The sequence below is a fragment of the Elaeis guineensis genome, chromosome 8 (assembly GCF_000442705.2).
Source record: "Elaeis guineensis isolate ETL-2024a chromosome 8, EG11, whole genome shotgun sequence".
NCBI classification, from domain to species: domain Eukaryota; kingdom Viridiplantae; phylum Streptophyta; class Magnoliopsida; order Arecales; family Arecaceae; genus Elaeis; species Elaeis guineensis.
This window is the reverse complement of record NC_026000.2, coordinates 23451218-23514294: the sequence shown is the minus strand read 5'-3', so window position 1 is coordinate 23514294 and position 63077 is coordinate 23451218. Positions and strand designations below refer to the sequence as shown.

General features: G+C 37.1%; 3 protein-coding genes across 13 annotated transcripts; 2 read left to right on the top strand and 1 right to left on the bottom strand.

Moving 5' to 3' along the window:
* Positions 1–3408: 3408 nt before the first annotated feature.
* On the top strand, positions 3409–6471 carry LOC105051956 (uncharacterized). Of its 4 annotated transcripts, none has more exons than XM_010932613.4 (3): positions 3411–4009; positions 4663–5051; positions 5952–6471. In XM_010932613.4, the coding sequence occupies exons 1-2, from the start codon at positions 3459–3461 to the stop codon at positions 4925–4927; spliced, it is 816 nt and encodes a 271-aa protein (XP_010930915.2). In that variant the 5' UTR covers positions 3411–3458; the 3' UTR covers positions 4928–5051; positions 5952–6471. The 4 variants fall into 4 exon arrangements, with proteins under 4 accessions (XP_073098497.1, XP_073098496.1, XP_010930915.2 ...); XM_010932612.4 differs by having other exon boundaries at positions 5946–6471; XM_073242396.1 differs by lacking the exon at positions 4663–5051 and having other exon boundaries at positions 3409–4009.
* A 1312-nt stretch (positions 6472–7783) lies between these two features.
* On the top strand, positions 7784–27830 carry LOC105051957 (CMP-sialic acid transporter 5). 7 transcript variants are annotated; one of them, XR_012143443.1, is made up of 17 exons: positions 7784–8326; positions 9263–9538; positions 13495–13611; positions 14614–14670; positions 15702–15779; positions 15987–16031; positions 18083–18142; positions 18455–18577; positions 21498–21575; positions 21760–21829; positions 22947–23020; positions 25117–25216; positions 25354–25487; positions 25565–25641; positions 26158–26206; positions 26283–26368; positions 27358–27830. XR_012143443.1 is itself a non-coding variant. In XM_073262097.1 (17 exons), the coding sequence occupies exons 2-16, from the start codon at positions 9383–9385 to the stop codon at positions 26353–26355; spliced, it is 1269 nt and encodes a 422-aa protein (XP_073118198.1). In that variant the 5' UTR covers positions 7790–8326; positions 9263–9382; the 3' UTR covers positions 26356–26368; positions 27358–27830. The 7 variants fall into 7 exon arrangements, 3 of the variants coding, with proteins under 3 accessions (XP_073118198.1, XP_010930920.1, XP_010930916.1); XM_073262097.1 differs by having other exon boundaries at positions 7790–8326; positions 26305–26368; XM_010932614.4 differs by lacking the exon at positions 22947–23020 and having other exon boundaries at positions 7807–8326; positions 25117–25224; positions 26305–26368.
* Positions 27831–32846: 5016 nt separating this feature from the next.
* LOC105051959 (PTI1-like tyrosine-protein kinase 3) lies at positions 32847–42111 on the bottom strand. 2 transcript variants are annotated; one of them, XM_010932620.4, is made up of 9 exons: positions 41939–42111; positions 40573–40708; positions 38194–38447; positions 37919–38045; positions 37556–37829; positions 35489–35621; positions 33936–34022; positions 33263–33449; positions 32847–33175 (listed from the first exon to the last, which is right to left on the bottom strand). In XM_010932620.4, exons 2-8 carry the CDS (start codon positions 40664–40666, stop codon positions 33309–33311), a joined length of 1110 nt encoding a protein of 369 aa, XP_010930922.1. In that variant the 5' UTR covers positions 40667–40708; positions 41939–42111; the 3' UTR covers positions 32847–33175; positions 33263–33308. The 2 variants fall into 2 exon arrangements, with proteins under 2 accessions (XP_010930922.1, XP_019708495.1); XM_019852936.3 differs by lacking the exon at positions 41939–42111 and adding an exon at positions 41694–41934.
* Between the last annotated feature and the right edge of the window lie 20966 nt (positions 42112–63077).

Here is a 63077-nt window from a genome sequence, read left to right as displayed (position 1 = left end):
AGATGCCTCACCTCATCATGGATCTAGCCAATAACCATAGTAAAGTCACCCTCAATAAAGATCATCTCAACCCGCAGCTCCTGACATATGCAGATAATGCCAGCCTAGGCAGCACAGAGCTCTACACTGGAAACTGAAGACTCAAAAAGAGATGAGCCCCTAACAGTCAACAACCTGACATCTGGGCCACGGATGACGTAGCCTGTACTACTTTTGCGATCTTTCATGATGCTATCAAAGTTGATCTTGACAAACTCCAAGGGTAAGGGCTCCTAGGAAATCAAAAGACCTCTTGATGAAGACTGCTCGTCGAGTGGAAAAACTCCATTGGGATCCCATTGATCAGGATGGTATAGCTCAGAGCCTTCACACAGTCCGTGACCCTATCAACCACCTATTCTGGCAGCCGAGCTCATGAAGCATCCAGTGCAGATGAAACACCAACAATTCACATGCAAATGAAACATCAAACTATTTGGCTTTATTTTTTACTTTTAGAAATAATTTTTATTTTTATTTTATTTTTTAATTTTAAAAATATATTCATATATGGTATAGTTAATTATCTTTAAGAAAATATAATATGATACTGATAGTGGCAGTGATAGTTATGGTAAAAATAGTAAAGGCCAAAATGATAGTGGTTATGGTGATGATGGTAATGGTAGGTGGAAGCATCAAAAATAGAGGTGCCACGAGAATAATAATGATGGTGTGTGAAGGCTAGTAATAGTATAGTAGAGATGGCAGAGGTAGCAATAATGGTGGTTGCAATGATAGTGATAGTGGCTACGATAGTGGTTGTACAATGATAGAGATAACAATGACAATAATCATGATGGTGGTTGTAGAAACAATAACGATAGTAGTAGTAGTAATGGTGGTGGCAAAGATAACAATGATAGAAATGATCCCATTAGTTGCAATTGTATAAGATGTTTTCATACAAGGATATGCACTTTGATATGATTTTTTTCTCTTTTTAGCCATTAAATAGTTGCAAACATGGAGAGGTAACCTAACTAAAATGTATTTATCTAAGAAAATTGATAATACTATCTCTTGTGCAAAGTGAGCAAGATGTAAATGAGGAAAAGTATCGATGGTATTAATCCATAATTATAGATTTTTTCTATCATGCAATGACTTGATAAAAATACTATTACCTTTTGCTAAGTACATGAGAAAAGGCACATATGGTTATGATCCTCATTTCGTTACACCATTGATTTATGCATATCTCCTGTTTGAAGATTGCCTCGATCGATATGCGTAGGTCGCCAATATATTATATCTGCCATCTAAATAAAAAAGTTCATAATAATAATACTAATAATAATTCTTAAACAGCAAAAGAATTAAGTTCTTTAATAGAAATCATGGGTTTAGACCAATACAACTGTCTAAATAAGGCCTAACCCAATCTAAGTTCTTTTTTTCTCCATATAAGATTTAGGCCGGTCTATTGAAATGGTTCTTTAGATATTTATAGAGACAAACTTAGCCCAACCTTATTTAGGTGGTCGTAAAAGTCCAAATCTATAATTTCTATAGAATTTTGAATCCAGCCATCCAAATAGGCACTAACTGGTATTTCCCCTCTCCTTCGTTCTCTTCCCACGCACCCGCAGCCCCCACGAACCCTCTCTCACTGACTTCTCACATACCTCACCGTGCTTCTCTTTCTGGCCGTCACGAGCCCCCATCTCTTTGTGAATGGGTGAACGGACAATAAGTAAATGGGTCTGCTAGCATGGAAAAGTACCAAATCGATACTGAGCTAGATCCATTGTTGCATGTTTGTATTGTAAAGATGGATGATTTGCAGGACACACAAGTTTCAAAATGAAAAGCTGGTTTTCCATTAGAAAGATTTTGTGTATATCTGCCATAATTTCAACATAATAGAAACCTTTTACCAAAAAAAAAAAAAACATAATAGAAACCTAACTACAAAATATGAATTGCGTAAATTCACATTCATTTAATACGTTCACTTATACTCCCACATCTTCTTCTTCTTTTTAACCTGTTCTTAGTAATGGTCTAGAAGTTTTAACCTGTTCTTTGTCTAGAATTTGCTACAACCAGCTCTCTCACGGGGAATAATATCCTAGTTCGCACCAATAATATGGACAACATGGACTCCTATTTGAAAACAAATTATCTACAGCTAAGAACCTTGAAAAGAGACGTATACAATTTAGAGTAACTGTCCGCTTTATACAGAAGAGGAAAAGATGGCAGACCATTTGTTCACAGTATGCAACTTCGCCAAACAAATCTAGGATCGAATTAGACAGAAGACTAACATTTAGTTTAACTCTAACACCATTTAGACAGATAGTGTGTTTGACGCTTTGGAAGGAAAGAAACAGGAGATTATTCCATTATGAAGCCCATCTCCCAAACGTTATCTTCAGCCGATTTGTTTCCTCATTATAACAATGGATGCTTTACTGTTCAGATAAAAACAAGGCAATAGTTACTATGTTAGAAAGAAAAGAGAACGACTGGAGGATGGAGAAAGTTTGGAGGCTGAAAGAATGCTTAAGCAACTTAAAAGATATTATGGGACGTTCGCACTCTATTTTTCATTATAACTTAAAAGTGTAATGGGCCCACAATCCAACAAAAATACCATGTAAAAAGCGCCCTGCATGCAAATATCACATCACAATAAACTTCGAGTCGACCTCCCTCCCGTTTTCATAAAAAAAAAAAAAAAAAAAAATAGAGCTCAACATGAGAGATGAAGTGTTCTATATTTTTTTTTTTTTATAAAAATGACAATTAGATTGGATCGGATAAGATATGGATTGAATCGGATATATAATAGATAAAAAATCTATCAACCTAAATCCAACATGTTCATTAAATATATTAAAAATCTAAATTAAAATTTGATTTTTATTAAACAAACAATCTAATTTGATTTAAAACATATTAAAATAAGTTAGATGCATTAAACGGTTAAGCTTGACACCCCTACCTATACATAATAATACTATCCCTCTTTCAATTCAAACTACCCAAGAATCCAGAATTTATCCAACAATATGCCAAGCTTCTTTTGGGATGGGATTAGAATAACCTTTCTGTCCATGATTTCTAAGACAAAAAGAATATGATATCATCTAAATGGCTTACTAAAGTTTTGATAGGCTTTCAAGCCAAACATCTCACTCGAATTAAATTGTTTGTTATTCGAATTAATCTCCAGAAGTTGTAAAAATTACAACACTCACTATTTGTGTTCTATTATGACCCCAATACTTACAAAAATTGCAACACGCGCCACACTTGGATTTTCGGAAAATTACGCTACTTGCCACTCCACTTCCCACCATTCATCTTATGATGAACGGCAAGCACCGGAGCAAAACCGACGGGTAAAATAAGCTTTGATCTCTGAAGTGTTCCTCTCTGAAGTCTGAACCCTCGTCTTTCTCCGGACCATGGGCTCTGCCCCCGCCACCAAAATCCGCACCCCCTCCATCCTTATGAAGCGAGAAGCCCTTCTGCTTCCCTCCCTCTCCCCAAACTCTATAAACCCTAGATTCACCTCCGATCTCAATCCCAACTTCCTTTCCTTCTCCGTCGATGGCGCCACCGAGGACGCGGCGCTCCTTCAAGCGGAGATCCTCTCCCGGGAGGAGGTCCTCCGCCGCCGCTCCCGCCGGGTCAAGCAACTCGAGAGGTGCTACCGCCGCCAGTACTGGGCCCTGGCCGAGGAGTTCAGGGCCAAGCACCGGGAGTACTGCTGGACCTTCGGGGTCAGGCCCCTGGAGGAAGGTGGGGGACCGGGGCTCGGGAAGGATGCCTCACCGGCGGCAGCAGGGAGGGAAGGGAGCAGGGAGAATGGGGTGGCGTGGAAGGGATTCGGGAGTCGGTGCGGGTTCGCAGGGTGCAGGTCGAGGGCGATGCCCCTGACGAGGTTTTGCCATCCCCACATACTCTCCGATGGCAGGCAGACGCTTTACAAAGCTTGCACTTTTGTTGTCAAGAGGTTTGGACTTTGGAGGGTTCCATCTTCTTCCTTTTTCGTTGACTCCATGGCTTTTGATGTCCGTTTTGTTTGATTTAGTGGTGAAAGTTCGTGGCTTTTCATATATCTGTTATTTTTGTTCCCCTTCTGAAATAAACAACTATGTTAAATAATGTCATGTAGTTCCATGATGCTTGAGGAGTCAACTCTGTTGGTGGCTGAATGCTTCATACTATGTTCAGTTATTGTTAGGAACAATGATGTTTCGAATTTGGAACATAATAGTAATACCAACTTTTGTTTCATAAAAAAAATACCAACTTTTTTCTGAATTAGGAAAAACATAGCTCATACAAAGTAGCATCTTGCAAATACTTGCTCCATCAAATGACGTGATTGGTAGATATCATATTTTTCTGTTGCTTCCGGTCAAAGCTGATGGATCTATAAACTGTTAATTGCTAATGATCGTGAACTTGAGCTTCTGCCTGCCTTTGCATCTTGAATCCTTGATTAGCTGCATGCAATTTAGATATGACCTTTATATGTGTATTTTTATTTTTTCTTAATAATGGTGGTGTTCATCTGATTGCTCCATCTGACAGAGTATTGGTAATAATGTTCAGAATGGATTTTCCATGATTGACCATATGGCTGAATATGAATTTTAACAGTGCACCAACCGGATCAATCATTTGCGGGAAGCCGGTTCTTAGAGCGGAAGTTCCCTCTCTGTGCTCCATGCACTTCAAGAGGGCTCAGAAGAGTGTATCGCAAGCTCTAAAGAAGGCAGGCCTCAACTTACTCACTTCGAGCAAGTCTACCCCAAATTTTCATGTTATAATTGCAGAATGTATCCACCAAATTCAATCCAAAAGAAGAGCAGCATTGGGCACTGCTGCCGAGAACATTGCTGTCAAGGATGAGAATGTTGGTTGAGCCGCTTATAATTCAAATATGGTTGTGGTTTGCAATGTGTCTTCCAATTTTTGATTCTTGGGTGACACATCAGAATGGGGCATGAGCTCCTTATGCAGGAAAAGGAAAAGTAACTTCATATAAGGTATGCCAATACTAGATTAATGCCTCGCTACATGCATCTTAGCAAGCAGTTACATCTTTTCTTTCTAGTTCATCCTTCATATAGTTGTTATCGATGTTTCTGAGCACCTGCTTTGGGCATTTGATTCCTTTGTGCCCGTATTTATACCTAAAATATTTTCCAAGATCTTGAAAGGCTACTGTTTTGCTAGCTTTTCTGACAAAAAGTGTTTGCAAACCAATGATTTCAGCAAAACATGATGATTCTTTTCTGTTTCTAGGAGTAACATTCATATCGCATTGTATCTTGTAAACCTTCTGGTCAATAGCTATTTAATGGGAGAAATTGTCTAGAAGTATTGTCTAAAAGTGAAATAGTTTTCTGAACAGTCTAGGTGACTGTACATCACCTTCTAAAGAATTTTATTATAACTCAACTGTTACATGATATGGATCTTGCTCTGATTTGGAAATCCATCACAAATATATAAAATCTTCTCCTAACAGTTTTCTCAGCACCGTTTGTCAGATATCTTATCAGGTTTATTATAATTCAATTAGTATGCTACTGTACTTCAGGTTTCTATTTTAGCCGCTTTTTCCAATACTGCCCCTCCCCGTTCTTGCAAATTGCTACTCTCATAACAGGGATATCTGCTATGGGGAAAAATTAAAACACCAGATTCCTGGATTTATTTCTGACAGTTTAGTTTTAAAAACTTATCAGCATGTAGCATTGATTCATTAGCTTGTACTCTAAAGACTCCTTTGGCACTGTCAAAGTTTTTTTTCCCCATTATTTTCTCCCCAGTGGACTTCCTTTTTCTGTAATGACAACTGTTAACTCATTTGTTTCTGCATTTAGGCCACAGAACAAGATAAAACTATAGATTTTTCTAAGATTTCTTTTTGTCAGTTGCAGAAAATTGGAAAGGAAAACTCGGCTGGTCCATCAGATGGTGACTCATCAGTTACATGACCGCATTGATCCAACTTTGGCATTTGCAAGGCTTTTGTACCATTTTGGGTCAAAAGAATTGTCGAGATGTTATCACGTGTGCTTCATTACATCAAAAGTTTGGCAGATTTTGGTGAGATAATATCTGCAGTTAATGGAAGGAGGATGTGTGTCCGAAGGCTGGAGTAGAATGCCTTTTTGTGAGAGGAGTTAAATCTTTCCCCCTGGAGAAACAAAGAGCACAAGTGACGGGAGTATCCCTATGGCATGAGCATTAAACATCAGCCCATTGAAAAGAAAATGAACTTTATCTTTTAGCTATTTTCTTGGGGCAAATTTCAAGGCTTACTGTAAAGCAGGATGTGAAAATTTTCAAATGTTTCAACTGAGGTTTTGCCATGTCCCTCATATGTGAGGTATGGATGCTATTCTTCGTATCTTTCAAGACTTGTTTACATTGTTGATTGGATGCTATTCCTCACCATACTGGGGTCTCCCCATATTATGATGCTATTCCGACACTTGAGAGGGAATGCGAAGACTGATATACATTGTTGAACTTTTTCCTGTCAATTTATTTTATTTTATTTTATTTTTTTTTAGATCAATTGGTTGGTTAATAGAAATTAACCACTTAGCCTTTAGAAACATCAACCATGTCACCTAATATTGTGCTACAAACTCAGTAAAAAAAAAAAAAATCTGATTTTCCCAGAGTGCATGGAAGTTAGAAATTTTATGCAAGATGAATAGAAAGGGAGCTTTAAAAGGTCAATCACTTTTAAGCTAACTTCATTGTTTTCCAGTTGATAAGCTTTAGCAAGCTAATTGCTGCCATGCCAAGGATCCTCTTTAATTGCTCTCCTTCCCTCCGTCCATCCGGAGCAAATAGCATCCTCCTGGGAGTGACTTACTTCTATACCTTTTAATCTAAAACTACGATTCTTACACGTTGAATGTTGGTTGGAAGTTATATTTTAGATGTCATAAATATTTTCCGGATACCGACTCTACAGAGGATGGCCAGCAGCGGATCATGTACATGCCAATATTTCTATAAAAGTTTTCTTTTTTTAGATATTTTGTGACTTTACCAAATAAGGCAGTTGGTACCTCTTCTTTATAGAAATTTTTAACATGCAAAATTATCAATTTCCTACCAAAGCAATAATAACAGACCCAAATATCCAAAACCATTTTCTTGTACAATGTGAGTGCACGCTCATTACCAAATTAGGTCATTTGGTCAGAGCATGATGTCATGCAACTTTGGATCCACAAACCGGACCCTATGAGCAGGATCTATAAGCATCAAGCAACGTAACAAATTCCAATTTAGGGTAAGATCAAGATGCAAAATCATCAAATCTCCTTGTATCCTCCATAAGAGGAGAGTACTCACATCTTTTATCCTTCGGGTGCAAACACTATCATACCATCTTAGATAGATGGTAAGGCGATTTATTCAAATTAAAATCAGAATAAAATTTGAATGTTAAGAATGAGTGGAGATTGAATTTTGTGAAATTAAGATGTTTCTACGCAGCTCTCTTTCAAAATAAAAAAAAAAAAAAAAAAAATTGGTGGAGAAAGAAATAGGATGGAAACCACTCATTCTTATCCGGATATCATCCGTTTCTTCTCCCACCGGCGAAACATATGGATATAAATTCAGCAGCTACAATGAGCAGTGCCGGATGGAGATGTTCTAACCGCATATATCCTCCACATGTCAAAGTGCACGTACGGTAGTAGCAAAGTTCCTGCACGTCCCAATTCAGAAAACTGCCGATCAGGTGAAAAATGCTGCACCTTATCACGCAACTCGGCAGTCCGCCCGTCCGTCGCGCCCGCATATTCCCAAACAGAACCCACATCCGCAAATACCACATTTACCCTCAGTAAATCACAAAGTAACATATGTTTCCTTATTTGCATTCGTGGAACAACGAAATGAAAATAGGGGCATCATAGGTATTTCGCTGTTCTCGTCCTCCACGCGAAAGGGGGAGGGAGGCGCATGCCAAGCCCGTTGTGTAAATTTCAAGCAATAGAGATTGGAGACGCAGCGGCAAACCCCAGCTATAAATATTCTCCTTCTCTCTCTCTCCACCCGGTTTCTCGTACCTTCGGATATTCCATCCGAGATCTCTCTTTCTGTCTCTCTCTCTCTCCCCGGCTTCGTCGGTCGCATTTACTCTCCAAGAACTTCCCCGCCGGCGGCGGAGATCGCCGGTCAGATCCGAGACGGCGGTGGCGCGGCGCTGCGAGCCGGCCCCCTCCGCACACCAGTTTTCCGATTCCGGCGATCTGGGATTGGATCCTAGCTGAGGATCGAGGTGGGTTTTGGAATTCCGGTTGGACTGGATGTCTTCTCTTTTCAGGCTTTTTGGGTGCTTGGATCCCGTTGCGTAGATGGTCTTTGATCTAGATCTGTCGTTTAATTTCTTTTACTGAGGGTGTTTAGGGCTGTGGTCTGTTACTTTTATATACACTGAGTTATTTGGTCGAAAAATTTTGGCTTTTGCTTGTTTATTTTTTGCTTTTGTTTTCCTTATATTTTATAATTTTGTTTCTTTTAATAGATTGAGAAAAACTTAACAAAAATATGAATTAAATTTATTTCTAGTAGTAAGAAAAATGTTTCTAGCTTTCCTTGGATTGCTGGTTGTGTTATTTGGCATGCCTTCTGATATTTGCTGCCTTGTTGATCTTTGAAAGCGATTTGAATTATTGGTTCTGTTCTTTCGGTGTTCTGATTGTTGGTTGAACCATTCTTTAGTTTTGACTTTTAATTTATAATATATTTATATTTATTTTTACTGGGAATCGGTTCAATCTGGCTCTTCTGTTTGTTTTGTCCTTTGCTAGAGAAGAACAAAACTTGCGTCAAAAGTTTTCTTTTTTCCTTTTTTTTGTTGCCTTCCTGTGTCTGGACTCTTTCGAAGGCTAGGGAAGTTCTAGACTTGTGCATGTGCTGTATAAGCTTATATTGCAACAAATAAGACAGAAGAGTCTGCCTGCCTACTGGCATTAAAGGTTTTATGGCAAGCCCTTCTCTCTATATTTGTTTTCACTAAGAATTTCTCACCATATTCTATTGGGCTGACGTTGGTCATAACTTTTTCTAGTTCTTCTATAGGGGCTTTTGAACCTAGAATAGTACTGTATATACAACCCCATAATTGATGGGAAAATGCTTGCGTGATGACGATGATCTTAAATGTTCTTTCCATTTGGTAATTCTAATTGGTTCTTTTATTACACATTATCAGGTCTGATAAGAGCTTCATCTGAATGTTATCCCTGAAGCTTCAAATTGTCAACATTTTACTATTGTAGTTACGCCTGACAAACTTAACGGAGGAATCTGGTTTGAACTGCTGTAAAACGGGATGATAGAATGCAGTGTCTGTCATTCCAAATTGGTATCCCCAACAAGCAAAACAGTGTCAAGGGCATATGATATACATAGGAGCGAGATATCATCAAAATCTCGTGCCCTCAATGTTCTTCTGGTTGTTGGTGATTGCATCTTGATCGGCCTTCAGGTAATTCATATTAATGTGTTAGATCTCAATGTTATCTCTTGATTTTCACATAATGTCTTAAAATTAGCAGTATATGCGTAGATTTTTCAAAAGTGAATCAAGCTTGTTAATGAAGAGCCAAAGTTGCCAGCGCAATTTCATGAGTTCTAAAATTGACCCCTTACCTGACAACCTGCTAAAACATCTTTGGTTATTCTGGGACCATGCTCTGATCATGGGAGAATAGTAGAGTTGTGTAAAAATTTGGATGTATCCAATTGGAGTTGGTATTCGTCCTTAGTTTTAGCTGTGTGCTCAAGGATAAATCTGATGTTCCCTATTTATATCTGCATATACATTTTAAAAAAAAAAGTATTTTGAGTTTTGACTTTTGAATTTGCTAGGATCTTGATATGGGTACATAATACCCATAATTTTATCTCATACAGATCCGAACAGAACAATATTTATGCTTTTAGGTTTCTGATATGACTGCAGACATCCATATGTACATATGATAAACATAACTACATCAAGCTATAACGTTCATCAGAGTTCTGGGTTCACTTCTTGTTCCTTCAAATCTAGTCATTATTTTTCTAAACAAATGGGCTTGTTTGTTGCAAGTTGCCATAAGCCTACAAGAAGGGTGCACTTGGCACCTCGAGCAACCTATGTACAGAACATCTTGATAATCCATATCTATCAACATTGGATATGATTATTGCTCATATATGATTGGAATCCATATCTGGTTACAATGGATAGAGTTATTTTTCCCTTTTAGTTTGTGTTTGTATGGTTTTAATCAGCTTTTCTTGGTATTAATATCAAGATTTGGATTATGTCCATTTTCAAATTTGCAGACTAAACAAACATGACTATGAATATGCATTAGATGATCCGAGGTTTTAAATCTTGTGGGATGGAGGTGTACCGGTTTCTTCATGTAATGGGATGCATCGCTGTCCCGTCCCAACAGTAGTCCCAATCATGCATGCCGGTAGATGTCCTCCATCTCTCTACCTTTCTTCTTTCCTTTCTGTCTTTCCTTTTTCTTTTCTTTCCTTCTTTTTTTTTTCTTCTACCTTTTTTTCTTTCTTTTTTGATCCCCATTTTTTTCCTTTTTCTTTTTTTCTCTTTCCTTTCTTTCTTCTTCCTTCCTTTCTTTTGTTCTGCCTTCATTTCTTTCTTTCATTTTTCTTCTTCTTCTTTTCTTTTGCTTTTTTTTCTTCATCTTTTCTTTCTTTCTTTCTTTTTTCTTCTCCTCTCCTCGTATGGATGAGTTTCAGAGTCCCGACTCTATCTTGGCCTCATTTTTTCATAGGAATAGGATGGGATGGTTGGGATGCTTGTTTGGGATGAAAAACTTTGATATGATCTACATTTTCTTTCTTTACATCCTAACCCAAAGGGTGAAAAGGCATGCTTTTGACTCACTTTGCACTAAACACATTATGAAGCAAAATTTAGAATCTCAGTATTGGAACCTATGCTGGTATTATGTTGGTATCAAGGTACGCCATATTAGTACCAGGCCCTATACGGTGCTATCCTGTTACGGTATGTCTCCAATACTGCGTATTGGTTCAGTACTAGTATGGTAAAGTACGTTCTATATTGCCTGATTCGGTATGGTATGGCGTACCTTGATTGATACAATGCCAATATACTCGGTACAAAGATTAGTTCAGTGTACCGACATCTACTATGTCTCCCATACTAAGTATTGGCTTTGGTACGATACACCTGGTATGGGGCGATACGCACCATTATAGCGAACCTTGTTATGAAGTTGCCCTTTCGAGATGCATCAGAATGCATAGCTACTTGAACACTTAGTTGATCTTATCTCACATCAGGAATATGACATGGTATTATGTGGAATATAGTGCAGCATGTTGCATGCCATGGGTTGGCATGGGTTTCATCTAGGTCTGGTTTGGAAGTTGGTTTCTCTTGAGTTGAACATGAATTGATTTTAATCTGGTCTTGTTGATTGAAGTCAGCTTAGGGCTTCACCATGGTTCATTCATGATGATATGTGGATAGTGCTCTTCTCTGAGTTGGCAGCAAGGCACTCCTTGTGATGTGCATATGACTTCGTGTTTGCCACACACTTGTGGGTTAGAGTGAGGTGTGTGCACATGAACTAGGATGCCAAAGGTAACTCTTACACATGATTTCATCAGGATTTGACATATTCAGCTAAGGTTGCTTTTGATATTTTGCTTGTGTGAGCTTGTGGGAGGTCTTACTTTTGTGTGGTCTAATGACAATTAAACTACCCTTCTGCTTTGTTCGTGGGACTTCAAGCCAACTATTTAACATGACAGCTTTTGGCCAACATGTTTTGGCAGATGTCTTGAATGTTTGTAGGGATAATGATGACCTAAGATGAAGCATCTCTCATGCGGTCAACTTATTTTGTCAACAATGAGTTGTTTGAGCTCAAAATTAGGTACAAAAATCCCCATATCTCATCACCATGTGTGCTCATAATCTTGATTATTTGCAATCATCGAGCAGTTGAGTTGTGGTGGTGAATGGCATGTTTGATGACAAGAAGATTTGCATTGAATTGAGAACTCGATGAGGGAGTTTCAATGCCGAGACTTGACCAACTGGTACTTGAAATAGTATCAGTATGTTACCGATTTGGTATGGTACCGTGAGTATGGTAGGGTACCTGCCTGTGTCATGACAGGTTCTTGTTAATCCTGCTACATTTTCTCTTTTTATGACTTTCTTAATTCTTTTTAGATCAAATATGATCATGAACAATCCTTGTCTCCTAACAGATTCAGTCACAAAGGGCTATCAGTCTATCTATCAAGCCTAGATCATTTAGAACCCTAAACTGGTAGACTGACCTTAATTCTACTTTTTCTTCACTATATCCTTATAAATTTTGAACAATCTACGATCAAACCTTGCAATGCCATAAATGAACAATTCTCCTAGAATTTTAATCATCTTTTAAGTAAATTTCTCCCTCAAAACCTTTGCCTGCTGATTTTGATTTTCCCCATTAATCAGCTCTTCTATTTGTCTCTCCATTATAATGTCCCTTATTCTGCTCACTTTCTATGCTTCTTAAAGTCCACTTATTATTTATTTTCAATGCAGACCTGTGCAGATATGAGCAGATATTAAATTTTGACCTTACAAAACTTCATTTGTAAGCCCCAACTCTGTAGATCGAAGCTTGTATTCTCTGTCCTTGCTCTTGTTATCTTTCTCTCTATTTTTTTCTCTCCCTTTTTCTCTCTTCTTATCTTCTATGTATGTCTCCTTACTAGATCTAGATGCAGATTGTTCCACAGCATATGAATCATGCCTACATTCTTCTATTGAGCCTTCATAACGTTGAGCAATGCTATATGGCTGGTCTCACATTTGATGATAAAAGTTCTGGATAATGATGATGATGCAAATGTTCAATGTTATTTATTATTTATTTTCTTTAATGTGTGAAACATAATCAAGAGAAGTGTTCCAAAAATGCTCCCTAGATTGGTGATGTCCAATGGGGCTTTTGCATAAGCATAGGGATGGACTATCCTACTTCATGAGAGAAGTGGTTACATTGCAATTAGAAAATATGCAAAATGACATTTCAGAAGGTTATGCATTATCACTTATAAAGTAACAAATATTTCAGATCCTCCACTTCAATGGAGTTGGATGATCATATTAAGTTTTATTAATTTATCTTCTATGATTATTGGTTTCTTTTTAAAAAAAAAAAAAAACTTTTGATACAGAATGTTCAAAGCCTGATTTATAACTAGGTCTGTATATCTTATTCTCGTATGACTATTACTTTCTGTACTAGGTCTGTGTATGCTTATAGAAAAAACAGGCAGTACTTTTTAGAAAATGTATCTTTTCCCAAGACAAAGACAATGTTTTGTTATAAAAATAGTGTACCTGCAACTTGACAGTGTTTGATGTGCTTTTCTGTTTTATTGCAGCCTATTTTAGTTTACATGTCCAAAGTGGATGGGAGCTTTAAATTTAGTCCTGTCAGTGTTAACTTTCTAACTGAGGTTGCAAAGGTTTTCTTTGCCATCGTCATGCTTTTATTCCAGGTATGTTTACATATTTTTTTGCTTCAATTTTTGCATTTGTATTTGTTTCTTGATCTCTTGTATTGTAACATCCCATCAGCAAACCTTTGGATTTCTGCACTACATCTTGATATACAAATTAATACATATTGGAGTATTAACTACATTGAAGGAAGTGTGTAGCGGATAGGAATATGTTCTTCAATCAATTCAAAGATAATGTTTAAGGAAAAATGCAACTCAACTCAGTGCAGAAGCATTTTCTTGAAGATTGTATTGGCTTTATGGTGACCAGCACCCAGCTGCGTGGCAGAAGATATGCTCTTTTAAATATTTTAATTATCAGAAACATAAACACATTAAAAGAATTATTCCTGACAGTATATCTGCACCATAAAGAACACAAAGAAAGAGAAGTAATAAATAACATGTAGCTTCTGAACTTACAGCAATAAAGCTAGCAGTTTTCTGTATGTTAACTTGATATGAAATTAATTTGATTTGAGAACTGGAGAAAGTATCCATACTGCATTATTTTTTTTTACTGTTCTTATATTCTCCATGGAAGTTTAACTTTGTTTATCAACATTATAAAAATTTTGCGAGGTCCATTTTTTCTTCTTGCTGACTGGTATCTCCTTTGATCAATTTAAAATTCTGATTTTGTAAATTTGTATGCACCTTTTTTTTTTACATGTTTTACTGATCTTGCAATTCATGTGATTTGTATTAATTTGAGGTTTCATTTGAATTGTATAACTTCCATAACTCAATGATTTTTAAGCATTGGCATCTCTATTTTTGGTCTACCCAAAGCCTGGATGTTCATGGAACGTTCTAATCAGGGCACATGTAGGTAGTTTTATTAGTAGCCAGTTTTCATTCTTTTGTTACAATCGTTCGGAAAATTTACATCAGTGTGATTGAAAATAAGCCTTTCTTCTTTTTTTGTTTTAAAGTTCTTTTTTTATTTTCAAATTTGTATGAATGTTTTTCTAATATTGCTTATTTTCTGTTCAACAGGCTAGGCAACAAAAAGTGGGAGAAAAGCCCCTTCTTTCAATTTCAACTTTTGTGCAGGTAGTTTTTCTTGTACAGAAATATTTATGGTGAAACAGTTTTTACATCATCTTTTTCTTAGTTTGTCTAGGCTGTGTCTTGGTTAATTAGGAACCATCCTATTTGCTTCCCTGCTTGTATCGGCAATCAGCTTTCACTTGCTAACTTACATCTTTTTCTTATCGCTCTGAACAATTCTATTGAAGTTGAAATCCTACTATACAAAGTTGGAATCTTGCTTTTGTTCTTGTACTCTTCCTATTTATGTAGCTGCATCAATTATCTAAATTCTTTAGAACATTTACATTCTCAGCATTAACTTTTGAATGATAACCCTTGGAGCCTTCTGTGGAGCACGGAAAACTGGTATGAACAACTTTTTTCCTGGAGAGATGGTGCAATAAATATTAAGAACAAAATATTAGAAGTGGGGCAAGGGCTAGACTGTTCAGCTTCTATTAATGATTCTAGATTTTTGATGTGGAATAGGCATTTGGATTTGAATTTTAACAATTTTCTGAGCAGACTTGCTGGAATTCAAAATGGCATTCTATGATGGAGAGAACTGGATTCCCTTTTTGTTTTCCTATTCTGTTTATTGTTATTGTATTTCCTTGACTTGATTGGAGTGTAAAAGATAAGTTATTAACATTTCTTTTTCAAAATATCATTCTTTGCTAACATATGCTTGGATAACTTGATTGGAGCACTAATTGGATTTCAGTTAGTTACTAGAGCTAAATGAGTACCAATAAGAACAGGTGAATTTAATTAGTATTTTGTTGGATTAACATGATGAAGTGCTAGCTACATCACTGTAAAATATTAATGAAATTTTTAGATTTAAATCGGAATTGTAATTAATTTATGTGCTTTGCCTACATCTCTTTCCAAATTTATTTTGTTAGTCTGCATTTTTGTTTTCTTTTTTTCTTGTCCTTATGAGATGCACACATTCTGGTTAAACCTTGAAATGAGTTTCAAAAATCTGGCCATCATATGGTGCAATGAGTGATAGCATCTGATTGTCAAATTGTTTATTCTGCTTGCAGGCAGCTCGTAATAATGTTCTTCTTGCTGTTCCTGCTCTTCTTTATGCCATCAACAACTACCTGAAATTTATAATGCAGGTATTGAGCTTTTTTTCATGGCTCAGGCATAATGATGTACATTTTCTTGTTTGCTTCTATCTTGGAAGCATAAGAAAGGTGAAGCTGTTGATATGATCATGTGATGGCATTGCTGATCTCGTGTGATGACTTTGATGATTTACTTAATTTAACGGATAAAACTATGCTGAAAACCTTATCTAATTGTTTGTTCTATCTTTCATGCAGTTATACTTTAACCCAGCAACTGTGAAAATGTTGAGCAACCTGAAGGTACTATTCATTTATGAAATTACCTGCACCAGGCAATAAATTTATTAAAGCATTGTAGAAAACTTATAATGGCTTCTGTTTTCTGTAACTATTCTTTTTTGGGGGTTTGGACATCTGATATCTTGGGTAGGCAAGGTGTTCTAGGATAATTTTTTGTGGTTTTTGTGTGGATTGAAGTTTTTGTGCCGTGTGCAAAACACTTTAACATATTCATTCCAGCCTGATTCTTGCAGAAATGATATAGTTTTTTGGTTTTATCTGGGAATGTAGTCATTCTCACATAAAATTCTACTCATGCTCTTGAATTTGGACTTTATTTGCTTCTGATGTGTCTTTTGATTCCTGCTATTTTTTTAAAGATTTGCTTAAATTGTGGGCAGTTTAGATCAATTGGTTTCATCCTAATGTTATTTCTGATTACTATATGATAGGCGGTGAAAGAGCATTTTTTGAGCTTTTCCTATGGTGTCTATATCTGTATGCTTGTCCTGCAATAAAGTTTTCCATTTAAAATGATTTTGTGAGAATCCCAAGGGATAGTGACCAAGTTGCATCAACCTGAAGCTTTAGGGGTTTTGATGGTCCAATGATGCTTGGTCTAGGGTTTGCTTGGGTCTAGCCTAAGCTAAAGCTGAGCTTGTGCTTACAGGCTCACCTCCAGCCTGATTCTTGGAGTCAAGCCCAAAATCTGGCATCTTTTCTTCTTCTTGCAACTGCCCCAGGCCTAGATTCTATCGCATCCTACACTCCAATCCCTCACCTTACCATAATCGCTATTTTCTTTTCCTTCCTGTCCATTTTAGCCTTGCAGACGCAGCCTTAACTGAGTGTAATAATGTATCCTATGCATATTGATTATTTTGTATAATACATCTTGGATGACAAAAGCTATGATATCGTACTTTCTGTTGCCAATCAATCTTTTCTAAGGCCTCATCTTCATTTCTATCTCTTTGAAATTACATTCTGTATACTCTTGGTTTGTTAATTTTTAAGTCCTCTAAAATTTCCTTCAGAAATCCAATTTAGCACTTAATATTGTTTTCTTCTGATCAATCAATGCTATATCATTCCCTAGTGGTATACACTATGATAAACATCCTGAATAGAGGGTCCTTAAAATAATTACCAGTTAACTTATAATTTGTTTTGAGAATACGGCAGTTTTTTTAACTTTAAAAATTGTAGTTGAAGAGATGTTTGAGCTCAACATATACTTTAGATTGATATATGGATTACTCTTACCAACTAATCATAAGTTTCCCATATAACAAAGGAATTCAATAGGCATATCTTGTTGACTATGGGATTGTTTGGATGCCAGATGTTCTAGTCCAGTGATAAGATCTGCTCATATCAAGAAGCCAAAGGAAGGAAGCTAATGAAAAGGTTTTAGGGATTGAAAGGGACCACGGATTTCATTATACCTAAACTTTAGGGATAAGAAAAATCACATTTGCAACCATATGCTTTATCTGCAATTAATGGAGTAATGACATCTTGGCCAGCAACGATCCCCGTAAACCTTCTTATGTTAGACCACCTTCACTGGAGACTCCTGAAGAGTTGGGGAACTTATCGCCAAGTAAAATGATTCAGTGTCCAAACAGGCCATATGTCTTGGTGAAACATTATATCTCTGGTGCTTATATGTTTTTCTGGGAAATTGGCATTTTTAGTTAGTCACATATTGTTGAGGAGAACAATGTTTAACTGCCAAACTCACTCTGTAAGCACATTCTTTTAGCCATATTATCTACCCTCATAACTCATAAGACTTCAGTTTTTACCAGGCAATTTCAGTAATTTCTAAATATAGTAGATAGTCATCTAGCTACCTGGTCATCAAAATCTATAATATTAGCATCTCTAACATTAAACTTTTAATTAACTTTCTTATTTATATAACATGCTGTGTGTTGAGATCCTTGCTATTACATGTTTTTCTACATTTTGTTCTGACATGTTTCCTTAATCATAAATTATATTGTTTGTTTTTTAAATTGTACTTCAGGTTTCATCTTATTTTATGGTTCTGCTAACTCTTGTAGGTTTTGGTAATCGCTGTTCTTTTGAAGATGATAATGAAAAGGCGCTTTTCCATTATCCAGGCAAGTTTCAGATGTGCCATAATTTTCTAGCAAACTATTTTACTGATGAAATACTTGGGGGGGTGGGGGGATGGAACTTGTCATTTTTGGATAATATCTCTGCATGTTTTATAGTTGAACAGCATACTGATGATTTATATGTAATTAACGGCTATTCCTTTTATGAGATGTTCCTTTTTTTTTTTTTTAAAGTCAAGGAGAGTAATTGGATGTTTTTTTCTTATCTTTGCAAGTATTCGAAAGTTTTGTTGAAGTAATGATCTGTTTCTTAGTCATTAATGGTTTGATATGTTCTTTTTTGTTACATGGCAGTGGGAGGCTCTTGCACTGTTGCTCATTGGAATCAGTGTTAATCAGCTCCGGTCATTGCCTGAGGGAACTACTGCACTTGGTCTTCCTGTAGCAACGGGTGCATACATATATACATTAATATTTGTAAGCCTAATTAAACATGAGACCTTTAAAACTTCACATCTTGTCACATTTCATAATTATCCATATGACCTCTGGATTTGCTCAGTAAATTGTTTTCATTTCTTCTGTAGTAAATTTTCCTCCCCATGTTATTATAAACTGGTTGAAAAGTGATCAGCATTGCCAAACTTGATAGATAATTCTGTGGTTTTAGAATTTTTGACTTTGCAAATTTTTGAGTCAAGGTTCTTCTGTAACCTAAGCTTACCTATTCTGAAAATTAGCTTGAATTTGATGATTCATTCAGTGACTCATATTATACCATACCACACTATACTGTACTATATAATATGATATTATATTATATTATATTATGTTATATTATTTTATATATGACTAGTGAAAAGTTATGGAATCTTGGATAGATTTGTATGTAACTTTTGACTCTAATCTCATATATGCCAATTCTTTACCTTCTTCAAGGGTTCAGTATGCAGTTTCTTTAAACCTTTGCCAGGATTCTTGTTTAAAAATTTTAGTTAGAAAACTATACTATTACTTTTTAAGAAGCAAACTGAAACTGTTCAGTATGTAAGTTTATTCCAACAGATTGGCACAAACTATTAAGCAATTCCAAGGTGAAAATTGAATTTGAACCTCTTATACCTTTCTGTAAACATTGTTAGGCTACATTGTCCATGGAGATGAAAACTTATGAAGCAGGGATATGGAGGGAGATGGATATGATACGATATGGATATACCATACAAAAATCTTGAAAAAATAGGACACGTATAGCTAAGATACTTCAATAAATGAATTTATTTTTGCACATACAAGCTTCAAAACATCCAGCATTATTGGTTTATCATATAATACCATATAGTAATATTCAGCATTGCAAATCCTAAAATAGTTCATAAATTGAAAACTCAAATAATATAATAAATATATATCTAGTAAAATTATATAAGTTAGTAGACTTAAATAAAATAAACTTTCTTTATCCTGGAAATACAATTGCCTCAAGACCATAAAATAATTAAAATAAATGCAGCAAACTAATGAGAATTCATGCAGCAGAGTATATGAATAATAAGAATAGCAGCAACAAATATTCAATGAGTCAGGAAATTTATTAACAAAAGTAAAAGGATCTCTAGTCATGGTAGAGGTGAATGAAGGTAAAAATCAGAAAAAGAAAGTTTTGAATGAAGAAGAATAGAAAAAGAGGAAAAACCAATCTCAATTAGGGTATGGGAGAGAAAGATGGTAGCTGGTAACTATATTGGGTGGAGAGCCAGATCTAGGTTCAAAACTTGCTTGACCTAAGCCTGATAACCCACTGGTATATCGCTAAGTATCCTAAAAGAATCCTCAGAGTATTCTAGAACTATTTGGACATATCTTGAGTGCATCCACAAAGTATCCAAATGCATCCTAGGAGTATACGGATTAAGGTTCACCGACTCGGAACTAGACTCCGTGTCGACTGATTGGCGGTGCGAGTCGATATGGCCCCATATCGGACCATACTGGATCTGAATTGATATAAAAATGAGGGAGAATCAGGAAGGAAAAAAGAGGGGGGGAGAGGAAAGGGAGGCCGATGGTGGCCATGAGAGGGCCATGGAGACCTCTGGAGCTCTGTCCGCCTTCGTGAGAGGAGATTAGAGAGAGGAGGGGAGGCAGTGAGGAGGCCGCCAGACGGCCAAAATCAACCTTGCGGATGCCATAGGTTCAAAACAGGGGTTATTCACTGTTGTTCATCATTTTTTTTAACACGATTCACAATGAAGTTAGTAATGAGTTTAAATAGGGGCAATAGGTCGTTGCAGCCACCCCATTGCCGACTTCACTATATATCGTGTTAAAAAAAATGCAATGAACATGGGCGGGACACCCCAGTTTCAAACTCGTGGCATCCACGGGTCGATTACGGCCATCAGGTAGCCACGACGGCCATTCGGTGGCCCTTCGGTGGCCTCCCAACTGCCTTTCCCTCTCTCCATTTCTCTCCCTCCCTCCTCTTTCTAATTTCTTCTCGTAGAGGACCGTGGAGCCTTGGAGGCCTCAGCGGGCTATCGTCGGCTTTTCCCTCCCCTCTCTCTCTCTTCTTCTCTTTCCTTCTGTCTTGCATCATTCTTGCCGGTGTTGCAAATTGAATGCCCAAACTATACATCGTTTGGCTGCCAAGATAGTTCCGCATGCCCTGAACCATCTGGTTCCTAGCAGTTCAGTGTTCCATGATACAGACCCTATTTGAATTGTAAAAAATCTAGAATGCTTCCTATATTGGACATGTATGATTAGTTTCAAGTTACACTTGTGTAACTCTTATACAATTACACCTTTTTTGAGTTGGATGATAGGGATTTCATGTTGATGATTGAGCCATTGGATGTGATCTATTGACTCTAAATTGCTTATACACCAAAGATCATGTGATTTGGAAATCTGTAACTCATGCATTAAGCAGTCAAAAATTAGGCAACTTAAATAACATGAGACAGTACATGATTTTTAAACACTTGATGCATAGGCTAGAGGTCTCTAAATCATATGAATTTTTTGGTATGTAAGAATTTTAGAGGTAGTAGATTATACCCCACAGCTTTGATCATCGATGTGGGACCTCTATCATTCGCTTCAAACAAGGTATAACTCTATAAGTGTTGCTAAATCTGACCCATATATATATATTCGGATATGTATATTCAGGTGCATGTCTATATCCAATACGTATGGATGCGGCCATGGGTGGTGTTTTGGAGTATGTGTGCTTTTTAGATGAAAACCGTAGTATGATCTTAAAAAGAACTAACTATTGTACTCGATTGATTAGTTGTTAAATGATGTAAAATAGATACCAATTATGCATTTCTCTTAATTCTGAGCTCTAGTTTCACATGTATTCTGACATGGAGGTGAAAATTTTTAGGTGACTGTTCCTTCACTAGCCTCAGTTTTCAATGAATATGCTTTGAAAAGCCAGTTTGAGACAAGCATATATCTTCAGGTAACTCTAATAGCTGAATGTAGCTAGTTGCTAATTGATATTTTAAAAAAGAGTCACTTCTGACTTTGTGACCTTGTGCTTACAAAACCCTTGACTTCATACATAGTGTGAGACGCTTCCATTTTTTTTGCCCCCTTGATATTCTTCATGTACCCTTAATTTGTGTACTTCTGTTCATTTGCAGAACTTGTTTTTATATGGCTATGGTGCTGTATTTAACTTTCTTGCCATCATTGGAACTGCCTTTTTCAAAGGTACAAAATGAAAGCAATTCTCAAGACTCAAAATGTCACTTTAGGAAACAAAGAAGTTCAATTGAACTAAATATGCAGGCCTTTGGAATTCTGCTGTAATATTAGTAGTCATGTTCTGATTTCATTTTTTGAGGGTAAAATTTTTTTCTGTTGCTATTTGCATGCCAACGTGCACAGAATTTCCATATGGAATGCACAAGCATTGTTCATTGACATGAAAATAGACTACCATGCTTTCTGTATGTTCCATTGGTTAATTTTATTAACTGATGCATCACTTAGGAAACAGATTGATACTTGGCAACAAATTGAACAAGTGGTGACTTATGATACAGGATTGGCAATCACACATGTAAAGATCATCTTTAATAGATTGATCATCACATGGAGATGTTTGGCTGTGTTCAGAACGATTAAGTTGGACCATTGTCACTGTATTTTGCCACTGATGTACCTTAAATGCTGCTTTTGGTTTGAACCTGACACTGATGCGATCATTCAAGACTACCCTTGAGCATCAAATACCACATGCAAACATAACAATGGTTAAGTTTTTGCATCTTTTTTCAAAATTCAATCCTACGACCGTGGGGTACTGGGACTAGTATCTTGTGGAGGTTTTGATGCAGATTACCTGAATGCCCATCTATGTTCTATTTACATCTTTTCCAAGATTTAGCTGGAGGTACCTGAGAAGAAATTTTATTTCAAAGCTAACTAGAAACCTGACCATGTATGCCAAACACTAGATAGCTTAAAGGCATTTCTCTAGTGGTGAACAGCTGAAGCTAACAACAATCCTCATAAATTCCCATTTGCTGTAAAGATAAATATCAAACTTGAAGAATGGTAAGGAAATCTAGATTTTGGATATTCAGTACAATTAAGTTTCCATGTGCCAAAAATAAGTATAACCATCTGCTGTTCTAGTCTGACCATTAATTAAGGAAATTCTGAATTATGTATAATTGCATGCTAGATCTTGAGGTACTTTTCTTTGGAGGTTGGATACCAACTACTAAATTCATGTCTAGGTTCATTTAGGGAAAAGTCAAAAGTTTTGTTGTAGGAGCAATCACCCCCACAAAATGTTTCTGATACTTACAATTTTCTTCAGGAAGAGGAGCCTTTGACTGCTTAGGATATGGGTTTCTCACAACAGTACTCTTTAAAGCATGCTTTATGGCAAAAGTATACTCTCCATTGCTTGTTTTTCCTAGCTTTGACTCTTTGTTTCTGACTAATGAAAGATTTCATGCTCTTTGTTTCTGACTGATGAAAGATTTCATGTTCTTTCTCCATGTGTTTTGCCATTTGAACAAGTTGTCATGGTCCAAAAATACCCTCAGGCATTCCTAGTGGGCTACACAAAACCAAGTTTTGTTGATATATGTATTTCTATTTTGACACCATTATGATACTTTGATTTCTTAGAAAGCTTACCCTTTTTTCTTAAAATGATTCATTATTTTACACAGTAGTTACTTACATTGTTTTTGAAAGTGATACTGATAGAAAAGATCTTTTCAGACCTAGTTTCTCTTTTCCTCTCAGAATATTAGGCCGATTTCATCATATGTTGCTAGAAGTGTGACTGTTGCTAGGCAACAGCCTGCCATCAGTCATCACTTTCGGAATTGGGATGCTCTTGTTGAAGTCCCAATCTCCAAATGTGAATCATCTCTGAATTTATTACCTTGTAACTTCTTGAACCACTTTGTTTGAGGTTATGATGTTATAGAACTGTGTTTGGATGGACCATCATACCCGATTTTCCATTTTTTGAGCATTAGCCACATCGTCTTGGTGGCATGGTGGCCAGAAATAAATCATATTTTTTATTATTCTAACTTGTTCTCTTAATTGAGCATGCCGTAGTATGTGGTGTCTTACAAACTCGCTGTTCCTTGAATTTTTGAAAAATATCAATCTTGAAAAGGAACATTCTATCATGTTTTGGTGAATAATAGTAGGCTTATTAACAGATAAGAATGGTAACTTCAGAAACCATCTCATTGCACAATGTCATATTATTGTGCTGGGTACTTGCTTACGGTAGCATAAAACTATTCATGAGCTTGTCCAACGTTTAGGCTTAAACATCAAGAAACTAATCTAGAAATATTCAAAATCTACTATGTCCAGGCCTGGAATGCTTGAAATATTCAAAATATATTTCTATAATATAATTGTTATTTGTATCATTGAAGGCATTTATACTGGTCCTGAAGAATTTGATGCATCATGAATATACAGAAACATAGTACATGTATGCAAGTTTAAATCTCAAACATGATACACCTGTTGACAATTTACGAAATGTACCATTTATTTTCAATGACAGATGATTTTTGGGGGATATCTCTTATGCATCGTTCATCTAGATCTTTTGTTTAAGGAACAAGGTTGGGTGTTATTCTTTGCCAAGGGCTGCTCAATTTGACTGAGATTAGAAGTCCTATTGGGCAGACTTTTTTGCTTGGTAACCTATATTTATCCTACTCTATTTTGGGGCTAAAGGATTCATAGAAACCCACTCTCTTGCTCATCTGGATTGGTGCAGTCACTTGTTCATTCTTAAGCATGTCTGATAGGTGATCATGCATACCTACACTCCTAGAATAATTTTTAATCGGCTTCAGAGAGCCTTCTCCACCCATCTCGTGCTTGTACACATTTATCCTAATCATGCCTATGTGATCTCATGCCCTGTTGGATGATGTTGCGTGAGTGGGTTTGACATCAACCTGTGCACAAGTTCACAAGACTCATCGTCAGACACAATAATTTGACATGCAGAACATCTACATATGGTAGTTCATTTGATGGTGGATCATCACCCATATTCAAAGATTTTCTAGAAGTTGTCAATGTCAATCTTCTGCAAGATATTTACCTGAATGGTATTTTGATGCTTTCCTCGTAACCCTCTTCTTATTACCTAGTATTCTTCCATCAGATTAGGCAATAAAAATAGCTATTTATGCCTTTTCTCTCTCATCACACTGATCTAGAAAATGAGATGTATGGCAATTTTTTTTTCTGACGATCTGTCTTCCATTTTGAATGAGTTCTCTGATTTCACTTTGATTTGAAATGGCTTTTTGAGCTGTGAATTGATCTAGCACTTAGTATGAGTAAAAAAGCCTATATCCTTGATCTATATTTTTGTTGCATCATGTGACATCTCTTTATGCTAGTACACCTGCAGCTAGCTCTCCCTATGTGTCTTAAAAATACATATTATATAGTTATTAATGTTCGTCATGGAATCTTTGATGGTGCAGGACCCGCTAGCTTTGACATCCTTCAAGGTCATTCAAAGGCTACAATGTTTCTCATATGCAATAATGCAGCACAAGGCATTCTGTCCTCATTCTTCTTCAAGTATGCAGGTTGACTAGTTACTAGGATTGATGATTTTGACTTGTTTGAATTCTTCTAGGCACTAAAAATAAAATAAGTTTTGTTTCTGAGTTCACTTTAAATATTTTGTTCATTTCTTGGTAAATTGATGCTTACAGATACAATTTTGAAGAAATATTCATCGACAGTTGCCACAATTTTTACTGGCATAGCATCTGCTTTGTTGTTTGGTCATACTCTGACTATGAACTTTATGCTGGGAATCTCAATAGTGTTTATATCGATGCACCAGGTAACTGCTGTCTATTGAAGTTGTCTATCTGGAATACTGTTTATTTCCTAGATATCCCTGACAGTGCCTTTCTACAGTTTTTTTCTCCACTAGCAAAAGCCAAAAATGAGGTGCCAAATGGAACACTGGAGATGATTGATGCTCAAGATCTCAGGTTGTTTAATTCTATTGCTGGTAGATAGGCTGCCTATGCCACAGTTTAGTCTGTCTTTTAAGCATTTTTAAGTAGCATATAGTACCATTGAAATAGACATAGTCTCAATTCCTGATATGTCCAAATATCTTCTGAGAATATGGCAGTTATTCACCATCATTCATGTTTGAACTTGAGACCTCTTGGAGAAATGGGTACCAACCAGCTGTTGGACTGATATGTCCAATTATTGCTTTATTACACTTTAAAAAACTGCTTTAAACCAATCGAGGAACTGGGCATGTGAACTGCATTGGCATGTGCTAAGATACGAACCATGAATTCCTTGCTTACATTGATATAATATAAATTATGTGGATTTTCTGTGGGTTGGTTGAGTTAGACTCAAATGTTTGAAGCAATACGAGAGTAATCTCTAAGTCCTTGAAAGTTCATCAAAAGACACATTTATTATGTTGTAATATCCATGTTTCTTTCTCCTTAACCTGGCATAATATGGATGTCTCTATTTTTCAGGTCCAAGGAAGCATCCTTCATAAATATGACTGCTGGTGCAACAGAAGATGTAAGGAGTTTGTCCATTATTACCGAGAATTATAATTTAACAACTTTTTTATTTTTTTGACTAATATTTTCTCTAGCATTGTTTTCCCCAAAATTCAGGCTAGCCACCTTGTCGGACATGATGAGAAACAGCCGCTTCTCCCGACCTAATGTTATTTACAAGGCATGCTTCTTCTGATCCCTATGATTTATTTTGGAAAAAGGATATGATAACAGGCATGCTTCTGCAATCATTTTAAAAAGATATTTATGCATTTGCTAGACACTTTGGATTTAGGGCTGTGCTAAGAAAATGCTTTTTGAATGTCAGACATAACTACATTTTTGTTGCCTGCCATTGCCAAAAGCCAACATGACATAAGCTACCATACTGTGGAAGTTGACTTAAGCTAAAATGAAGTCATGAGTTTGTGCAAATCATGATCAACGTGACTTAAACCTGATCTCTATCCTATTCTATAGATCAGTTGATGTTTCAAGACAAATTTTGTTATTTTTCATGGCTGTGGATCTGCAGGACTCTTAAAAGTCCTTTAACATCTGTTTGCATGTTTCTAGATCAACTGAATCGTAATGCAATGGAAAGTATAAAATGCTAAGATTTTTTTTATGTATTTTAATATCTAAACTAATCCTAGAAGCAACTAAAAGGACTTATAATTAGGCTCTAACAAGTTCTAATGACCTTACTAATCCTAATCAGACTATGCAAAATTTAAGGTCTAGAATGATGTAATAGTCATAAACTAAAGAGTGGTTGAGATTGAAGTCAGCATCGGGTATATGTTTGAAACAAGCATGTGTAGATTCAGTGCCAATTGTCTCATCTCACCCAGACATTGATACTAGACTTCGGAGAGGTTGGATTTTTACTGCTAACCTAAATTAGTCACAGCATTAGAAACCAAGGTAGGAATTTAACAGCTAGATAGGCAATAAAGGAGGAATTATTTGTTACGATGGATATGCCATCTAATGGATGAAACCTTGCATCTTTTATTCCCAGTCCTACTCTCATTTGGTTATTTTTTTCAGTTGATATTATGCTGTTATATTAGAATAGGTAATTTTAATTCATATTTCCTTCATCATAATGTTGTTATGACTTTTTTTTTTTTTTGAAAAAAACATTGTTGGGAACAATTTTTGCAGGGATCGAAGATTCTTTTTCTGGACATATTATAAAGATGAGCCAGTTCTAACTGCAACAAATAAAATGTTCACTGCAAAGAGCGAATATTATCTGTACATGTATATATATATATATATATGTGTGTGTGTGTGTGTGTGTGTGTGTGTGTGTGTACACACACACATGCGCACATTTTTCTGGTCGTAAGTTTCAAGCTGTTTCATGCTGCAAGAGGATAAGCTGTCCTGAGATGAGTACAGGAGTTATAGCTGAGCTGTAGAGGGTAGTCAATGGAGGCACTTTGTTGGTTTTTCACCCATAGTGTACCCTTATTATTTGTGTGTACTGGACTTCCCTGGATATCACTTATGCCAAATCTTTTGTTTTTTCCGCCATCGGGTTTTGGATCCACCAGTGCTACCATCCGGTGTAAAAACTGGAAATACAAAGTTGTGTTCTTTAAATAAGCAGCAAAATCCCAAGTTCCTCATTATTTGTTTTGTTGAGTGGTATTTCTTATTGGTGTTTGTTCTCAAAAATCTTGCACAAACATGGCAAATTTTATCATGGAACACCAGGTCGAAAATTGGCTCCACTTCAGTTTGGTAGCCAGCTCACTTGGTGCTGCATTGCACTCTGGCGCTGTGCTTCAGTTCCTCACCGAAATTCAGAGAGGAACGTGCAATATCATATTGTTGCAGTCCTTGAATCCTATATCACGCCCGAATGTAGCCATCTAGCCAGATGGATTTGGTGTCCTGGGTACATTTCATAGGAATTGGATAAATGATCAACCACAAGAGCATTTACTTTCAGCTCCAGTCATTGGATAATTTTGATCTGAAGATTTTTGAGACTAGGCATTTAAATGATCTCGGCAGACCTTGTTGCCTATTTCTGGGGCTTGCTGACTACGACTGGATGAGTCAGGCGGCATGATAATTCTGGAGCTGTATCTGAACACTGGGGTGGCAAGTAAGCGACCACGTCATTGTTGTAGTTCGCATAGCATAATTATTGGTTTGATAAGCTAGTAATATATTAGGATGCCCGCGCATCCCACTCTCCTGAAACTTTATTCAAGAGGAGAATCAATTAGAGACATGCAGCTGCAATGAATGATAGCTATGGATTTTGATTGCAAGAGTAATTAGATGTTGCTTCACATTGATTAGAATGTAGAAACGAAAGTCATCAAAGATTCTTTTTTTTTTTAAATAAGATAGTGGTCATTTTGCTTCGGTAGTCATTACGTGATAATATTTGTGATATAAAATTTGTTAAATCCTAAAAACCCATGTCTACTCATTGATATTGGGTCGCTTAAATTAAAAAGCGATAAAACAAAAATTCTTCATGTATTCTGCGTAAAAATTGATGAAGCTGAAATGGATAGACCAAATTTTCATCCAACCGCATGTGTTGAACAAGAAAATTGTCCAGAGACGTTTTTAGCGAGATGGCTGAGACGCTACAGCCATAGAATGCCTGGAATTTGATTCTTCGTGCTTCATGTCCCAAGTTGGCTTATTATTTATAACTTCTAATTTTTTTTCAAAGAAGTCTGCCAAAAAAGAAAAACATGCTCCTGCCTTTCTGGAGTATAACATACTGACAAGAATTACTGAAAAATTGGATGTTATAGCAAGGGCCGTTTTGTTTGATAACAAAAACCGCAAGGCAAATTCTGTGCACCACCGATGGTGTAGAAAATCTAACATGAAGTATACTGTCTTGCCCGATCGATCCACGTAGTCACCGCTTTTCAATACGCATTTAATGTCTGTAGATTGATTTTTTCATTTAAAAATTTTGTATGATGAAAATATCCCAGTTCTTGATAAAATTATGATATTCTATGTCCATATTATGACATCATGTATCTAAAAAATCATAATTTTTGTCTACAGAATGTCATAATATAATACAGAATATCATAATATGCACGGGATGTCATAATTTTTTTTTTAAGAATCGAAATATTTTCGTCATTCAAAATTTTCGAACGAAAAAACTGATATGTAGGCATTAAATACGAATTGAAAAGTGATTGGATAAAAATATTCCTTCCATATTATGATATTTTGGACCATATTATAACATCCTGGACTATAATATATCACAGGATATTACAATTTTTTCTAAAGGATATGAATATTTTTATCATACAAAATTTTTAAACGAAAAAATCGATCTGTAAGTATTAAATATGCATTGAAAAATGATGACTAGGTAGATCAATCGGACAAGGCGATGCACTTCACGTTAGATTTTCTACACCGCCTGTGGTGCACAAAGAATTTCTCAAAATCGCAATTATTATTCTCTCAATATAACTCTAAGCAGGCCATCCAATAGGCATCAACTTCATTGTAGTTGTCACTAGAAACTATAAGACTTTTACGAAAAAGATACTAAAGATTCATTTAGTTTGTTAGAAAAATTTTTATCCTCCAAGATATTAATTTTGAAAAGTTAATTTCTAAAAATATAATATTTGAGAAAATAATTTTACACTGCTTAATTTATTATAAAAAATAATTTATTCTAAAATAACTTATATTTGGTTTAACATCTACTTTTTTTTAAAAAAACTATGTAAAATATATATCATATCCTTAATACCTTATTTTATTTTATATATTACCATTATTTGTAAATAACAAATTATGATGGTTAAAAGATTTTTAGACCATAGACCGTGATGGAAAAGAATTTGAGACATCACGATGAAGATTATTTATTTTAGCCACAATTTTTTTTGATAGCTTAAAAAGATATTTTTTTTCAAAAAACTCCTCCAATTTTTTATTTATGAAAATTTCAAAAATCTATATTCTAGATAGATTTTTTTATAAAATATAAAAAATAACATAGTAGCCGGATAATATCCGAGCCTATTGATTTTGTAAATGCAAAAGAATAGCTATCACAATAATAGATTTCAACGTAAAGCAAATATAAATATAAGTAATAGTTTAGATAAAAATAAATTAAAATAGTAAAATTATTTAGAAATTAATAATTTATGATATTTACAATGTAATAAGTATGATGAATTATGGAGCATATGATTATTTGTGGTTGATGGTTGGCCCACCTCCCTCTAGTGCCGCTGTATCCCCCGCATCCTTGCTAATGATGATGTCATCGGCATCACCTAGATTGGCAATGGGAAGACTACCGCCTTTGCGCTCCCCATCCTCCAATGCATTGACCAAGGACTCCTATGGCGTCTTCGCCCTCGTCCTCACTCCCACCCATGAGCTCACCTGCCAGCTCTCCGAGTACTTCTAGGACTTTGGCTCTTCCCTCATTTTGTGCTGCACACTTATTGTTGTGGGGATGGACATGATTAGCCTGACACGGGTCCTAGTGCAGCAGCTGCACAACATCGCCGCAACTCCGAAAAGAATTAAAGTCCTCAAAGAGGATCTTGAGATCCCTGCCACATTCTCGAAGATCAAGATGGATTTTAGATTTTATTTTTTGAAAAGTTTGAAACTAATCTGATTCTAATTAATTTTTTTTTTTTTCAATTACTTTAAAATTTTAAGTTTTAAATTGAGATCTAAGTTAAAAAAAATATACCGCAAGGACACATGGTATGTTATAAGAATACTCTATAATCTAAAATGTCAACATGAAATGTCACCTCTAATATTTATTTATTGCTTTATTATTATTATTATTATTATTATTATTATTATTATTATTATTATTATTATTATTATTATTATTATTATTATTATATATTATTTAAAATATTCTTTAATTTTTATCATATTATTTTTTATTTTTTATCATACTATTTGTACTTTTATTTTTATTTAAAAAATATAAAAAATAAAAAAAAATAAAACTTGACATATGATATTGTGAAAGATTATCCTATAATCTTACGTATCAATAAAGAATGCCACCCCTAATATTCGTGTATCACTTTACTATTATTATATAGATAGATCGATTTAAACTATTTTTTATTTTTTTATCATACTATTTATATTTTTATTTTTATTTAAAAATATAAAAAATAAAACTTGACATATGACATTGTAGGACATTATCCTATAATCTTACGTGCTAACACAGAATGTCACCTCTAATGCTCATGTATCGCTTTATGATTATTATATATATATAAATTTTTTATTTTTTTTATCATACTATTTGTACTTTTATTTTTTATTTAAAAATATAAAAAATAAAAATTAATATGTAACATTGTGGAAGATTATTTTATAATCTTACGTGTCAACACAGAATGCCATCCCTAATACCTATGTATCGCTTTACTATTATTATATAGATAGATTTAAAATACTTTTTTATTTTTTATCATACTATTTTATTTTTATTTTTTATTTAAAAAATAAAACTTGAGACGTAACATTGCAGAAGATTATCCATAATCTTACGTGTTAACACGGAATACCACTCTTAATATCCATTTATCGCTTTACTATTGTTTTATATATATATATATATATATATATATTTAAAATATTCTTTATTTTATTATCATACTATTTATGTTTTTAATTTTTATTTAAAAAATATAAAAAATAAAACTTAATATTTGATATTTCGAAAGATTATCCTATAATCTTACGTGTCAACACAGAATGCCACTTCTAATATCCATGTATCGCTTTACTATTATTATATATATATAAATAAATTTAAAATATTTTTTATTTTTTATCATACTTTTATTTTTTATTTAAAAAATAAAAAAAAATAGAACCTAACACGTGGTGTTATGGGATATTATTTTATAATCTTACGTATCAAAATGAAATACCATCCCTAATATCTGTATATCTCTTTACTATTATTATATAGATAAAATTTTTTATTTTTTATCATGATATTTATATTTATATTTTTTATTTAAAAAATTAAAATAAAAAAATAAAATTTGATACGTAACGTTGCAGGAGATTATCTTATAATCTTATATGTCAACCCAGAATACCACCTCTAATATCCGTATATCACTTTACTATTATTATATAAATAATTTTTTTATCATACCATTTATATTTATATTTTTTATTTAAAAAATATATAAAAAAACTTGACACATGATGTTATAAAAAAATATTTTATAATCTTATATTTCTACACAGAATACCACTTCTAACGGTGTCAATACAAAATATCATCCCTAATATCCATATATCATTTTATTATTATTATATAGATAAATTTAAAATATTTTTAATTTTTTTATCATACTATTTATATTTTTATTTTTTATTAAAAAATATATAAAAAAAATTTGACACATAACATTGTAAAAAATTATCCAATAACCTTATGTGTCAACATAAAATACCACCTCTAATACTTATTTATCATTTTATAATTATTATATAGATTATATTTTCATAAAAATATTTTTTCCCGATCTCTCCCATTTGAAAATTCCAACCAAATGAAAAAAAATCTACTTCCCACCGACCACACTCTACCAGTGACAAATTGTTCATGAGCCGTAGAATAGGCAAGACCACAAAGATCCATTTTAATCATACTATAACCACCTGGAAAATAAGTAGGACAGTTTAACCATGGCCCAGACCAGAATGGAAAACAAATAACCAAACCTGAAAACTTCAGATCAGACCTTACATACAGGACATGAAAGATATTGGATCATAACAATGCTCATCCCACATTATCTCATGTCAGCAGCTAAAAGAGAATCAACAACAGAAATACTCAGACAAGTATACAGCACAGATCCCGGCTGACAGGAATGACGTGAATAATGGTCCATTGCTTCTCGCTGAACGACAAAACTCTCAGGCAAACAAGCAGCGTGGTAACCTGCAGAGTGACGGCAGACAAATTTATACTCTTGATTCAATGAGGAAAATATATCAAACAAGTACTCTCCTGGGGAAGCAGACATACCCGTAAAAACATGCCAACTTTTTAATACAATATTTCACTCCAGGTCTCAAGTCCCTGGAGCTGGGGAAGGAGCAGCAGCAGGTGGAGCCTGCTTATTTACAAGGGGAGACAGTGCCTTGACCACGATACTCATATTGGGCCTAAACTCGGCTTCATATTGCACGCACAGAGCTGCCACTGCTGCAAGCTGCAGCGGAATACAGAACCAAAGTCTCAATTGAGCTACAAGAATTTGATGAGTTGTCCAACAAAAACATTCCACGTTTAGTAAGGCAGGTTTTTTTGCAATCCTCACTAATAACTAGTAACAGCTATTAGTACGTGATCACAGGTAAAGGCATGATTGCCCACCACAACAGCAAAAACACAAGCAGGCACGCATGCACGCACGCGCGCACACAGATAGAAAGATAGATAGATATATAAATAGACAGATACAATTAACAATTTAATTGAGCTACAGGAATTAGATGAGTTGTCCAAGAAAACCATTCAATGTTTAGTGAAGCAGTTTTTCTTGCAACTCTAACTAATAACTAGTAACAACCATAAGTGCATGATCGCAGGTTAAGGCATGAGCACCCGCCACAACAGCAAGCACACAAGCAGGCATGCCTGCAAAGACACACAAAGATGGATGGATAGATAGATAGAGAGAGAGAGAGAGAGAGACCTTAGCTACTCCTTTTGGTGGATACTCTCCCTTCAACCTTGGATCCACACATTGTTTGACCTTGTCCTCGCTCAATCTTGGAGTTGCCTGTATTGAGAAGAAACCAAAAAAAAGAAAAAAAAGGTTAGATTGGATTGGTTTATATTACCAGCCATTATGCAAAAATGAGACAGCCGGGGCCACACACTGCATGTTGGCACTCATCCCACCAGTGGCATGGAGTTAATTCTTCCCCTACCGTGGAGGCCCAACCAGATTCCACCATTAACACAATTCCCACTGAGTGGACATGGAGACGAAAGCAGTAATGATCTACACATTTGTGCATAAGCTCTCTCCGTGCATGCGCTATTCCCTCAATATTGTATCTATATAAAGATCTGATGCCCAGATGATACCAGCCAAAGAGTAAGAATTGGTTTAACAAAAAGAGAAGGAAGAGAGAAGTGGAAGGGATTAAAAGATGCATTAAAATCCAAGTATCCAACAATCCCCAGATTTTGAGGACATCATATTTCAATTGTGAAGCAATTGCAGAATGCCGAGAATCTCGGAAATGTGGGATCAACACACACCCCCCTCTCCCCTCCTTATTTTTCCAAACCCCTTAACCTACTTCTCCATCAACTTGCCTCCACCCAGCCCTTCCCACCCTTGTTGGAAGATAGCACACGTGGATGCCAGTTCGGCATCCATAGAGACCCTAAGTGTTGGGAGAAGATATAGAGCTTGGCTTCTGTTTGATAGCACAGGTCAAGTTCGATTCCCTATTTCCATATGTGGATTCAAGGAATCTAAAATATAGGGTGGTTCTCTGCATATACAGTATTCTTTTAAAGGTTGAAATATCGGTTCCCAACAAAGCTTAAGAACTCCAAAACTGTTGTTCCTAGAACAGAAGATAACAATTCTTGGGCTCTGGAAACAAAATAGCAGTGCAAGAAATTGGGGGTTTGAAGTGGCAGCTCCAAATTGCAATGAAGCCTCGGTTGAGAGCGGACACACCAATCACTGTCAAGGTAAAACTAAACTGACAGGTGCTGTTTCAGTTATCTAGCATCAACTGGAATCAGATCAAATCAGTATTCACATAAAGAAATTCTAAAAACATCAGACCTATATTCAAATGATATAGTGATAAGAAAACAGTGATTAGACAATTAATAGTGTTGAAAGAGTTGGACGGAATTATATATAATTATTATTATAGAAAGAGAGACATAATTAAATGATCAATAGACCATATATGGCTTCTTTAAGGATTTGCTGATTGTGGAGTGGAAGGCCACAATGGAGTGCCAACAACTTGGAAAATGCAACTTGATTCAAGTTAATCAGTGTTCCAGGAAAAGGAATTGACTTTTGCAGTTTGTGTACAAAAACAGACTTTTTTTCATTTTTAAATTGCTGTATTTGCCTGGCAATCTCTTTGTAGCAGATGGATCACAATTGCTCCTTATCATAGAGTTTCTTTCTTTTTTAATCACATAATATTATCTACACAAAAAAATGTAATTATGCAAGCAATAGTCATCTATGCAACAGCAGCTTACCCAAGTAACCAGACTCTGCTGCCCTCTAGGCATCGTATGATCCACTGGTTTCCTGCCGGTCAGAAGCTCCAAAAGAACTACACCAAAGCTATACACGTCACTTTTCTGGGTCAGCTGGCCAGTCATAGCATACCTGCACAAGTTTTGCCATATCACGGCTATTAATAATCAAATAAAACACTCACCTACGTCATGTTAAGCATACATTTGTATCCACATGGAAGGTCCATAGGCCCCATGTTTTATCAGGTCTCATGAAAAACAAATGATGCCAACGCTTTCGTCAATCTATTAAGGAAAATTGGATGACCATAAGAGAACAAGACAAGGCAACTTTACAGAAAAATATTGAAAGGCAGCACAACCAAGTGAGAGTTACAGAGGTAACTCAAACAAAAGGATGTTTTGAAAAGGAAGATGAAGGGGAAAGACAGAGTGCATATATGTGGGGGAACATAAGAAAGACATGAAAGAAAAGGTAAAAATGTAAAGAATTTGCATGAGTGAAAAGACCATTCTAAGCCACCAAACTTAGGCCAGATTCATTAATGTGAAATCGGATGATTTCTAATGCCTTCAAGCATGTGAATGCAACCATGGAAGAGAAATGGAGCTCAGTATTAAAAAAAAAAAGAAAGGAAATTTGTACAGGCCAAAATTGACTCTGATGATTCTGGTTTGACACCCTAACCAGTCTAAATCTAAAAATCAAGTCCATCCGAGAATCATTGATTGGAATATTAGAGATACCTCTCTCTCCGACCAAATAACCTTTGCAAAATCCACCCACACCATCAGAGACCTTGCCAATAGGAACAGCATACCTCTTAGTTCAACAATTCTTGCAAGTTTCATCACAACTTAAAAGTGCTCAATTAGTAGGATTTACTAATTCTCTACCAAATGAACCAACGGCAACATGCATGTCAAATTTCAGGACCAATCTTCCAGATTCAATGGTTAAATCACCGAACAGTAAGAATCCACATATTTGTGTTGCATAATGATTCATTCATATGTTGTAAAAATAAGACCGAAATTGTTTGACCTTGATAAATGCAATACATTGACATAACAGTCTCCTCTTTTTCTCGCAATTCTTACGCTAAAACTTGCATTGTGATTTGATATTTCTAGTTCAGCAAATTGATGGGCCACGATGTTTAATTTCACATTAGAAGTGATGCAAACTGCATTTGGACTCCTCATAAAACTTTACAGTAGTTAATTCTTAGAGGACCCACCACCTTAAACTTCACAATTCTTATAATAATAGCATAATCTCACCACCGCAAACAAAGATGGTTGCATCACATTTCAACCTTGGTAATGTGCTAGAATTATATAAAGTCATGATGGGGAAACCAACAATTCACAGGCCTTCTCACACTAGGAAGAACACCCCTTTCCTTTGACATACTCTTCATTAAATTCCATCCATAATTCACCTCTCCGCTCCCTGCCAACATTGCCCAATCTCCAACTCCTCAAGACAGGATATCCCCATTCTAAACCAAAAACTAGCATAGATAATTCTTACACGTCCTCAAGTCACTCTCCTCTATCCTCATGTTGAAATCCATTTCCTTGAAACTTTTTCTGCTCACTATTAGTACTACTCAGAGTCTCAAATCGTTATTATGGAGAAAGACTAAGAGAACAACACCCTCGATGGAATATGACATACTAGAGTTTATCAATTAAACCTTCACCTAAAAAATGTCAGAAAAATCAACCAACTAGCAGCACTACAGCCAGCTTATATAAAACAAAAAGTCCATAGTGTTTGAATCTTATAATAAAGACCACCAACTTCACAACTTTTCATGATGACCAAGGTTTATGCAATTCCAAGGCAGTTGACAGCCCAGTTACTACAATTGGAGGCATAAAGCTGGAAAATGCAAACTATGAGCACAACTATAAGTTACATAAATGACCTAGTTAATCTGGGTCATAAAAGTAACTATGCAAACTATGAGAATAAAAGGCATCTTATATAAATAATGAAGTAATATAATTTGTTATGCCCTATACAACTGCATAAATTATCTGAGTTGTGATTACTCTGGTGCATGATAACCGAAGGTCCCCAAGACACGAGTAGAATGAAGACGAGCAGCCATATCGGGAGCCTGATTTGAAAGATTAAAATCTGCAATTTTTGCTTTGAAGTCCTCAAATAAAAGGACATTGCTTGATCTGATATCACGATGTATTATAGAAGGCTGAACCTTCTCATGAAGATACTCCAGCCCCTTAGCTGCATCAATAGCAATTCTCACCCGTTGCATCCAGTCAAGAACAGGACCAGGTTGAGCACCCTGGACTCCTTTTCTACCTGTAGATCCACCAAGAATAACAAACATTTGTTTCTCATAAAACAAGAACAGTCCAATCAGATGTATATTACAGGACCAGAGGTCATACCATGCAAAACATCATGCAGCGAACCCATGGTTGCATATTCATAGGCCAACAAACGTAGATTCCCTTCCACACAATACCCAAGCATTTCAAGCACATTTTCATGCTTCACTTTTGATACCGTTGAGATCTATCCAGAAAAAATGAAATGAATTCTCAAAAGCCAAAGTTCCAGTGATGGGTGACAGATATTAAACCATGGTCTCCCTAACCCGATAAGTCAAGCTTTCATAAAATGAGAGGCAAAGAGATTTTGTTAAAAATATTGGCGAACAGACCTGGGTCAAAAATTCATTGTTGGACTCAGGCTCTGATGCAGCATCAAGTTTTTTTAATGCCACTTGTTTGCCACTGTTTAAAGTTGCAAAATAGACTCTTCCATATGATCCTTCACCAACTAAAAACTTTGACCCAAAATTGTCAGTCTTTTCTTTCAGCTCATCTAATGACAATGCAGGCACTTCAATGGGAGGCGGTGCTCTTTGGGTTTCGCTTTTGGCAACAGCAGACAGCTTTGAACCTTTTTGCATTCCTGGAAACCAAATTTAAACAAAAAAAGAAGCATCAGAAATAGAAACAACAGAATTGACACAAGAAACAGCACAGGAGACAACATTCATCCGAAGAAGAAAAAAAGGCACGAAGTCATCTTAAAAATTTGGCACAGCACCATTTATCAAGAAAAAAAAAAAAAAAAAACTCATGGTGAATTCGCATTTAACCTAATGCCTTATTTAAATGAACATGTACATCACTAATAAGAGTCAGGCCTATGCATACATTCAGCCCATCAACAGATGAGATGGGGTTCCCTTGAAGTTGGGTATCAAAATTGTGTAGGAAACTAGCAGATCCAATTGCATTAGTAAGAATCCAAGCTGCAAAGATTAAACTTGCTATTTCAAGGTCAAAGAATGTATATTTTACGATATAGAAGGTTTCATCATGTTAGATTCAAGATGCAATCAAATTAGGTCCAACTAACACGTACACATCTTGTACTTCAAGCATGCAAGTAGGGTTATCAGTGTATTGAAACAACATGGTTTGCCTGCAAGCTACCAATTGAGAGTACCAACGGATACAAGGTTCAAAAGCTGAACCATATAGGTTCTGTTTACCATATAGATTAAACTTGCTATTTCAAGGCCAAAGAGCAATGTATATTTTACGATACAGAAGGTTTCATCATATTAGATTCAAGATGTAATCAAATTAGGTCATACTAACACATACACGTCTTGCACTTCAAGCATGCAAGTAGGGTTATCAGTGTATTGAAACAACACGGTTTGCCTGCAAGCTACCAATTGAGAGTACCAACAGATACAAGGTTCAAAAGCTGAACCATATAGGTTCTGTTTACCATATAGATTAAACTTGCTATTTCAAGGCCAAAGAGCAATGTATATTTTACGATACAGAAGGTTTCATCATATTAGATTCAAGATGTAATCAAATTAGGTCATACTAACACATACACGTCTTGCACTTCAAGCATGCAAGTAGGGTTATGAGTGTACTGAAACAACACAGTTTGCCTGCAAGCTACAGATTGAGAGCACCAACTGATACAAGCTCATTGGTTCAAAAGCTGAACCATATAGGTTCTGTTTATGAAAATGAGCTTATGCAAAGCCTTGGGTGGGCTTGACAAAATATGGGGATAATTTATTATGTACAAAACTAGAACAAAGAAGAAAAGTGAAAACAAGGATATGTATACATATTTTAAGTTTCATCCCAAGTAAATGGTCAGATACATAATTATTTTAATTTCTTTGCAATATCAAGCCATGGACTTTAGGAACTTAGCAAAACTAGGCCTAAACTTGTCACACCAACTGAGAACGAGCAAGTAGAGCCTCAACTTATAGTCCCGCACAACCAAAATTTCTAAGCATAAACCAATCTCCACACAAGAATTTTAAGCCCAGAAACTCTCAGCTTGTACGCAGGCTGACTTGCATTAGCGTTAGGTTATGATGTCAGAATTCACTGGCAGAAAAATTGAAGGTTTCAACTTCCCATATGATTCCATAAGAATGAATGGAAGCAACCACTCAAGGACCATAATTGCACAATTAGGAAATGTAACTATGATTATGACCCCACCTAATGACAAGTAAAGAACTATACTTCCCACCTAAATAGGGAAGAATTACAAACTACAGAAAACATTATTTAATGAAAATATACAGCAAACTTGTCATCACATAATATGTGCATTCAGAAATCATACAAATGAATGGAGACATGAAGATAAGCAAGCATTAAATCAAGGCACATTCTCATGATTAAGAAAAAAAGAAGCATCACAATTACAAAGTAAAAGATACCCAAAGAAAATATAGAAAATATACAAGGGAGAGGATCCAAACAGATATTTATCAAAGCTATAAAAGCCCCACCAAAATCAAGGGAGATTTAAATTGGTTAGTCTAGAGAGATACTCAAAACAACAATTTCTTAAACTTGAGCATCAACAAGAAGTGAGACCTCCAAAATTATCTTATTTGTTTCTTTCTCAACCTTCCAGCATAGGACATGCATGATGGAGCACTAATATTACAGAAAAAAAAAAAAAAACAGCTAACTGCAAAAATGGTAGCAGAAACAGTGTTGATTTCTTGAAATGCAGAGGAAAAACAACATACCATCTATATGATCTGATGGGCTTTTCAGGTATTCATTATCATGAGCATGATAAGGCTCGTCCATTTGACAAGAACAGCACAGCCAGCGCCGCATGTTGCACCTTTTCTTTCTACGTTTATTATGTGGTGCAAACACCTAAACATCAGAAATATTCAATATCACATAATTAATGATACAACTATTACATATTAACATACAGATTGCAAATATGCGTTTGATAGCCAATGCAAGGACATGAGATGAAGTCAAGGTTTTGAAAGGCTACACAATAAGGTTTAATTATGTCCAACAATATCTACTTATAGATGATATCACAATGTCTCTCTCATGGTTGACTGTACCAGTGCATACTACCCCGACGCGGGCATACCATTCCATACCTATACCAAACTGAGACTCTACATGAAGCATAAGTCTTAGCATGCCGAACTGACCCCCAAACAGAGTGTACTGACACTATATTGGCATGGTACCGGAAGTACGAAGATGGAAAATCTTAGTCTCTTCTCTTCTAGAACATACATACATGCATGTCCATGACTAAGTTCTTATAATCTCATAACCCAGTTGTAACATAGGCAGAACATTTAGCCAACACCATGGAAACGTATATAAATGAGGCTCTGGGACATAACAGGAAACAGCATATGCCATCAATTTATGTCAGCCATTGTAATGTGGTACACTCCGCACCACAGACCTGTGGGTCCAGAAACTGGTGGAATTTCAATTTCTGGATAATAATATTCATATTATTAATTGGGACTTCAAATATTCGCCAACTAACAATAATATTGGATGGCACCAAAAAAAAAGAAAAAGAAAAAGTCAAACAGATGAAAAAAAAAAAGGGCCCCTCTTCTCCCTCCCCTGTGAACAAAAATTGCAATCAATCGCTTTCAAAGATCTCTTGCCCAACCCTCCCACATATTCCAAAGAATTCTCCCATGAATCCAAAATCCCAAAATCCCACAAAAACCCTTGAATTTAAGCAAACCATCTCAAGTTAAAGCCCCCGAGCAAAGAAAAAAACGATCAAAAAGCAAGAGCACGCAAACGCATGAACCCGCTCATAAGACAAAGCCATCCAAATTCCAAACAGGGCAGCAAAGAGCAATACCCGACAAGGAAATCGACCAAATCCTCACGAAAACGTCCAGATCCGGCAAAGATTTTAGGATTCTCAAACCAATCACTGTTCCCAAGCGCGTACTTACGATCCTTTCCCCTTTACTTCAATCTAACAGGCCTATTTAAAGGGAATCCGAACCGAAACAAAAGAATCGAAACAAACAACAACGGGAAAAACCAGAGAGATCGGGATTGCATCAAGAAGGCGGGCGAGAGATGGAGGGATTTTAGGACCTGAAACCGGCGGCGGATGCGAGCGCGTTCTTGGCACGACAGGGGGAAAGGATTAGGGATAGGACTCCGGGGGACAAAGCGACTTCTTCCCGAGAGAGAAAGGGGGGAAGGCGCCTCAAAAAGGGTTGGGGTAGGGGAGATGCGAGCGAAGAAGGCGGTGCCGGAAAAGCCGAATCATACCGCCAGCGGAGCTCGCACCATACAGCACACAACACCGCCACAACGGTTTTTATTTGATGTGCCAGCTCGCTTTCTTTTTTTTTTTTTTTTTTTTTTTCTCTTTTTCTTTTTGAAAAAAGAGAAAGATGGGAGATGCTAAAATATCCATTCGTGTTCTAAATAGTAATGGATTGTTAGAAACACGGAATCCGTTAGGACACTGGTTTCGGCTGGGCTTCCCGTTGTTTGGTGCGAATATTGTACTGTCATATAAAAATATATTATCTTTTGACACGGTTCTTTCTCTAAGATTTAGTTTTCTAATGATAATGAAGACTCGGACTATAAGAATTTTATCCAAAAATACTTACCGTATTTCATAAAAATTATAAATTTAAATTAATATAAAATATAAATTGGATGGGACTAAATCTATCTCTATAAATATCAATTGGCTGGACTGAATACCCTATGGAGAAAAAAAAAAATCTTAGGATCACAGTAGACTGACAATAAATTATTCTTTGAAATTCAAATTGATATGGTAATAAAATTAATCTGAAATATTTATAGATACGGTCTAGTTCTTTCTATATATACTTATCTGTAACTAGTTATATTAGTCAAATTTAATGGTTCAATAAGATTTTCAATTCATTCATCCAAATAAATTATTATCCTAATTTATGTGATTGTATTAATCCATATCTATAATTTTTATGAAATTTTAGGTCTCTTAATAATAGTTAAAATAAGAACTTTCATATTTCATGAAAGCATGTTGCAGTTTCGTTTGTCATTTTTTTTAGATTATTCATTTATTATATAAAAAATGATTTTTTTTATTGTTTATTATGTATAAAATAATAAATTAAAATCACTTTATATGAACAGGACCAAAGTTTATCCAATAGTTGTAGTGCTAAAATTACCACCGTATGGAGTGCGGCTTGCTTTCTTTAGATTATTCATTTATAATATAAAAATATGTTTTTATCCGTCATTTATGATGTATGCTGCGATGCGAAAATGATGCATATAGGTGGAAAGAAGCAACGAGATATGTGGGGTGTGCGCGCTCGCGCGCGTAAGCATGAACAGATTTTTAATATTTATATAATTTAATAAATCATTGTAAGTTTTAAGCCTATTGCTCTTGTTTTTTTATTTTAGAGAGCAAGAGAGAATTTTTCATCATTTTTCAGTTTGATAGACCGGTAAATATACTCTAACACTCATATCTCCTGTTGTCTTAAACCGATGGTGTGCATCTATCATGTTATATTTATCTAAGGATTCATTCAATTGGGGTCTATCTGACACATAAAAATAAATTATGTACCATATCATCATATTTGATATGAAAAATATAAGTGAATGAGGGTAAAAAATTTATAGATTTCATATTTATTTTTTTTAAAAAAATAAAATAAATATTATGAGGGGTTGGTATTTAATGAATTTTTGAATGATGGTATTATGTATTTAATAAAAATATCTCTAATAGATCATGATTGCTGGATATATAGGGAATGAGACATTGATGATAATAAAAAAATAAAAAAAAATATAATTTAATCAAAAAATAGAGATATATGCTCCTGTTTGTTGAATGAAGAGTTTTTATAAAAAAAATTAAGATGTGCATATAGTATTACGAAAAGAATTATATAATTATAATCATTATATAAAAATTGATTAAAGATAATAATATAATTTTAATATTAAAAAATATTTTATATTGATAAATATATTTATAAATTTGATTATATTTTTTTATCTCCTTAATTTTTTTCAATATTATCTTTTAAAATATTTTTTATCAATTAAATATTATAAAAATTATTTTTTAAATAAATAATTTTTTAAAATTATGATATTATTTTATAATGTGAAATATCTCAATCAAATAGATCCTAAAAGAAATATTTTAAATATTCCTAATACAAAGAAACAATGCCTTTGAAGTTTGAACAGTCAAATAAATGCTTACATTGGATGTAATAAAAGATATTTCCGTACCTGGACACAAATTTAGGGCAGGTTATATGGGACAGCAAACTAGGCAAGATGAGTTGGCTACTGCTTCCATAACCTCCTCTTTTTTTTTTCCCACCGTCACTTACCACCTCGATCCTTATCTTCTCCAGCTCCACTCCCTCACTGGCACCCTCCACCTTGCCTCCAGCTTCCTCTACTCCCACTTCCCGCTGCCACATTTCCCTCCCTATTTCCACATTGTCGTCGTCCAACTGCCGTGCCCTCTTCATCTACACTCACTCACATCGGCACCATCGACTGTTTCATCTTGATGGATATGAACTTTCAGCAAGATACCAATTTTGTCTTCTGGACTTCAACCTGGAAGGATCTATTAGTCTTTTGCTCAGATAAAAAGCACAATTTCGATCTGCTACGAAAAAAAAGAAAAAAAAAACTCATAAGGAAAAGACCTTCATTAATACCATTCATGCACAGATTGTCTTCAAGCACAAACATATAGATGCAGCAATAGCAGCTACTGCTGCTTTTACTTCTTTTCTCATCTTTCCTCCTCATCTGAGCTTTTAATGCCTTCAACAGTGAGCAACAACAAAAAGCTGTTAAGAGTAAGAATGTAGATAGATTGGTCTCTCTCTCTCTCGCCCCCGCCTCCCCGGCCCCCCCCCCCCCCCCCCCCCTCTCACCTTCTAATTATATGAATCAAGTTCCCTCATCCTTTCAGTACTTCATGTGATTTCTTCGTTTCCTTTGACTTCACCCAAACAGTTTGTGTATTTGGTCTTGTATCTAGATCTAGGAGGTCGTCCCAAGCAACATTTACCTTGAAGAAAGCAAAATCCACTCCTTCCTCTCTTCGCAATTAATTTCATATGGTTTAAAGTTTTATTTTTGGTGTTTTGGAAGGGGAGCTATTACGGAGAGGGAAGCCTTCGCTTAGACATTGCCTAGAAGAGATACCTGAATGAGTGGTTTATGTTGGCCTGGTCCATGGTTTTGGATTGTGACCAAGAGGGGAGAAGAGAGACATGCAAGTTAGCCTGATTCGGAGTTATTCTGTGGGTAATTCAAGCATTATTCCAGTGAAAGCTCGGTTTAGTTGCAGATTGTTCTGTTCAAGCCAGATTCAAAGGCAGATTGGTGCCATTGGATGCGGATATGGTCTGATTTTGGGATTAATTCGTTAAATTGTTGGTTTATTTCAACAAGTTACCCGCTTATCATGTACAGTGTACTAGCACACAAATTAAGTTTTTTTTTTAAAAAAAAATGTTGTAATGATTATTTATTTTAAATGGATCAAAGATTCAAATCAAATCTGAATTTAATTACTATTAAATTGGTCTGGGCGAGGGTGCCAATTGTTTAGTTGGTAAAAATAGGTTGGGTTTTGGACATCAGTAAGCCAGGTTTAATCCTGACCCGTTCCTGATCACCTTGATTTAGCCAAGCTTCTCCCATCCTATTTCTAGTCAGTACATTTTGATCTATTGGGCATGAACCAGTGCCACAGGCTAATCCTAATTTTAATTAGTAGTTGCTTAAGGCTGTTTCTAGTTTAGGAATAAGATAAATTAGAATAGATATGTCTATACAAATGTTTTTAACATGGTGGTATGTGTATATTGGGTATAGATAGGGGCCATGCAAGTCAAAGCTATCCCTTAATGTGTATGTGATCTTTGTGAGTCAGGTTTTGGTTGGATAAACTTTATCCAACGTGGATATATATATATATATATATATATAGATGAAAATTTACATGAATCTATCTTCGTACTCGTACTCAAAAACTCCTAAGCCGGCAAAATTCTTATGCAGACCATCTAAAATGTGCATTTTTAACATCCCTTTTCTTGTAAAATGTCATTGTCTCATGATCAATAAAAAAATGATCTGAATTAGAAATTCAAGATTAATATCCATGCCTCTTTTCCAGAACGAGTAAATTCTCCATAGAAAAATTGGTGAAGCGCTTATCCTCTTCAATGCTTGCCCAAGCACTTAGAAAAGATTTTTTTTTTTTAAAACAAAATCGAAACAATTCCATCGGTAACCTGATGACGAAGGATAATTAACAAACGTAGCTATAAATACCATCAAAAGTTGAATTCATTATATATATATATACCATGTCACCTTGGTGCTTTGAATATCTCGCAAGCCAATATCTTCCTACCGTAGCCAAAATCAAAACTTTCAACTCCTTCTAATCAATAACTAAGAGAAAGACAAAATCTAAAGCTTGTAATCACCACTGAATTAGAATCATGAAAAGAGGGGGGAAAGAAAAAAAAAATTCAATTAGTATTTGCTACGTGCTACATCATCTAAACAAAAAAGACTAGTTATTCTGTTGGCTAGATTCCATGCAGTTATGACTTAACCATTGCTAATATTTTATAGCATCTTTGTATGCGTGGTTGTTATTGCAAAGTTTGGAATTTGATGACTCTTCTTCGTTCATATGCCAATCTTTGTGCAACTTATTCTTAAAAAATTGAATGGGATGGTTGCCAGATTCTCGTGTAGAAACATATATTTTTTTTATCAATTTATCTAAATGGCTTGTCGCTACCCACACGAACGTCAACGGTCTTTAATTTTTGGCTTGTTTGGACACGTGGGGTTGGTGGTGCTTTCACATATTTGAACAGGCAAAAGCACGAGCCTTTTGTCCATTTGCTCCAATATTGTTTCTTAGCTCTGTGATGCTTTACCATATATTTGATGGTATAGCTCACCAAAAGCCCTTGGCAGTTGGCATTCACCACTATTATTCTTTTTCTTGAGCAACTCCACTATTAATATTCTTTAGCAACTCCTTTATCCTCCAGCGCATAGGGTTACAATTTATAACTCCAGCAGTCAATCTGACCCACAACGGACTCATTTTAAATAGGCTAGGTTTAGTATAATTGAGTTTGGGTCATAAATTAGTCAATATATTTAGACCATTTATTAGATTGATCGGTTTCATATTTAGATCTTTTATTTGTATAACTCATTTTAATCTATTTAATAATTAAATCAAGTTATGATTTCAACCATTTAATCCATTTAAGAACTATTTAATCTATTTAAAATTTATTTAACCTATTTTATCCCATTTAATCCAATCTGCTTAACTTATTTAAATTTGCTTAACCCCTTTAATCCATGTAATTTGGTTCAGTAGATGTGTCATGCAGGTCGAATTGGGTTACTCTTATTTAATAAATAAATCAGATTTAAATCTAAGTTTTTAATTTATTTAATTAACAAGCCGGTTTGAGTTGACAAATCTTTAACTTGAGTCGCTTCTGAATTGACCGGATTTCCACCCTTAAGCTTGGACATTCTGCCTAATAATCGATATTGAATCTTGAGTAAAATATTATCTTCAGTTGAACCCCACTGCGTTGGATGTTGACATACTTCCAAAATTTACTTTCTAGACATCTTGATTCATGATGTCAGTACATTCAATCTTTTATTAGTATTTACCATTGCCCATAAATGTGCTACTCAAGCACTACAGCAGCATTTTCGTAACCATCAAATAAATGAACTATTGTTGGCTTTTCTTTTCCCAATTAATTTATTGAAATGTGCTCTTTAATTAAACTAATCGAGGATCATTCAGTATTTAGGAATTTAGTATCAATTTTATCATTAATTATCCATGAGTTTTTCCTGACTAATTGAAGAAAAGTAGACAAAGACATGGCATTTTTATATTTCCAGTAAGAATCAAATATTAATCACCTGTGCATATGGATTTTGCTTATTCATATCTCCTACATTCCAATTAAAATCATCTTTCACATCTGACATAGCAAGTGTTGGGGGTAGATCCTTGTCACTTCTTCAAATAGCTTGCTATCTCATCCCCTATCCGATTAGAAGTACTACGCCAACTAAGCTATTACGGTTCATTCTGACTCAGATTGTCGAGTCCCACCCGATCGGCACTCCGCCGACTACTCCGCTGACTGCTATTGATGACATTTGGCCGACTAGAGACAGCAGGCATGATCAAGTCGGTGTCTCACCAGTTAGGTTTGACAGGCCGCTTGTGGCAAGCGACACTCGGTATAGCCGACTACTACTTACTCGACATTAAGCCGACTATGCCAACCGACGATAGGCTGCTACCCTGCGACGGGCTCGTTCTACCGACTCCCCTGGCATGAGCCCCCGTCAACCGGCTGAGGGCCAAATGTGCCCACCACATCACTTAGACAGGCCCCATCAGGTCGCGTCATGCAGACATACCCCGATCGGCTGGCTACGCACCGTGATGGGACACTATGAATTTATTAATTGTGCCCACGAGATCATTTATTATATCCCATACATAATAGCGTTCGCCGTCACGACCACGTGCATGCCGAGTAAAAGGTGCACCCATCGTTAGAACCATTTAAAGATGCCCATGCGGCATCATACGATAGGATGTGATTGACATGATTGCCTGTTCTCTTATTATCCACTTTGCTCTCTCTATAAATAGAGACAAGCGAGGGCCCCTTTAGGTAGGCAACACTGATCCTACGGTAAAACTCTGCCGCTCTCTTCTCTCCACTGAATCACCCCACTGACTTAAGTATCGGAGGATCTTTGCTGGAGCCACCTTCGACGAGACTTTCTTTGCAGGTCTTTCTTCTCCGACGACGAGCGAAAACCAGTGCCACTGTTCATTATCAACTCTCGCTCTCGCTCTAGGCCTTGACTGTGTGCGCCTCCCCCGATGATGGAACACCTTCTTCCGGCATTCTCCCGGCTTGCACCCAGGCACGGTTCTTAGTCGGCTCTTGATCGAGTTCCTTCCGATCGGAGGAAGGCTGCAACAGTTTGACGCACCAGATCGGGGGGATCGAGCAAGAAAAAATTTTCTCTCTCAAAAATTTTTATGGCTAAGACGAGAGCTCAAAATGCTTTTGCTGGCTCCGCTCAACGTTCATCACGGCGTGATGCGCCTTTAGTGATTCACGGAGAGCCAAGCACTTCATGACCGTTGGTGACGGCAGACCACTAGCAGTTCATCGTGCTTGTGCAGTAGGTGAGAAATCTGACGGAGGCCATCCATGACCACCACCACCACCACCAGCGGTGGCGAGAGGAGACCGCACCGTGTGACACACCTTCCTGGCACAGTCACCAGCCGTGATCTTTGACTCACTATTCAACCTGGCATTCCCATCGGATGAGCTCTTGACCCGCTCGATGGTCACTGCACCCAAACTCTTGATGCACTTCACATGCCGACTCTGGCGATCGTCTGTCTCCTTCCCCTTGATGAGTTCTGTACAAAAAAAAGAGACCACGATCCTCTTTAAAATCCTCCTCTTCTAGGGAAGGTTCTACCCCAGGCTACTCGCGGCACTTGATGTGTTACAGCAACAATTGGATAAGTACGATCGAAAGCTAAAAAAGATAGATCGCCGCTTGGAACAACTCCAGATGAACCATCAGGATCCCGCCAACGAATTCGGCATCAGCGCTAGTCCACCTTTCTCTCATTGGATACTCGATGAGTTGATTTTTGGTTGGTTCAAAATGCCGCAAATAGACCCGTATGACGGCTCCAATGATCTGCTTGATCACCTCAAGAGCTACAAGGCTCTCATGCTTCTTCAGAAGGCATCCGATGCCCTCCTCTATATTGCCTTATCAGTTACCCTCCGAAAGACTACCCGAATGTGGTACTGTAGGCTTCAGCTTGGGAGTATCCACTCGTTCGAACAGTTTAAGCAGCTCTTTATAGTGCATTTCGGCATCAATCGAAGGGTGCTGCAGACTTCTGACAGCCTCTTCACCATTAGACAGCAGGATAGGAAATCGCTACAGGACTTCATGGTGCGTTTTAACACCACCACCTTGAAAGTTGGGAACCTCAACGAGTCGACAGTGATCGCCGCCACGAAGTGGGGACTACGCAATTTCAGGTTCACCTATGCTCTAGACAAGATACTTCCCTGAACCTATGTCGAGCTCTTCGAGCGAGTGCTGAAGTATATTCGCACTGAGGAATGTGTTACTGGCCGACACCAATCCGAGGGTAAAGGTCAAAAGAAGAAGCTGAAGAAGGAAGGAAACTCTGCAGGACCCAAGTGGGTCCTCATCGAGAAAGAGGCTCTACCTTTCTGACCAAACCTGAAGCCTAAGAATTCTGGGAATAGGTATGACTCTTACACTCCTCTGAATACTCCTCGTGCGTAGATTCTTATGGAGATAGAGGAGGAGAGTTACCTTCGACGATCTCCGCCTATGAAGTCCAGGCCCGCGTCTTGCAATTGGAAACACTACTGTCGATTCTACCGTGACCACGACCATGACACCGAGTAGTGCATCGAGTTGAACAATGAGATAGAGGGCCTCATCAAGCAGAAATATCTCGAAAAGTATGTGCAGGAATAGCCCGTGCAGCTACCTTCTGACCCAGCACCTCAGCTATGTCCCAAGGAGGAAACTCACACCCAACCCATGGTAGACATGATCAATATGATTACGATGGGACCAAAGCTTCGGGCAGTAGATGACTCGAAAAGCTCCTACAAGCGACGGCGAGCAAATGACGACATCATCTTCTCTGATGAAAATTTATAGGGAGTCCAAACTTTTCACAACGATGCTATTTTTGTATCAATAACAATAGCTAATTTTGATGTAAAATAATGTCTTATCGATAATGAAAATTCAGTCGATGTAATTTTCTACGATTGTTTCTCCCAAATGCGACTTTCAACTAACCGACTTAAATCTATGAATATTTCTCTAGTTGGGTTCACCGATGACTTGGTCAAGGTCGAAGGCAAGATAGAGCTTCTTGTTACCGTCGGGCAACCATTCTGGCAATAGACCATGCACCTGAACTTCCTCATGGTCCGAGTCCCATCTACCTACAATATTATCTTGGGATGGCCCAGACTCAATGCGCTCCGAGCAATTGTATCAATATACCATTTACTCATGCACTTCCTGACTAGAAAGAAAATTAAAGAAATGAGAGGAGATCAGCAGCTGGTCCGACAATGTTATCTAACCATAGTCAAAGGAAAAAGACCAATTGAGGTTCTCCCCATCGACGATGGCTTGGATCGATGAGAGAAAGAAAGTCTGGGAGACCCCACCAAACGACTTGTTGCGGTACCCCTCAGCGATGGAGATCCGACTAAAATCATCCAGATCGAATCCTCATTAGACGACGAGCTGTGAGAAAAGGTCATCGATTTTTTAAAGAAGAACGCTGACATCTTCACTTGGTCAGCCTCTGACATGCCAAGCATTCTACCAGAAGTGATTGTCCACCGACTAAATATCGACGCCAACTATAAGCTGGTGAGATAAAAGAAAAGAAGGTTTGCTTCTGAGCGACAACGGGCCATCGACGAAGAGGTTTACAAATTGATGGCAATCGATTTCATACATGAAGTAACGTACCCAGATTGGCTCACTCACGTCGTGATGGTCAAGAAAGCGAATGGCAAATGATGGATATGCATCGACTACACAGATCTGAATAAAACCTATCCCAAAGATAGCTTTCTGCTTCCACGAGTCGATCAGTTAGTCGATGCTACATTAGGCCATCAGCTACTCAGCTTCATAGATGTCTTCTCCAGCTATAATCAAATCTGGATAGCATCTGAAGACAAGGAGAAGACGGCATTTGTCACCAACAAGGGCTTATACTATCATAAAGTCATGTCCTTCGATCTCAAAAACACCGAAGCCACATACCAAAGGCTAGTCAATAAGATCTTCGAAGATCAGATAGGATGCAACATGAAGGTCTTCGTCGACGACATGCTCGTGAAAAGCACTAAAGTTGTCCTCCACATTGACGACTTAGCCGAAGCTTTCGACGTCCTGAGGAGACATCAGATAAAACTAAACCCAACTAAATGCGCCTTCAGCATCACATCAAAAAAGTTTTTCGACTTCATGGTGACGGAGAGAGGCATCGAGGCCAACTCCAAAAAAATTAAAGCGGTTCTCGACATGAAGCCTCCAACTTTTCGATGGGACGTTCAAAAATTGGCGGGATGCATAACGTCTCTGAGCCGATTCATCTCCAAATTCGTGGAGCGATACTTCTCCTTCTTCAAAATCTTCAAGTGGATGAAAAACTTCACTGGAACGGAAGAGTGTCAAAAAGCCTTCGATGAGTTAAAGCAATACCTTAGCTCTCCTCTGCTTTTAATAAAGTCAAGCACCGATGACAAACTACTCATATACATGGCGATTGTTAGATGTGTGCCCTAGATGCCAGATTGGCTGACACATTCCTGTACAAATCTAAGGACAAATTTATAATTTTGACTATAAATCAATAAATGAGTTATTCTTCTATCACATTGTGTACATTGTATCTGTGATACATCCTTTGAGTTAGTAGGAATGTCAATTCATATTTTCAAGAGTTGAAAATTTAAGATATGAATTTACATAACTAACTCATAAACAGCTCCTGACCATAAGATGATCACGAGGATGGTGATCGATCCAGAAGGTTGGTATACGATCGTTTTCTTAAGATAGATGTGTCTTGAGTCTATGGTGTAGAGACACCGGAGTGAGGGTACAGGTATTCGTTGAGAACGAGAGTACTGAGCGTGACCATATCGAACAATCATAAGGAAGTCTACCTTCTCATCGATGACTAGCTCGATGCTGCAGTTGTGTGTCTAGTTCTTTGACCTGAGATGCATCGATAGTTCACCTTGAATGTGTTATAGTTTGACTACACCATAACTCGATCTCCTAGCCATTCAAAACCCTGAGGTATATGTTGGCTGTAGCATATTCATTGTAGGAACTAGGTCACACCAAGATGGGATCTATCAATCTCGATAGATGAGAGGAGTAGTCCTATGATGATCGAAAGATCGAGTACTTAAGCCCATGGCCATGGCAGAGTGAAATAATGAAAAAAGAGTTTTCTATTGGAGTTTCACATCAGATTCGGATCAATCGATTGATTTATATGACTGATGTTGGGTTTGACGAGTTCACCTTAACCCTAATTCAGTCAAAACTCATGATAGAGGAACTCAATCACACAGGTAGCTGCACCGAGAGGTTCATCTTTAGTTTTGATGGATTGCCACCATATACTGCTAGGTGTCACTGATAGATTTTAGGAGCAATTAGAATGATCTTGATGATCGATCATTCTAATTGTCTGAATCAGAAGAGTTCTGATCCATCGAAAGGAGTTTCGATGATGTCGATGATGAGATCACGATATATCTCATTACCATACAGAATTGAATCTAACTGGATCACACAAATAAGGGTTAGGGTCTGGATGTCATCAATTGGGCTAACCCAATTGATTTGGATAAGATCCAATTAGGTTCAAGAAAATCGTGCTAGCACACGATTGAGCCTAACTTTCTCCTCGTGTAATCTTTTCTGTCTCTACTGAGCCAAATATGATTTGACTCATCTAGAGAACCTTGAGAAGGTTTCTCTCAATCTAAATGAAGCTTGTCCAACTCAAAAAAGTTTTATCTTAATTCATGAAATGAATTTAAGACAAGCACCTGCTAATTCCTGTCACCTGTCAATTTCATTTTAGGACATCTATCAAATGTTGATATATGGGTCTTAAACTGAAGAGAGCTTATTGAAGAATTTTTGTGGAGTGTCTATATACCAAAATCACATTGAATTGGGTGCCATAATCAGATTATGGCGTGAGCCCAATTGGATTAAAGTGGGCACTCCAAATGGATAAGGATGAAAGAGTCCTGATTAACATGGACTCTTTGGCGCCACCTTGCTTGTGCTTATCCAATGTTGGTGCCAACTTTTGGAGATAAGGTAGGGTTCTTATCTGATGGAATCAAATGACATCACTCCACCAATCAAAATTTTTTCAGAATTAATTAAAATTTTTTGATTGATCGAATGATGTGGCACTGCGCAGCATACAGGGTCTATAAAATCCCTGTCTGTGCCTAGGGTTTGCAAGTTTTTGCTCAATATCCAGCCAAAATGAGAATCCTCTCCTCTTCTCCATATCCTCCCTGCTCTTCTCTCTCCTCTATTCACATCCAAGGAGTTGGACGTCCATCTGGCAAAGGTCCAAGGCGTGGTGATGCCTGGAACAGGAAGGCTGCAGGACATCTTCGACAGGCTGCTGCTCCTACTTCAGAAGGAGTTCTGAAGTACTTCCAAATCAGATAGAGATTTAATTTTTAAAGCATAGATTTATGAGGAGAAGATGTTTCAGATCCTACCTGAGTGGATACCGGTAGAGGCCAGGCGCTTGCATGGCTACATCAGAACCTCGGGCTGTGCTGAGATCATCTACTGGGTAATCAGATTACCCTTGAGGTATGTCTATACTTCTCATACTTTTAGATTTAATTTTAGATTTTAAATATCAGATAATAAAATTAGATCTAACAGATATTAGATCTGAAATAGCATAGGATAAAATTTTTAGATTATTTCGCTCCAGATTTGATGAAATCTGGAAGATCCTACAAAGGAAAAAGGTAGTTTTTTCTTCAATTGGTATCAGAGCCAGATTTTTGGCTCTACTTTAGATCTAATATAGATATAATTTTTATATTTATTTATCTGATATTAAATAATTTTAGATATCATATCAGATATGATAAGATCTGAAATCAAAATATTTAAAATTAAATCTGAGAAGATCTAACATGCATGAGATGCATGACTAGACTAGGATTAGTTGAATCCATGAACAGTCTTAAGTTTTATGTTTAATGAGATTAAAATATAAATTAAATTAAAATTTTTTTTTTTTTGATGTTATAATTGTTATAATCAGATTAAAAAATAATTTTTTAATTTTTTTATAAAATTGATCTGTTGCATGCCTAGACTAGTTGTAGAATTATTTCAGTAACTTATCTAGAATAGATTTAATTTTAAATAGTTTAATTTAAATCTTATTTTTTAGATATTATATGTGATGTATCAGATCTGAAAGCATGTTAATTAGATCAATTTTTGATACATGAGATGTATGCAAAGCATGTATTAGTTAGATCTTAAATTGTATATGTGATATGTTAATTTAGATCTAACTAGTTTTGTAGTTAAATTTATATTTCTGATTAAGATGTTCCGCATGGCCGTCCGATCATAAGAACGAAGTAAGATTTTAAGACCCTCTCTTTCTATTCAATGGGGTGTTCTTATGACATCAGATGAAACTGAATCCAACTAAATGCGCCTTTAGCATCACATCAAAAAAAAATTTTTGACTTCATGGTGATGGAGAGAGGCATCGAGGCCAACTCCAAAAAAATTAAAGCGGTTCTCGACATGAAGCCTCCAACTTTTCGGTGGGACATTCAAAAATTGGCAGGATGCATAACGTCTCTGAGCCGATTCATCTCCAAATTCGTGGAGCGATGCTTCTCCTTCTTCAAAATCTTCAGGTGGATGAAAAACTTCACTGGAATGGAAGAGTGTCAAAAAGCCTTCGATGAGTTAAAGCAATACCTTAGCTCTCCTCCACTTTTAATAAAGCCAAGCACTGACAACAAACTACTCATATACGTGGCGATAACTTCTAAAGCAGTCAGTTCAGTGCTAGTTTGAGAAGAAGGCGAAATACAGAGGCCCATTTACTATATAAGTCGGATGCTGTGCGACGTCGAAACAAAGTATTCCCAGATTGAGAAGGTCGTCTTCAGAATTATAACAACTATTCGGTGACTATGACCTTATTTTTAAGCCCATTCAGCAAAAATCTTGATTGACCTCTTCTGAGAACTCTACTTTAACAATCAGACACCTCAGAGAGGATGATCATGTGGGCGATTGAACTCACTGAGTTTAACTTTTTTTTTAATCCACGATCTTTAATAAAGGCCCAGATTCTTGTCAACTTTATCGTCGAGTGCACTCCAACCAGCGACGACCAAGTTGAAGATCACTCCCAAGAAGAAACTCAAGAACTTGCGTGGATCCTACAATTGGATGAAGCTTCAAATGCCCAAGGATGCGGTGAGGGCCTGATTCTGCTTAACATTGATGGGGTGGTGATCGAGTATGCTATCTGATTCGATTTCAAGGCTTCGAATAACCAAGTAGAGTACGAAGCTCTGATAGCCGAACTAAAGATCACCGGAGATCTCGGTGTGAGGTGCTTACGGGTGTTCACCGACTCGTAGTTTGTGGTCAGATAATTTCGAGGACAATATGTGGCCCAAGATCTTTTTTTTCAGATATCTATAAAAGCTCAAGTTTGTACAGTCGCATTTCGATTATTTCGAGTCTTCCACATTCTCTGCTCAGAGAATATCCGAGCTGACTCCTTGTCTTGTCTCCCTATCTCTGGTTGCGACGAGCTTGAAAAAATCTTCATCGAGCATCTCGAGAGGCCGAGCATCGACTTGGAGGAAGAAGTTTACCAAATTCAAATTGGATATGAACCGAGTTGGGTCGACCCATTCGTCGACTACTTGACTGGCGAAACTCTGTCGGTTGATCCCACCGAGGCAGCCGACTGAAGAGACTAGCAGCTTGGTACGTAATCATCGATGACCAACTCTATAGGAGGTCTGCGTCTCTACTCCTGCTCAAGTATCTCCGATCTCTCGAAGCCGACTGCACCCTTCGGGAGGTACATGAGGACATTTGTGCCAACCACTAATTAGGGGGCAAGTCGCTGTTCTACAAGATTCTCCGACAAGGATACTACTGGCCAACCATGTAAAAGGATGCCTACAACTTGGTACATAAGTGCGACTAATGCCAAAGATTTGTCAACATCTAGAGGCTCCCATCGAGTCACCTCATAGCTATTTCGGTGCCATGGCCATTTGACCAGTAGGGGGTTGACATACCTGATCCATTTCCATCTACTAGTGGATAGAGAAAGTTCATTATTGTTACCATCGACTACTTCACCAAGTGGTGGAGACAGAATTGCCGGCATAGATAACAAAACAAAAAACTATTGACTTTCTATGAAAATCCATCATCTGTTGATTTGGTCTACCTCGAGTAATCATTAATGATAATGACCGACAATTCGATAGCACCTAGTTCGGAGAGCTTTTCGCTAAGTATCATATCACCTACAATTTTACTTTGGTCGAATACCCACAATCCAATGGAGAAGTGAAAGTAACCAACAGAACAATCCTATAAGGCCTGAAGATAAGACTTGGCTAAGTCAAGGGATGCTGGGCCGATGAACTCTATAGTGTTCTGTGGGCATATCGGATGACTTCCCAAATCCCAATCGGAGAGACCTCTTTTAAGTTGGCATTCGGAACAGAAGCCATGATCCTAATGAAAATCGACCTGCCTTCGATTCAGATGAAACATTATGATGAATCAACTAATTCGGACAAACGACAAGCTGATCTGGACTTGCTCAAAGAAATTCAAAGATAAGCTCAACTAAAGTGGCCTCTTATCAACAAAGGGTGGCTCGGTATTATCACTCCTGAGTTAAATCCAAAATCTTTGGAGTAGGAGACTTAGTCCTCAGAAGAGCAAAAGTCTCCAAACCGATCGAGCAAAGAAAGCTGTCTCTGAATTGAGAAGATCTCTATAGAATCTCAGTAGTTCTGCAACCAAGGGCCTACAAAATCAAGAACTTGGATGGTATGAAAATTTCTCAAACCTATAATGCTAAGAATCTATGGATATACTATCAATAAAGATATCTTCATTAATAGAAAGGTCTTCTTTTCTACTGATTCTATGCCCATCAGTTTGAGTACTCAGAGATCTATGTAATAATCACTCCCTCGTCGGCTAGTATCCGACGAAGTGTTAGTCGGCTAATGCCTGATTAATGAAGTCGGGATGGGTCCGTCAACCATGCCAGTTGAGGCTCAAGGGCCATGGCGTCGAGTTGTATACGGATGGGTCCGTCGACTGTAAGCACATCTACTAAAGCTCAAGTGCCGCAGCACCAGGTTGTGCATGTGACCTAGGCAAAATCAATACATTATTCAGCTAGTACCCAATTAACGAAGCCGTGAGGTCCGACGACCGCTGGCGTCCCTATCCGAGAGCCTATGGGCCGGATAAGATCCATAAGCCATGAAGCCATAACACCTAGCAAAACAAATGAGGTGCTCAGTTGATAACCGAACATCGGAGCCGTGTGGTCTAACAACTGTCAACATACTCGCAATGATCCAAGGGCTGTGGAAGTGTAAGCCGCAGTTCGTCGTAAAACCCAGCAAAAATAAGTTGTGGTAAGTCGACTTACTACTGGCTGACCAAGGGTCTACTAATCTGAAACAAAAATTTTCTCCAAGGTCTTACTCAACGGAATGATTTGCTATCGATGATCTTTGGCTATGCCTCAGATCTAGCTAAGTTCATCTACAGAAATCGACTACGTGACTTAGAAATTTTCTTAAAGTCTACGTGCTTGGTTACAACCTACTCGATTCGCTACTTCTTACAGGCTACTTTACTTCTACCAACTTCATTACTTAGTCAATTCTACAGGAAGATAAGTAAATGAACAAAAGAGGAAAGCATGCATACAAATCAAATCAGACAATTTAAGAGCAAAAAGAAGATCATTTCATTCTATTAAAAGAATTTGGTACAAAATGAAAGCAAGACAAAAAGTTACAAGGCAGAAGATCGAAAAGCAAAGGACTACATAATGAATCTAAAAAGGCTGGAGACGGTCCTCTTTGGCGCCTCCCTCATCGTCGCTCTCTGAGTCCTCCTTGCCTGGGTCTCTGTCGGCACGTATCCTGCTCAGGTCTAGCTTGAATTGTAGTCAGTGGATGGTTGCTTCTGATAACTCGGACCTCTCGACAAAAGGCCTAGGAAGATTCTCAGGAGCCGGCTGATCATTCAACTCTTTAGGATTGCCGAGATCCTGTCGAGAAGAAATATCTTAAGGATCATCCTGAGTAACACCCTCGATTTCCCTTCGAACGGATGGGGTTCGAGAGCTGTGGTCTCCTGCCACATTCTCACCCCTAGACTCTCTACTTGAAGGAGGCATGGGAGAAAAGCAAAATGAAAAGTCGAAGGGAGAACAGATGGGTAAGGGAGAAACCTTGTGAAGAAGAGACGGTGTCAGGACGATCAACAACAATGGAGGGCCAATGACGACGAAGGTCGATTGGAATGAAGGTGACCGACTCCGATGAAGCTTTAACCTCCAAAAATCCTGAGCACTCTACTGGATAGCAAAGGATCGAAGGACTGGAGAAGGGGAGGGCAGAGACTCTGAAATCGGAAGACGGGTTAAAAAAAAGGGGATCTCTATTTATAGACCCCTTTGACAGCTTAGATCAACCCGAAAGGTCGCACCCTTGTCAGAGATGTCGACACATGTCGGCCATCTCGGTTGACTGTTCTCTCGGCTTTTCGATGCATCACCATTGAGATTACGCCACGTCTGCCGAATCCGCATGACCATAAGCTGGGCCAACCGATGATCGACATGTAAAAGACTTAGATATGCCTGCTCATTATTGCCTTGCCACCCGATCTCCTACCATCATTATGGAGAATCATCTCGAGCACCGTGGTATTTGTTATTGCACGATCTGCAATGCGATGGTGCCTCATGTCATGAAGCGACAAAACGGTTGGATGCGATCTTCGGGACGTCACTAAATGGTAAACCGACAAGGAAAGCGACTTGGTACCGCACTACGGCTAACTCCCTCTTCTAATTAAAAAATCAAACTCGGGAGTTGGGGGGCAGGTGTTGGGGATAGATCCTCATCACTTCTCCGAATAGCTTGTCATCTCGTCCCCCATCCGATTAGAAGTGCTATGCTGACTAAGCTATTACGGCTCCTTTTGACTCAGATTGTTGAGTCCTGCCTGATCAGCACTCCACTGACTACTCCACCGACTACTATTGATGATATTTGGCTGACTAGAAACAGCGGGCATGACCAAGTCGGTATCTCACCGGCTAGGTTTGACAGGCTGGCTGCGGCAAGCAACACTCGGTATAGCCGATTACCACTTACTCGACGTTAAGCCGGCTATGCCAACCGACAACGGGCTGTTACCCTGCAATGGGATCGTTCTATCGGCTCTCCTGGCACGAGCCTCCGCCAACCGGCTGAGGGCCAAATGTGCCTGCCACACCATTTAGATAGATCACGTCAGGTCGCATCACGCAGACATTCCCTGACTGGCTGGCTGTGTGCCATATTGGGATACTATGAATTCATTAATTGTACCCACAAGATCATTTATTACACCCTATACGCGGTAGCGTCCGCCGTTGTGACCATGTATGCGCCGAGTAGAAGGTGCGCCCACCGTCAAAACCATTTAAAGACGTCCATGCGGCATCGTACAATAGGACGTGATTGACACGATTGCCTGTCCTCTCACCATCATGCTTTGCTCCCTCTATAAATAGAGGTAAGCGAGGGTCCCTCAGGTAGGCAACAATGATCCTATGCCAAAACTCTACCGCTCTCTTCTCTTCACTGAATCACCTCACTGATTTGAGCATCAGAGGGTCTTCGTCAGAGCCACCTCCGATGGGACTTTCTTTGTAGGTCTTTTTTCTCCGACAACAAGCGGAAACCAGCATCACTATTCATTGTCAACCCTCGCTCTCGCTTTAGGCCTTGATTGTTTGCACTTTCCCCGATGATGGAACACCTTCCTCTGATATTCCATCGGCTCACACTCAGGTGCGGTTCTTAGTCGGCTCCCGGCCAACTCCCTTCCGACCGGAGGAAGGCTGCAACATCTAAAATGACATCATTGCAAATATTTTGTCTGAGTTCCCACGTTTTACTAGTTTCTGCAATAGTCCATCCACATGCAGCAAATCTTTAGATATTCTTAAAGCACCTTGTGAGCTGTGGTACAATGCGGATGGAGAATCTTTTGATAATTTTGTAAAGTTGGCGTAGCACACTCTTAATATGTGAATTCTATACTCCAATTCACTGCTAACCACACATTAATATTCGTTGAGCTACATGGGATACATGTGTGATGCGTCAAAACCTTGGTCCATGTGGCTATATACTATCATGCATGCATCTTGGCGCGTGTTGTGTGGATGATGTCAAAAAAAAAAGAAAAAAAAAAGCATCTAATCTTAGTCACTTGTGGATGTGAACTTGGCTCATACATATATAAGTCCTACATCTTGAAAAAAAAATCTTTACATCCTATACGGCCAACATGAAAGCATGACAAAAAAACTCTATGCACTTCTGCTTCACGTCCCACATGTATTGCTTTCAGCAACAGTTCAATTTTTTTCAGACATCCTCAAATTTGAGCTTTGTTGGAACGTGGATAGATACAAATGTGTGTCTGGGATTGTTTGATCTTTTTATACAGAATTAGTCATATGAGAATATCAAGGTGTGAATCTTATGTAATTCAGAAGCAATTAACGCTAGCCACACATCACATATCAAGATGTATGAGTATCAAGATGTATGAGCTAGCTGGGATAAATCGATACTTTTGCCCGTATGATAGATGTGCATCCATGCATCTTTGTGTGGATTGTGCAGTCGCATGACATCGAATGATCCGATGAGCATCCGATCTTAACCACTTTTTTGTACATAAATTTTGTCATTAATGACCTTGTATCCCAATTAGCAATATCTTCGGCATTCCATATGATAAAGATGGGGTTTTGTTATGGTGTTCCAAAAAATATTTTAATTATTTTATTATTTATTTATTTTTGATCTTCAGATTAAATATAGATCATTCGGATTTTATCCAGTTGAAATACTAAGGTGTATGATTGATGCAGTAAATATTTAAAAAATTAGAATTATTATACTATTAAAATTGATGATAAATTTTATAATTAAATTGAAATTTATTTTTTATTTTTTATTTTACAAAAAAACTTCTCCGTGGATGTGTTGGGGGAGGGGGTGGCAAAGGAGCCACGGGTGGTGAGGGTTGGGTGGGTGGGGGAAGGGGTTGTATGGTGCGGTGAAGCCGTAGGTGCACATGGATGGGGCGTAGATAGGGCTGGCAAAATATGATCCGACTCGCCAACTTGACTCATATTCGATCCATCATAAATAGGTTTGTATTTAGGCTAAATTGGTTTGAGTCATAAATGGGTCGATCCGTTTAATCCGTTTAATAATTGTGTCAGATTTGGATTTTGGATATCTGATCCATTTAACCCATTTAACTCATTTAATATCCAGGTCAGGTTGAGTCAGATAATCTATTTAACCTGTTTAACCTATTTTTGACCCATTTAATCCGATCTGTTTAATCTGTTTAACTTATTTTAAACCCATTTAACCTGTTTAAAATCTGTTTAACCTGTTTCTGACTTATCTAATCTGACCTGTTAATCTGTTTAATCCATTTAACCTAATTTGACCTATTGAATAAATAGATTAAACAGGTTGGATCAGATTACCTGTTTAATAAACATGTCGGATTTAGGTTTGAATTTTTGACCCATTTAATAAACAGGTCAGGTTTGGGTTGATGATTTTCTGATCCGATCCGTTTATGACCCGACCTGTTTATGATCCGATCCGATCCGATTGCCACCCCTAGGCATAAAGATGCCATAGGAGGAGGGAGATGGAGGAGTTGTTAGTGGGAGACTGGGGGTGGGTAGGGGGTGGCGTGAGGGTGCGAAGGAGCTATGGGCAGAGGAAGGCAGATGAGCAATGGGTGACCCACGTCGGAGGGAGTGGAAAAGCCACAGATAAAGGGAGGCAGGGGAGCCACGGGGAAGAAAAAATTTTTTTTTTTAAAATAATAAATATATAAAAATGATAATATATGATATTTTAAATATTTTTTATAATAAAATATTATAAAAAAATAACATAGCAAAATTTAATAAAGATATCATATATCACAACAACATTTTGTCTACTTTTACATGGATCCTGCATTATATTTTCATCTACAATGGTCCCAGCGTATAAAAGCAAAACTATAGATGTTCTTCAAGCACTTCGTTGAGCTTTGAGGCAATGCGTATAGTTCAAACGTGCCAGCCATGCATATCACACTCTTTAGG

Bases quoted from the DNA above. Each gene is read 5' to 3' on its own strand.
- LOC105051956 (XM_010932613.4), top strand. From the start codon at position 3,459: ATGGGCTCTGCCCCCGCCACCAAAATCCGCACCCCCTCCATCCTTATG. The intron at 4,010-4,662 runs GTTTGGACTTTG...GAATTTTAACAG, and splicing joins TGCACTTTTGTTGTCAAGAG to TGCACCAACCGGATCAATCA.
- LOC105051957 (XM_073262097.1), top strand. From the start codon at position 9,383: ATGATAGAATGCAGTGTCTGTCATTCCAAATTGGTATCCCCAACAAGC. The intron at 21,576-21,759 runs GTAACTCTAATA...GTTCATTTGCAG, and splicing joins AGACAAGCATATATCTTCAG to AACTTGTTTTTATATGGCTA. The intron at 26,207-26,304 runs GTAAGGAGTTTG...CCCAAAATTCAG, and splicing joins CTGCTGGTGCAACAGAAGAT to GCTAGCCACCTTGTCGGACA.
- LOC105051959 (XM_010932620.4), bottom strand. From the start codon at position 40,666: ATGCGGCGCTGGCTGTGCTGTTCTTGTCAAATGGACGAGCCTTATCAT. The intron at 37,830-37,918 runs GTATGACCTCTG...GTGGATCTACAG, and splicing joins GCTGCATGATGTTTTGCATG to GTAGAAAAGGAGTCCAGGGT. The intron at 33,450-33,935 runs GTCTCTCTCTCT...ATTCCGCTGCAG, and splicing joins CACCAAAAGGAGTAGCTAAG to CTTGCAGCAGTGGCAGCTCT.